At 35.6% G+C, this 72,089-nt stretch overlaps 1 long non-coding RNA gene across 1 annotated transcript; it reads left to right on the top strand.

Moving 5' to 3' along the window:
- Window positions 1-16,111: 16,111 nt before the first annotated feature.
- Window positions 16,112-57,657, top strand: LOC144301617 (uncharacterized). The gene is made up of 4 exons (XR_013368375.1): window positions 16,112-16,201; window positions 25,462-25,549; window positions 29,310-29,410; window positions 56,889-57,657. It is a non-coding gene; the product is annotated as an uncharacterized LOC144301617 (long non-coding RNA).
- The last annotated feature ends 14,432 nt before the right edge of the window (window positions 57,658-72,089 follow it).

Genomic DNA, 72,089 nt, shown 5'->3' with positions numbered 1-72,089 from the left:
TGCTTTTGTTATTTCCCCAGATCTGCCCACATTAAAGAATAGAAGCTTCACGAAAGAATGAACATTACTGTTTTCATTTATGTACCATCAGTTCTGATACAATGCTTGGCAGATAGTAGATACTCAACAAATATTTTAGAATGAGATGGCTTTTTCTGTGGATCTGTTATTAAATATATACTTGCAATACATTCCTTGCCAACCCCTCAGTGGTAATTACACTTTTAATTACAGCTTCCTTGACTAGAATCCTGAAATCATTTCCAACTCTTGCAAAAATTTGTCCTTAAGAAGGAAGGTCCTGATGAACTTTAAACCATGCTGAAGTAATGATCTGAATAGACTGACAAGCTAGAACCACAGTGCCTCTTCTGACGTGTCTTTGTCATCTGCTGATTGGAAGCTGGAGTATCACTACTTGATGAATAAATGAAAGAAATCCAGTATGTGTCATCCACAAACAATTTGAAACATGGTTTTCCATGTCTTTAAACTTTCTATGGGTTTTAATATTTTCTTGCCTTTTTTTTTTTTTTTTTTTGGCCATCAAAGATAAAGAAAATATCTTAAAACTATTGTAAAATAAAGGCATTTCCTTAGGGAAGAAAAGAAAATTAAAACTGACATCAGGTTTCATAAAAGTAATGATAGAAACGTTGGACTAAATATTCATAATGCTAGAAAAAATAGATCTCACCTATTTCTTACTAAACTATCATTTTTGGATTAAGTATGAAAGAAAGCCATTTTCAGATAAACAAAGAAAAAATGTCGCTGAGAAACTTAGTGAAAGAACTAATAAGGAATGTGTTTCAGAATGAGGGAGTAAAATACATGAAGCAAAAGAATAGGTTAACAATTGCATAGTTCTAAGCAATCATGCCCTGCTTTTTATTTATAAATGTGTCAATTTAGTTTAGATATTATGTTTATCTATTAATGTATTGTCATTTACTTCTCCTATATCTGCCACTATATGGAGTGTGATGAACCTCTCTTGAATTGTCCAGTTGTCTGAAGAACTTTCTGATCATTATAGCCACAGACTTTTTGCTCATTGGAGAGCCAGCAAGGAGAGTGAGAAGGGCAGCTAGAGATGTAAAAGAATAACTTGGATTGAATAGTGCTACTAAAGCTCAAAAAGAAGCAGCTTTCAAGAAAAAGACAACACCAACAGTATGAATGAGAAGACAAGCAAGATGAGGATAGAAGTACATGTAGTAGTTTTAGCAGCATGGCCTCTGTTGGGGACCTTGACAGGAAAAGATTCAGTGGAACAGAAGGAAGGATAGAATAGGTGGGAGAGTGGGTGGGGGAGTCAAACATAGTGGCTTAAATATATGCATTTTGCTTTGTTTCTTTTGCATACCTTATTAAAATGAGAGTAGAGGCAATTTTTAAAGACCACGCCTACTGGAACAAAGTGGATGAAACAGTAGTCAACACATTTTTGAAGACAGATGTTGGCTGAATGAATGGTGAGCCTGGACATGGCAGAATGGGAGAAATGAAAACCTCAGTTTCTTTAGAGAAGGTGATAAAAAGAGCCATGAGTATTCAACAGAAATAACTGGCAAAACCCAGAAATTGGATCCATAATGGACTCCAAAAAGACAAGATGAAAGGGAGGACAGAATAAAGGTGAATCTGTTAAAAATCAGAATTTGACTGGAAGAAAATAACTGGAATTAACATACCTGACAAAGGACTTGTATCCAGAATATATATAAAGAAAAGACAAAATGATAAGCAAAAAAGCCCACAATAAAACCATTAGCAAAGACTTGAACAAGCACTTTACAAAAGATAAGATATAAATGGCCAATAAGAATAATAAAAGGGGGGGATCCCTGGGTAGCTCAGCGGTTTAGCACCTGCCTTTGGCCTGGGGCGGGATCCTGGAGTCCTTGGATTGAGTCCTGCGTTGGGCTCCCGGCATGGAGCCTGCTTCTCCCTCTGCCTGTGTATCTGCCTCTCTCTCTCTCTGTGTGTCTAACACGAATGAATTAAAAAAGTTTTTTTTTTTAAGAATAATAAAAATGTATTCAATATCATTTTGCATCAAGGAAATACAAATTAAAACCACAATGAAATACCTCAACATAGCCATCGGAATATGTAAAACTAAAGGAGTGACGATACCAAATGTCAGTGAGGAAACTGAAGGCAACCAGAACACTCATACATTGCTGGTAGGAGTATAACTAACAATCTGTATCGTTATGAATTTACTTGTCTAGATGTTTCATATAAATGGAATTATCTAATATATTACTTTTTATATCTGGCTTCTTTCACTTCCCAGAATGTCTTAAAAATTCATCCAAGAAGTTCTTAATTTTAATAAAGTCTAACTTATCAACCTTTAAAAGAACCAGAATATGAGGCAGCTAGGTTCCAATACCTCTTTCTCCAAAACGTGACCCATTCTTAAGAGTCTTTAGATTTAGTTCTAAATGATTTCAAATACCTGAACAAGGCTTCATTAGATCAGAGTCTAGGAGTGAGAAGTGTTGGCTGGTCCAGTATTATTTTGCTTCAGTCAAGGTCCCAAAATGCTAAATCACAGCAACCGTAACAAATCCTTTTTCCATATATGTTCCAGTAACCTAGGGTCTGGGGAGTGTGTGTGTGTGTGTATCTTTCTAGGTAAAAATAACTATGTTTTTGAAATTATCTTATGATTATTAGTAGTTTAGGTACCTCAAGGGCTAATGGAATCATATAGTAAAGTGGAAAAAATGCATAGTGCTTTAGATTCAAGCAGATCTGGGATCAAATCCTGTGGTCCTACATCTCCTTTAGACTGACTGTCTTCATCTAGATAGGGAAGTCAGGAACATCCAACACACAGAGATATTTGAGGATGTGATGCTGTGCCATATCAAAAGTATCTGCCATAAATTAGACTTTAAATGAATATTAACTCCCTATTCCTTTGACCTTACTGAGGCATCTAACTAAAGCCAAGAAGTGAATCCACAGGAGAATTATACCAAGTGGCATTTGATGAATTAAAAATGAAAATGTGGTTAAAAATAATTAAAGGGTACAAACTTCTAGTTATAAATAAGTCTTGGGGACGTAACACACAGCATTGTGACTATAGTTAACAATACCACATTGCATATTGGAAAGTTGCTGAGAGGACATCTAAAAAGTTTTCATCACCATGGAAAAACTCGTAACTGTGTGTTGATGGGTATTAACTAAACTTATTATAGTAATTTCACAACATATACATATATCAAATCATTACGCTATACACCTAAAACTAATACAATGTTACAAGTAAATTAAAAATAAAATGAATATTTGGAACAATTATAATTTCAACTCTCAAATTTTGATATAAGTAACCAACTGATTTCCCTTTTTATAAAATAAACACTGTAATTATAAATGAAAACAATGCTTTTATGTTTCCTTAGCTTTTTATTTATGGATGTGCTAAACTGTGCGAATAGTAGGATGAATATATCCAGTTTACATATACAGAACTTAAACACTATAAAGCAAATTTTGAAACCCTTGGAAAGTAAAACCAGGATAAAACATTACAGCAATCTTTAAATGGTTTCCAAAAGAAATTCCACACAATTCTTGTTTATTCTCTGCTATCATTTTTTTTTTCAAGAAAATAAAATCTCTTTGGAGATGTTAAGGTCTGTCATCAACTGCTGTAAGAACACTGTACTAAATATTTATATTACCAGGGATACTTTTTAAAAAGCAAACCATAAATTTTTTGTTCATTTTTTTTTCCACCAGAAAGGATACACTTACTTTTCTCAGTACATATAATGAAATAGGTAATAGTGGATATAGTCTGACACCAGTATTAGTGGGAAATGGATATTGCATCTGGCTCATGGCATGACTCCAGTCCAGGGTGATAGTGTTTGCACACCCTATGAATTATTTTTCTCTACAACCAAATGTGTGTTTTAATTCTGAATATAGACCTTAGGCAATTATTAATCTTCAGTGGCAGAAAAACCCAAGCTCAATCTTTTTATGTTACCTCATTATTCCTGTTCATAAATGAAAATTTAATTTCTGTTACAGTGCTTAGTGCAGTCAACTGTTATATTATTAATTATAGAACTGCTGCTAATGCCTAGGGATGATATTTTAATAAGGTTTAATCTCTTTTCCATATTCTAGTGTCTTTCATAATTATGTCTCCATTTTTCTCCTTGCTTGTATTTTATTTGCAAACAAACTCTGCAGTGCAAACTATAATTCTGACCTGGCTGGTGTTCTTGACTCAGCCATATCACTCATAATCCAGACTCTGTGAATTTGTTCAGAAAAATAGGGGCTAGGGAAGAAAGGCAACTTTATTTCCAATGCTAACTGCAATGTTGAACCGCATCTCAGTCTGGTTTTAAGATTGAGTCTCTTCACAATTGCTCGGGGAGATTTTATGTATTCGGCGATCATTCTTGAAAGTTCTTCGACTGGAAATTGTTTTGTGTATCACAAGAAGCATATATATTTTTTTGTTTTTAGTTATGCCTTAAGGCAGTAGGGTATTCTCTAGAAAGGAGGTAAAAAGCAGGTGATCATGTATGCAACTGCACAGAGAAGGTGAAAATTGAACTATTTTATCCTATACATTTGACAGTTTGTTTCTGTCCAAGGGAGGTGACAATTAACATTCCGCAGCTGTGTTATTTTCCTTGATTAGGCATAGACACTGAGATCTAAGCTGTTTTGTTAGTATTATTTCCTCTTTATTATCAAGAATGCATAGTATTTATTTCCCTTATGCTACCTCCATGGTGATCTCTCCAGTTTTCTCTCTTTAGTTCTTAGAAAATTTTAAATTCACTTTGGTGTGATGTATTTGTGTAATTGCTGTATTTACCTGATCAACTCCTGGGAGAGAAACTTAATGGTATTCTTAGTGCCCACGTGTTGCAGGATCAGCCCTACGAGGACGCTTTTATTTGTCTTATGGTACATGACACTGATGAGAACTCACAATGGGAAGGAGGAGTCTCATCTATAGGTCAGTTTCAGGAGAAAGATGAAAGCGAAAGTAGAGATCCAGTCTACTTGCCTACAAATATTTACTGAGTATTCCATGTGTTTTGGTTACTGATCAGGTACAAGGTGCATGGTTAAATGGTTTTAGAAAAGCAAAAAAGAAAGAAAGAAAGAACTCTCTCAATCATTTTTTTTTTTTTTTTTTGCAGTGAATTAAGTATGTTGAGAGAAGAATGGGATGGGATGTCCAGACCTATGAGGGACTATTGTAGTCTAGAGGGGTAAAGGAGATTATGTAAGAAAGGGTGAGATTAAAAATTAAGAGACATAGGGATGAAAATTTGGGGATCACCAAAATTGAAAGATTAGAGAAAGAGAATGAAAACTATTAAGAGCATTAGGAGGTATACAGGAGAATGTGGAATTAAAGAACCCTAGGCAAAGAAAGTTACAGAAGGGGGTACTGATCAAAAGCACAACCTGTAGGAGAGAAGGCAAGTTCTATAAGGAAGTATTTCCTACGGATTGACAACTGCCAGAGCAGAGTTAGCCAACTTTTTTTTCTGCAAGGTACCTATTGGTAAATATTTTAGGCTTTGAAGATCATAGGGTCTCTGCTGTAACAGCTCAACTCCATCATCAGGGGATGAGCAGTCATAAAGAATACATAGATCAATGAGGGTGGTTTCATGCTCCAGCAAAACTTTTCATGCAATAAGTGGCTCAAATTTAGGCCACGGGCCAGAGTTGCCGGCTACATGGAAAAATTGAGGCAAGAAAACTTAAGTTAGTTGTTTGAGACTAGAGAGCCAATAAGTGACAGAGATAAAGTCGCCCAAACTTTAAGGTTTATGCTCTTTTTATTGTATCATATTGTCTCTAAAGTCCTAATGCTACAAAATTCAAATTTATGACTTTTGCCAGACTGATTTAGGCTTGATCCTCTTATTGAGTATGTAGCCCACATGCATTCAATCGTCTCCTTGTCAGGATCATTTGCTTTTATGCAATGTCTTGCTTACATTCATCTCATTACTAGCCTTGTTATGTACAGCAGCAATCTTGTATGTTGTTCATTCTCTAAAATATTGTCCCTCAAAAGTGCCCTGACACTTGCCAGTCTTTAGGCATTCAGAGATTCATTAGGAAACTCTTTTTAAAATGCAGACACTTTGGGGGTACCTGGGTAGTTCAGTGGTTGAATTTCTGCCTTTGGCTCAGGTTGTGATCCCTGGAGTCCTGGGATCGAGTCCTGCATCGGGCTCCAAACAGGGAGCCTGCCTCTCCCTCTGTTTGTCTCTCCCTTTCTCTCTCTGCTTCTCTCATGAATAAATAAAATCTTAATAAAATAAAATAAAATAAAATAAAATAAAATAAAATGCAGACACTTTTGCAAGGCAAAATACATTGGTATTGACAACTAAATTTAATTTGTTATATCAGATATTATCTATCTATCTATCTATCTATCTATCTATCTATCTATCATCTATCTATCATCTATCTATCATCATCTACCTACCTATCATCTATCTATCTAGTTTTCATTGAGATATAATTGACGTATAACAGTTTAATGTGTAAATATAATGATTTAGTATATGCATATATTTTGAGATGATCACATATTTTTGAAGCACTACTGGGCATATTGGGGATAAATGGTCTGAAAGAAATAGAAAAATCAAGGGAAGAGGGAATGGAAAAAATTGTTTTCACTTTACTACATAGTTGCTGAAATCATTATAAATTAAAAAATAAATATCTCAGCACCATTCAATATATGTGCTAACATGTACTTCTTTTCCTATAGTTCTTTATTTTATTTTATTTTTAAAGATTTTATTTATTTATTCATGAGAAACACACAGAGAGAAGCAGAGACATAGGCAGAGGGAGAAGCAGGCTCCGTCTGGGGAGCCTGATTCAGGACCCGATCTCAGGACTCCTGGATCAGGACCTGAGCCAAAGGCAGATGCCATCCTCTGAGCCAAACCTCTGCCCTCCTGTAGTCTTTTAAATTATGTTAGTATATACTACCAATAAAAATAGCCAGAGATGTTCTAAAGATTGACTTATTCTCAGATATTAAAGATTTTGGAAGACACAGTTTGTGAAAAGTAAGCTGAATAATGAGTTTCATATGAGTTTTTGATATAAATTTTATACCCATCTCTATTTCAATGTTAAGATTTAGTCCAATCATAATAGTTAAAATCATATTTTTAGTAGGTAATAAAGGTGGCCAGTCTCATAAAAAAGACTGTCACTATTTTCACATAAATCCTAGAAGAGGAAAAGAAGGTACATGATAAGTATATTTATGCTTGTACATATGTGCAAATAGGAGAATTAATGAATGACTAAGTGAATGACCTCTTTAATCATAATCTTCAGAAGGTCTCAAGGTGCAGTCTTATTATTCTATGAAAATCTCACCCAGAGACAATAATTGTATTTCCTACGTGGGGAAAGTAATAGATAAAACTGCTGGTTAGGGTGACTCTTTGGTAATGCTGATGGAACATTAAGGATCAGCGGGGACCCTCAGGCGGGTTCCACCTCATAGCATCTTCTGGATTGAAAGCAGCAGGGGAATCCTATTCCACATCATTTCCCAAATCATTTCTCTTCTTGAGAAGAATGACTAACAACTGTGAAGGAAAATTGAAGTCATAGTAGACTTTTGAAAGGGGGAAGAGATTATGACATGAAAGCCTGTGGAAATAAATGGATTGAAATAATTTTAAAATAATGAAAATATCTTGTAAAATTTGTTAAACATCTGTGTGCTGTTTAGATTGAGTCTTTTCAATTACTTAGAATTCTAGGCTCAATATTTTGGGATCAATATTTGAGGCTTTAAGAATGATATATTTTGTGTCATTTCTAGTAACAAAGCATTGTCATAGCTGTAGGAAAAAAATAAAGAGAATTTCTTGCTGGATTTTAAAAATTATGTTTGGTGAGTTATCACTTATGTTAAGTATTAAAGAAAATATTCTGATTTCTTGAAGGTTCAGACACATCTGAGAGTTTTCTTGAAGGTTCAGACACATCAACTCTGTGTAGTTGTCATCGAAGCTAGGAGCTATTATTTGTGTATTTCCTTTGAATGTACATAATTTGCTGATGGGCTCCTTCTTCGCCTTCTTTTATCCTCTGCTTCCATGAGAACAGAGATGAAAAATTGAATTGGCTTAAGGCATTAACAAAATCTTAACTGCTGGAAGCCAAATAGATGAGAAAGAGTTTGCTGGGTAAGCAAACCTGTACTATGTTGTTCAGGACAAACTTCTGCACCATAAGCCTTTGTTGAACTTGCATTTTTTTTTTTTGTAATTATAGAAAATGAACAAAATCCACAGAAAAAGGAGAAATCACATTTTTCACAATTTAATTAAACTCACTGATGATCCTACGATGTTATTTCAATGTTCTGACCTAAAATAATACATTATTATGGAAAACAAAATCTTGAAAGTGGAAGAAACAATATGATGCCCTTTACCTCCAGTGAGTACCTGGAATGATGACACAAGCAGCTCAATCTTTCTTTAAAATGGTAATTTTTTTCAAGTATCAAAAGTTACTGACAGATTATCAATCTTTTCTGGTTGTCTTAATGCAGGTGTTTAACCAGATTAGATCAATCCTTCCCAAATTGATTAGTAAGTAATTAATAAATGCAAAGTGCTTAGAACAGAGCCTGGCATAGTAAGCATTGAATGTATAGTAGGCATTCAATAAATGTAAGCAGTCAATATATTATCATTATTATTATTTTTGAATCAAGGTATAATTGACACAGCATTATATTAGGTTCAAGTGCATAAAATAATGATTTGATATTTATGTACACGGCAAAATGATCATCACTAAGTCTAGTAGTTAGCATCTATCATCATGGAAATTAAAAAAAATTTTTTCTTGTGATGAGGACTTTTCAGATTTACTGTCTTGGTGACTTTCAAATATGAACTATGATATTGACTATAGTCACCATGCTATACATTACATACCATGATTATTTTATCCTTGAAAGTTTGTACCTCCTAACCCTTTCACCCATTTCTGCTACCCTCGACCCCCCTGCATTCTGGCAACCACCATTCTCTTCTCTATATCTATGACTTTTGTTTTGTTCATTTGTTTTTTAGATTCCACAAATGAGTGACATCATATGGTATTTGTCTTTCTCTGACTGACTTATTTTATTTAGCATAATATCCTAATGGGCCATCCATGTTGTTACAAATGGCAGTACTTTATTCTTTTTAATGGCTGAAGAGTATTCTAGTGTGTGTGATTATATGTGTGTGTGTGTGATTATATATGTGTGATTATATATATATGTGATTATATATATCTCACATGTTTTTCCTTTCGTCCATTGATAGACACTTGGATTGTTTCCACGTCTTGGGTATTTTAAATAATGCTTCAATGAACATAAAAGTGTATATATCTTTTTGAATTAGTATTTTCATTTTCTTCAGATAAATACCAAGAAGCAGAGTTCTTAAATCAAATAGTAGTCTATTTTTAATTCTTTGAGTAACCTTTGTGCTGTTTTCCATAGTGGCTGTACCAGTTTATATTTCCCCAACAGGTGGTTCCCATTCTTCACAGCCTTGCCAATGCTTGTTACTTCTTGTTCATTTGATAAGAGACATTTTAACAAATGTGAGGTAATATCTCATGGTTTGATTTGCGTTTCCCTGATGGTTAGTGATGTTGACATCTTTTCATGTGCCTGTTGGCCATTTATATGTTTTTATGGGAAAAGGGTCTGTTCAGATCTTGTGACCATTTTTAAATTGGATTGTTTGGCTTTCTTTCCTATTGAGTTGTAGGAGTTCTTTATATATTTTGGATATTAACTCCTTATGAAATAAATGATTTGCCAACCTTTTCCTCACTTTCTGCAGATTGTCTTTTTGCTTTGTTGATGGTTTCCTTTACTGTGGAGAAGCTTTTTTATTTGATATAGTCCCACTTGTATATTTTTGCTTTTGTTTCCTTTGTTTTTGGAGTCATAGTGAAAAAACCATTGCCAAGACCAATGTCAAGGAGTTTACCATCTATGTTTTCTTCTAAGAGTTTTATGGTTTGAGGACTTATATTTAAGTTTCTAATCCTTTTTGACTTAATTTTTGTGTATGGTACAAGATAGTAGTCTAGTTTCATTTCGTTGCATATGGCTGTCTAGTTTTCCCAAGACCATTTATTTATTTATTTTATTTATTTTTTTTTTTCCAAGACCATTTATTAAAGGAGATGTCCTTTCTCCTTATGCATTCTTGTCTGCTATGTCATACATTACTTAATCATATATATGTGGATTTATTTCTGGACTCTGTATTCTGTTCTATTGGTCACATATCCATTTTTATGCCAATACCATACTATTTTGATGACTATAAATTTGTAATATAGTTTGAAATCAGGAAGCATGATGCCGTCAGCCTTGTTGTTCTTTCTCATAATTGCTTTGGTTATTTGGAGTATTTTGTGGTACAATACAAATTTATGATTTGTTCCATTTCTATGAAAAATAACATTGGGATTTTGATAGGGATTACACTGAATCTGTGGATTGCTTTGGGTAGTATGAATATTTTAGCAATATTCTTCCAATCTATAAGCATGTAATATCTCTTTGTTTATTCGTATCTTCTTTAATTTCTTTCATCACTGCCTTATAGTTTTCAGTGTATAGATCTTTCATTTTCTTGATTAAATTTATTCCTAGGTTTTTGGCTTTTTAAAATTTTTGATGCAACAGTAAATGGGATTGTTTTCTTCATTTCTCTCCTGATAAGTTTATGGTTAGTGTGTAGAAATGCAACAGATTTTGTATTTTGATTTTGTACCTTGAAACTTTAACAAATTCATTTGTTAGTTCTAACAGTTGTTTGGTAGAGTTTTTAGAGTTTTCTATATAAAATATCATATCATCCACAAATCGTGACAGTTTTACTTCTTCCTTTTCAATTTAGATTTCTTTTATTTCTTTTTCTTACCTAATTGCTTTGTCTAGACTTCCAATATTATGTTGAATAAAAATGGCTACAGTGGATATTCTTGTCTAGTTTCTGATCTTAGAAGAAAAGCTTTCAGGTTTTACTGTTCAGTATTATATTAGTTGTGGGCTTGTCATATATGTCCCTTATTATTTTGAGGTATACCCTCTACACCTAGTCATAAATTGATATTGAATGTGGCCATATGGCTTTTTCTGTATCTATTGAGATGATCACATGATTTTATCTTTCACTTTGTTAAAATGGTGTATCATGTTGATTGATTTGCAAAATCTGAATCATCCTTGAATCTCTGAAATTAATCCCACTTGATCATTGTATATAATCCTTTTATCATATTTGAATTTGATTTGCTAATATTTTGTTGAGGATTTTTGCATCTATGTTTATTAGGAAGCATTAGCCTATATTTTACTTTTCTTTTTATGTGTGTGTGTGTATATCCTTGTACAGGTGAAGCTCTCTTGTCCTGGGCTTTTGTTTGTTAGGTCTTTGATTACTGATTTCATATCCTTACTAGTAATCAGTCTATTCAGATTTATTTGAAGATTTATATTCCTATTTCTTCTGACTAGTGTATCCTTTCTGAGAGGTACTCATGGGAGCTGTGGTGAAGCCAAGGGAGAGCACAAATCTGGCTTCCTCCAGCCTAAATTCCATGAGAGCAGCTCTGCAGCTTCTAGATGTGTGGCAAACCTAAAATCTGCCTCTTAGGCCAAAACTCCAGGATTAGTAAGTAGGCGTTTTTCATCAAAAGACTGCTGATGTGTTTTAGTCTACTGTCCGTGCAGTGCTCTGGGGTTACTTGGCTGCAAGAACTGTCTTTTAATTGTTACAGTGCTATGGGACACAGGAAGATAAGCCCCCGGCCACCAAAGCCTGGTGATTGAAGAAACATCCCTCTGTGGACCACATATGCCTGCTGTCTTTCACAAGGCCATGGGAAATTCATTATTACTAATGGATAACCTCTCAATTGAGTTTTTGCATATAAAGTCTGAGTATCCAAGGACTGAATAAACCACGTGTAGTCTGTTTCACCATGCTTCATTCACAAATGTAACCAAGTCTCCTTGCACAAGTAATTTTCATAAAAATTAAAATATAGTACCACTGTGCTTTTACTAGAAAAAGGTTAATAGCAACTGATAGAAAATGTGGGAAAATGACATGTGAGAAAAGATATTTCAAAAGCTCTTTGTAAGTTAATTAGAAACTTAAAGATGCTGTCAAATGTACTTTGCATGATTTAAGATGAAACCTTTAAAAAGAGGGATAATATCTGATAAATTATCCTATCAACTGCTGTACATAATCCTGTTATTTCAGGCAAGATAATTGCATGGTAAACAGCATTAGCTATTCATTAGCTGTAGCTGTTCCAGCTGATTCTTTCTTAGCTGGGCAGATTTAATTTAGTGACAAGAAAAATACTGCATATCAACTGTCAAATGAACTAAACACATATAAAAGTAAGTAAGAAATAATTTACATACATATGAAGACTATGTTTAAAGAATAAAATTTCTCACAGTCTTCATATATGACATTACAACATTGTTACAACATTGGTTGTAACTATCTGTAAGTAATAATATGAGCAACCAATAGAATATTTTGGTGTTATTAATGTATATGAATATGTTCAATGTTACAAAGAATTACTAGCAAAGTAATTTTGTAGTGTGATATTTGTTCAACATAGTCAAAATATTTTTCTGTCTGCTTGAAACCAAACTTTCTTGATCATTCCTGCCTTAGATATATTGTTTATAGGAAAAAATGTGATTAAGTTTATCATGGACATGCAATCTTTGTCATTTACTCTCTTAACAGGGATGTAGATTTACGTGGTATTTTCACAAAATGTTTTTGAGCCAGAACATAAATTCTTATCAGAAATAATAAATATTTTTCTTCCCCTGAAATCTTTAGTCAGGGCACTTTTAGTAACCTGGTTAATTATTTGTCATTATTTTAGACTTTGGAATCTTACTTTTAGAATACATTTTAGTCAGATAGTTATTTCTATAAATTGCCCTTTCAAATTAAATGTTTTGCTGCTAATTATGAACAATATTAAATACTACAGTTCATTTATTTTGGAAAAATTCCTAAAAGAGGGACAATTTTAGTTTTTGCACTTTAATTCTTACATCTTTTCAGAGCATATATTGTTGAAATGTTTTCTTAAAAAAATGATATTACAAAACATGGACAGCCCATTAGAAAATCCTGGCCATTTCAACATTACCTTAGGGAAAGTTCCTTAAGTAAATCCATGGGTAGATAGAGTAGAAAAAAGTTACATTAACTTGGAGTAGATTAAGTCAGGATATGCAATAATTGTTATAGTTCAGTACTAGTAATATACTTATACAGGAAATAGGCTTAAATTCTCTGTTTTCTTCTAAAGGAACAGTGGATATAATTTAAAAAAAAGTTTTGATTTATTTATTATATAATCTTAACACCCAGCTATTAAAAAATCGTTAATGTTTGTGAGTTTTCTATTTTTAATCAGTCTTTTTCTAAGATAGACATTCATCTATTGTATCCATTTATCCGTATCTATGTATCTATCTATGTATCTATCAATCATCATTTATGTCTATCCTCTAAACCTCAATTGAACAAGTAACAACCAGAGTTATAAATCTGGCCTTCACAGTGAATTTTAGGCTGCATAATTGCATTTGGAAGACTACATGTAAGCATGATGCAGACATGGTTCTTGCATAGATAATAGTTGAACAAAATAGCCTCTAAGACCTTTTCATAGGGCTAAGATTCTATGCACTAACAATTAGAGTGGAACTACAATAAACTTTCCTAGGATGAAGAAAAATGAATATGTAAATAAACTTTAGGTTAAATGTATCCTGGATAGTATTGACTTATACTTTTTGTATTGCCCCTTTGATCATGTTCAGCTTGAAAGTCAGAGAAGTCATCTCCCATTCTCCTACCCAATGTCATAAACTCAGGCTATACCACCATGATTCATTAAGCACCTGCCTTCAGCTCAGGTCATGATCCCAGGGTCCTGGAATTGAGAGCCCCATGTTAGGCTCCTTGCTAAGCCGAGTCTGCTTCTCCCTTTTTCTTTCTCTCTGCTTCTCCCCCGGTTTGTGCTTGTGTTTCCTCTCTCTCAAATAAATAAAATCTTAAAAACATTAAGATAATATTAAGGAAAGCAGAGAAAGGGAAATTTCTTATGAGCCCTGAAAATGTAAATGGAGATAATTTACATCTAAATTGTATATATGTATTCAAAATGATGCTTAAAAGTTTAAATACATTCATCTATTTAGTCAATTTTTTTAAAAAAAATATTTATTTATTCATGAGAGACACAGAGAGAAAGAGAGGCAGAGACACAGGCAGAGGGAGAAGCAGGCTCCATGCAGGGAGCCCGATGCGGGACTCGATCCTAGGTCTCCAGGATCATATGCTAAACCTCTGAGCCACCCGTGCTGTCCTATTTAGTCAATTTTCTTTAAGTATAATCTATGTCAAGCCTTGGGGTATATGCTGTCTATAAAATATTGATAAAACTCAGTCCTTACACTTAAATAATATGCACATAAATTGATTTTGCTATATGCTCAACTGGTCTTTTGAATGCCATTCCATTCCTTTGCTTATAGAGCTAAGACCATTCAAAGCAGCTAATAAATAAACATTAATTTGACTGAACTCTATTCATATAATTATCCTATAGATTAATTTTTCTTTAAAGGTTTTGCCTACTTCTGTGTAACTGTTATTGGTAATTTTAATTTTGACATAATTGTTTATGCTTATAACAACAAAATAAATACAGAAAAAGGAGAAAACAAAATAAAAGTTGAGAGCCTTATAATAAATGAACTTAGATGAACTGAGTTATTTGCATGAAAGGTGTTTTATATCTATAATATCATAAAACACACACACACACACACACACACACTGGGTTTTGTTTACAGTTACTGTCCCAGGGCTCCTAAAGTCCTCAGAATTTCTTAAGTGATGAATAGTCATTTGTTATTTGAAAGAAGCCCTCGGAATATTACACAGCCAACAGAAAGAATGAATACTGACCATATATTAGGATGGAACTGGAGGGTATTATGCTAAGTGAAATAAGTCAATTGGAGAAAGACAATTATCATATGGTTTCACTTCTATGTGGAATATAAGAGATAGTGAAAGGGACCATAAGGGAAGCAGGGGAAACTGAGTGGAGAAAAATTAGAGAGGAAGACAAATCATGAGGAACTCCTAACTCTGGGAAACAAAGGGTTGCAGAAGGGGAGGAGAGTAGGGGAATGGGATAACTGGGTGACAGGCACTAAGGAGGGCACATGATATGATGAGCACTGGGTGTTATATGTTGGCAAATTGAATTTAAATAAAAATATTTATATATAAATATAAATATAAAGGAGCTCTTTCAATCATGCCTGAATTTATGCTAATAGAGACTTAGTGGGTGAGGGAAGGGTAAAGGTGCAAGCCCTAGAAAGCTTTAGGATGGGGACTGATCACCACAAAGATCAAACATGTTGTTAGTTGGAACTTTCAGTCTGTGGCCTCCACAGAGAATAGAGGGGCTATAGATTGAATGCAGTCCCCAGTAGCTAATCATTTAACCAATCATGCTTCTGTAATGAAACCTTCATAAAAACCCCTAAATGAGATTGGCAGAACCTATGGGTTGTTGAACACATGAGAGAGTTGGGAATGCACTGCACCCAGAAACAGCATGTGTATCCTTTAAAATAAACCAACGATATTAAGTACTTTCCTGAGTTCTGAGAGTCATTTCAGTGAATTGTTAAACCCGAGGAGGTGTCATGGAACTCCTGAATTTGTCATTAGCCAGGCAAAAATGAGGTTTATGTAGGTGAGATGGGAGGAAGGGTAGGCTCAGGAGACAAGCTGACCAAAGTAAAGACATTTTGGTTTTAGGCTGATCTTTCACCCAAAAGTCAGCAGACCATAAAAAGAATCACAAGATCTGATTCATGGAAAACAAGACCCTATACCCTCTGGCAGTAAAAGCCACAAAGCCTGAACATTCTTTAAAATTGCTCCCTGTAGGTAATTCCACAACCCTAAGACAATGGAAAAAGCTAACAGCTTAATGTAAATAATAAACGCAGAGTTAAAAGGTAAGTCCCTCCTTATATAGTTGGCTAATTTTTAAAATGTATAAGATACTTTGTTAGAGGCAAAGGGGAGGTCCTCTTCCCCATCTGGGAGGAGAGAACGCTACTTTGTGAAATATCTCCCTTCTTTACTTCTATACTTAATAAATCTCTGTCCCCTTCTCTAGATGGCTTGCTCTTGAATTCTTTTCTCACCCAAAGCCCAAAACCTTCTCCGAGAGGGCCTGAGGTCCTCCCTTTCACGGCCTTGGCCCCTTGGGCATCATAGACACTCTATTTATATTTGGCATCTGAAGTGGGATCATGCTTGTGAGACTAAGACATGAACCTCTAGGGTTTGATGCTAACTTCAGGAGTTAGTGTCAGAATTGAATCGAACTGTTGGGTACCCAGTTGGTGTTGGAGAACTGGAGAATCGGTGTAGGACACTAATTTGGAAAAAGAACCTCTCATATTCCTAAGAAATAAAAGAGTATAAAATAATTTGCCTGATCATTTTATTTTCTTGAGAAAAGCAATTTTAAGTGATTTTAATTAAGTCCTTTTGCATCAAATGTGCCAAAAAGTGAAACAATAGAGCTAATTTGTAATTTTAACCAGCATTTAACTAAGCCCCTACTAAATGCTAAGAATATCATAAAGCCCTAAAAAAATAAAAGAATATGAAAAATCCTTAACATTTAGAATTTGAAGTATAGTGTGTGAGGTGAACATCTAAACAGATACTGACAGTGTAACAAAATAATTGCAAAGATAGAGGTAAGCATGAGGTTATAAGGAGCCTGGGGAAAACTCTGGAGTCCTAGGGGCAGAGGAAAGTTATGAGATGGTAAAGTGGGGAGGTAAGTGAGACAGGAGGCTATTGGAAGGGAGCACTGAGAGGACATGACCACTGTTGACCCATAAGCTGGACCTGTGCGTCTGAGGCCTTTCAACCCCGCCTCTGTTCTTGGAGTATTTGTCCACTTACTAGCAGCCATTTTATGGACATGGCCTTGAGAGTAAGGTGTTGAGACCATCTATACTGAATATATGACTAGTTTCAATTTAACTTAAAATTCTGGCAGGCAGGTGTGGGGATTTACTTATCCTGCAGCCACTCATGACAAGCCTTATGTGTAAGTCCCCTTGCTTATTACACCTACTGTCTACCTGTCGTGTCTACTGTCATGTCTACTGTGACACGACCTGCCTCTTTCTTCCATCTCTCTTTGCTCTCTTGTATGATGATCAATTTCAGATTTCATCCACAAAATTCCAAAGTTTATGAACCAACAATTGGCAAGCCAACCGGGAGACTAAAGAAATGAGTCTTAGGAAGTGAGACATCTGTGGGGGAAATTCTGAGTTGACTTCAACCTCTTTGTGGGAAGGGCTGGCTTGAGGACCATTATGTGAGTATTAGGGATGCCTTCACGATTCAGACTGGCATAATGCATGTGTTTGAAGCACTTCACACTTCACATATGGCAAAGAAGGCATATGAAAGGCAGATGCTGTGGTCTGGACTCTGCTGTGGTCAGTTGGTTGGCCACTGATGCTCAGCTAGAAGCCAAAGATGGGGTTAGAAAATTGGAAGAGCTGAGATTAGAGAAAGCCATGCGATTGTCCTCTACTCTGCCAGCTTTGGGGCTGGCAAATAAAGGGTGACAGTAAGATAATGGGATAGAGACCTGAACGTGCAGTTTGATAAAGCTAGAGGGAATGAGTTGCCATGGATTAAGATCTGGGTGCTTATGACGAAGCCTGATTGAATTGGTAAGGGTGGAAACCCTGAAGATGTGAGGAAAGCGAGAGGAGGATGCTGTGGTGATTGACAATGAAATAGATTAAGTACCACATGCCATCTGACCTCAAATATAAAGGAAGATTTAAATATCAATTACCCTAGATGACTGACAAGAGAGAAATATGCTTTGAAACTCCTAGGAGAAATCTTTTCTGCCCCTTGAAGATGTAAATCCTGTCATTCTTTTACTTGTGACCAGTTTCCTCAACACCATTTACTGAAGAGACTGTTTTTGCTATTAAATGGCTCCCTTCTTAAATATTAGTTGATTGTATGCATAGGTTTATTTCTGGGCTTTCTGTTCTGTTCTACCAATCTTTGTGTTTGTCTTTATGCCAATACTGTCTTGTTTTAATTATTTTAGCTTTGTTAAATAGTTTGAAACAGGGAACATGATGCCTTCAGCTTTGCTCTCCTTTCACTATGCAAGGTCTTTTGAGGTTCCACATGAATTTTAGGATTATTTTTCTCCATTTCTGTGAAAAATGCTTAGAGGGATTTTTAGAATCTGCCAAATTCAAAGAAGATTCCTAGTCAAATTTGATGGTAATGGTGCTAAAATTATACATACAATTTTGGTAGAATTAGAATCTGAGAAATATTCCATGTACTTATTCAGTAAAATTGCCATTTAATTAAGTCTTCTTTCAGAAGTCTTTCAGACTTTATAGTTTTCTTCTTTCACAACTTTTCAAAGTAAGTATCTGGCCTTTTCAATCTTTGTTTGCATTATTTGTTCATTTTCTATTTCAAAGAAAGAGAAGAAACATATACAACTGTACATATATGCTCATGTATATGTGAATATATGTATGTATATCTATATATGTCTAAATACAGACTAGATTTTACTCTAATTACTGTTTTTTTAAGATTTTATTTATTTATTCATGAAAGACACACAGAGAGGGAGGGACATAGGCAGAGGAAAAGCAGGCTCCCTTTGGGGACCCTGGGATCCTTTCCCAGGACCCCAGGATCATGACCTGAACCAAAGACAGATGCTTAACCACTGACCCACCCAGATCTCCCACTCTAATTACTGTTTAATTACATGTATTTGCCACTTTTAGTTAGGTCATGATATTTATCTTATTGCCTCTAGTATATTTACCATCTACTATAGTAAGTGACATAGTCTCCTACATGAAATATTTATTTTATGTAACAGATAAAGGAGGAATGGAAAGCAGGAAGGCAGGGAGGCAGGGAGTAAGGAACGAAAGAAGGATTCATTAATTTGGAAAGGACTGGTGTTTCATAGTTTAACCCAAGAACATGATTTTTATGTCTGTCTGTTTTGGTTTCATTTTTTTGTTTTTGTTTTTGTTTTTGTTTTGTTTTTTTACACATACTATTACAAAGTTTTATAATTTTCTTCATACATACCTAACACTTCGATTATTGCTGGGTAAAACCTTCCTAGTTTATTATGTTGTTTAGGTGATTTTCGTGACTTTTAGACACAAAATCAAAACACTATATAATATTATTTTTTGTTTTTTTCCAACTGACTTTGTCATTTTCTTTTCATATTGTTTGCAGAAATTCTAGAATAAGGGTAAAAAAAAGAAATTAAATATCAGAGCCTGAAAAAAATTATAATGGTGAAATTTGGAAAAACAAAAGGCAAAATATTTAAAAATAAATTACAGTTGTTTCTGCATTCAGAAGTGGCTGAAAGATCACAATCATTTGATGTGGGAAAGCACTTCCATGGACCCTTTCATTTTGTGGTGGTAAAATGTTTGGGCCATGTTCAAAGAAAATAGGATGGTCAAGGCAATGGGATGGTAAATTACTGTGCATAATACTTTTAAAGGGGTCGTTCTTGGATGGAGATTGCTTCATGTGAAGAAATGTTTAGTGTCCCATCGCTACTGAGAGGGCAGGAGTTAGAGGAGCCTCTGGACCTTGAGAAGACGAGAGATTGGAAAAGAGGTGACTTGTGTAATGCATGACAGGAAGTGGGTGTCTGAAGGAGGAGAGCCGAGTACAGAACTCTCTGTGAGAACTATGGCTGGGTATTCAGTGGTATATTTTTGCTATCATTGGATTTTTGCTTTCTATGTTATTATTTTTTAGGCTTTTTTAATTAATTCTATTAGTCCTCCTTTGCCAAATGAATGAGACATTGGGGAAAAGAAACCAGTAAGAAAAACAGAAATAAATCCTGTTTATTCTACTAGAAAGTATAGTTTATTAACCTTGACCATTTTCCTACAGTTTTTGTATAAATAAAAAGTGAGTATCATGTTAATGAAACAGTGAAAATTATAACATATAATTTATTTTTTTCTTTTTTCCTTTCTTTTCTTTAAAGATTTTATTTATTTATTCATGACAGATACAGAGAGAGAGAGAGAGAGCAAGGCAGAGACACAGGCAGAGGGAGAAGCAGGCTCCATGTAGGCAGCCAGAGGTGGGACTCGATCTCTGGTCCTCAGAATCACACCCTGGGCTGAAGGCGGCGGCAGACCACTGAGCCACTGGGGCTGCCCCTTTTTTCTTTTCTGAGCCAATATTTTATGAAACAGTAGCCTATAATGTTGACTTGAGAAGAATGTGCTTTGGTATATTTGGATAATAATATTTGTTAAATTCTGTCCCGACCTAAATAACATGTGGTTTCATTATTTTTCTCACTCATTTATAATCTATAAGATTTGAACAAGAATACCATTTAAAAATACTTCTGTAAAAGTAAGAAACACTTTAACTCTTGACCAGTTCAAATTTCCTACTAGCGGGGTGCCTGGGTGGCTCAGTGGTTGAGCATCTGCCTTTGTCTCAGGTCATGATCCTGGGGTCCTGGGATCAAGTCCCACATCGGGTTCCCTGGAGGGAGCCTGCTTCTCCCCCTGCTTATGTCTCTGCCTCTCTGTTTCTGTGTCTCTCATGAATAAATAAATCTTAAAAAAACAAAACAAAACAAAACAAAACACTAAATGTCCGACTAGAGCTGTGATTTGTATTGCAATAATCCCAGTAATCAGCCACATAGGATGTTAGCTTGGACCAAGATGGGACTTTAGTGAAATGGAAATAAGTGAGAGTATTGGACAGAATTTAAGAGGTAAAATCTGAAGAATATGGATGTGCATGTTAGTGGATAAATCCCGTTACTGGCTTTAATATCTAAATAGATGGTGTTGCCCATTCTTGGGGCTGGAAATAAGGGATGAGTACTGAATTCCTCTAGAGGCTGTAACCTCTTTAAATTTTCTGAAGCATGATATTAAAAAAGCTAAGTTCTATCAATATTCCGAATTTTAAAAAGTAATATATTATTATTAACTTATGTAATTTTAAGTATAGTGTATATCTAAGTGAACTTTGTTGACAAGAGTAAGATGTGTAGCTGTTTAGATGTTGGCTTTGTGTGTGTATATGTGATCATCTGTATATATTAAAAAGGAGATAGAGTAAGATGACTTACCCTCCTAGAACTTTCTTACAAGACAAATGTTTAGTTTCATATTATGTTTTTCATCACTGGTATCCTAGATTTCTTGTGTCTGTGTAAGAGAGTCTGATGAGTTTACAAACTAGTATCTTGAGGGAAATAAAGCACTCTAGTAAAATAGAAAAAAAATTGTTTGTAGAACAGTAATGGCCTGAATAGTTTGGAAAACATACAATATTGTTGGAATCATGCATTCAGAAAACTGATACAGAAGACCCCCTGCTGTCCTTCTGCACATTGGATCTAATTTAAATTCATAATGCCACCTGCTACCATTGCTTTTTTCTATGAATTGTAATGGCTAGATAGGGCATTTAGTAGAGCTTGATAAACTCTAGGGAAAAGAAGAGAGGTGTATTGTTATTTTTTTTGTTTTGTTTTTGGAAAAGATCTTTTAAAGTTCTACAGCAATACAATCTGACAAATGGCATTTGTATACACATATATTTACATGTATATAAATTAAATATACATATTTACAAGAAAACCCAATAAATCAAAAAAAATTAATTTTTTTAAAAGATTTTTTAGAGAGAGAGAGAGAGAAAGAGAGAGAAGCAGGCTCCATGCAGGGAGCCGGACGTGGAACTCAATCCCGGGTCTCCAGAATCACACCCCGGGCTGCAGGCGGCGCTAAACCGCTGCACTACCAGGGCTGCCCTAAATCAAATTTTATGATGAGGGAATATACATTGTAATTTGCCCTTATGACTCCTTATATTAAGCATGGAGAAGGACACCTGGATGGCTCAGTAGGCTAAGGGGCTACCTTTGGCTTAGGTCCTCTTTCCAGGATCCTGGGATTGAGCCCTTCCCTAGGGCACCCCTACTCAGCAGAGAATCTGCTTTTCCCTCTGCCCCTCCCCTCACTCAGGCTTTCTCTTGGTCTCTCTCAAATAAATAAATAAAATCTTAAAAAAAAAAAGAGTGGAGAGGGGCAAGAAATTAATTTATAAAATGTTGAAGATTTTTACAATGCTATTGTAGAACTGTTGCTTCTAAAATCAAATGACAAAATGTATGCACATTACAATTAAATTAGAGCAATTAGAATTAGGAAAATTGGATTCTCATATTTTGGTTTTGTTTTAGTATGAAACATAGTGTTATAACTATAAAGGAATTCCAAGTAAACAGTTCTGATTAAACATATTCCTTTAGCTGATTAGTGTATACAAAATGGTGCCTTATGATTTTGTTGTCGGTCAGTAATGATATCAAATATTTTTCCACGTTTTTAAGTGTAGAATGTAATCAGATGACAACTCTTTATTTTATTTATTAGTTTTTAAAGATTATTTATTTATTTATTTATTTATTTATTTATTTATTTATGAGAGACACAAAGAGAGAAGGAGAGATACAGGCAGAGGGAGAAGCAGGCTCCATAGGAGGAGCCAGATGTGGGACTGATCCTGGAACTCCAGGATCACACCCTGAGCCAAAGGCAGGCGCTCAACTGCTGAGCCACCCAGGTGTCCCAGATGACAACTCTCTAATTACCTTAGGACTTGACCACTCCATCCATCTAATACTTGCTGTAGCTTCTACACTAATATAGTTGCTTCTGTGCTAATGCTTGTTAACTTGGCGTTTTCCAGATATGTTGACAGGAGGAAATTAAAAATAAATTTTCTAAAGGTTAGTTAATTACAGATAATAAATTTTGTTATGCAAATGTGGAAATGATTTAATTTTCTAAAATCGTGTTGAGCCAGCAAATTAAAGCTTGCCTCTTATTTGCAATGTTAAATTGCCAATCAGACTGCAGGTTACTCAATTATAAGAAATTGTAAGGTTCTAAATAGTTTTGATCTTTTCCCTTGGAAGGAATCTAAGGAGCCAATTTTGGTCCTTTGAGGCATGTGTTAGAACTTTGACTCAATGATACAATATGTTTATACCTAAAATTAATCCCCCAGTGCTAAGCCAGATCTTAGAAGTAGATAGAGCATACCAGAAAAAAATATGTTTTTTGTTTGTTTGTTTTTACTGAATCATTCAGCCCACAACATTTTTTTTTTTATTTCAAAAACATGGTTCTTGGGATGCCTGGGTGGTTCAATGGTTAAGTGTCTGCCTTCAGCTCAGGGCGTGATCCCGTGGTGCCAGGCTGGAGCCCCAACATCGGGCTCCCTGCTTGGAGCCTGCTTCTCCCTCTGCCTATGTCTCTGCCTCTCTCACTCTGTGTGTGTCTCATGAATAAACAAATAAAATATATATATTTTTAAAGACATGGTTCAGTGTAATTAGTTTTATTTTGCCTTGACAGTATAGAAGACAATATTATGCATGTGCTAGGATCATGTATTAAAACATCATTTCTGTTTCTCCTTCCAACTAGAACGATGTCAAGTTTACAATTTTTCTTCCATGGCTTCTTTCTCTCTTCATTTCCCCCACCAATTCTAAAGGGTAATAGAAGTGACTTACTATAAAACACAGTAGGTAACATAAAGAAATTTAGCCTAAAATTTCTCATAGAAAGAAAGGGAATGATAAATATATATTAAAAAACTGGCATTACATAATTATCATGATTTGGTATTAATTAAATTTAAATATTTCTGGAAGATAAACATTTACACATATACGTGCACACCAGAACATATAGGAACTTGAAGAATTCTCACTGTTCATGGCTTTCTTTCAATTCTTTCAATAAATCATGCTGCCCTTGACATAGAACCCGACACCCCCACTACAATAATAGTCTTTGCCTATACTTCAATACACTACTTCCCTATACCTTATGACACCCATTCCAGCCTGAAGCCTGAGCTCAACTTAATTATCAGTCATGTTTCTTGTTATATATGTTTTTAGCATTTTTTGCAGTTTGTAAAAAATACGCTTATTTTATATGTTTGTTACCCCACTGGGTTATAGGCTTCATGAAGATAAAGACTTTCTGTTTTTTAGTTTACTCTTCATTACACATAATAAATGCTCAAGTAATATTCATTTAAGGAGTAAAAATATAAATATTTATATAAGTAAATATATTTAATAAGTTGACATATAAATATATCCTTATAAAACATATCACAAATGTCCTTATAGTTGCAGATTGGATAAAATAGTAAAGTTATTTGTAACAGCTGATTTGGAGAGATATCAGTTTTCCTTTCCTATGTTTCATATGCACTATGATAGAAGCTAAAAGCACACTAAAATCGAAATAATAATGAACGAAGGATTTGTTTCATGTCCTTGTGTGGCTTCCAAAGACAATGAAGTCAAAGTATGTGACCTTTCAGTGATCATACTGGACAGACAGAACTTAGATTGCAGAAAGCAATGGGTGATTACTTCACCAAATGTATTGAACACCAAAGATGCAAAACACTCCACTAGGTACTGTGGGGATAGATTTATTTGCTCATTTGCAAAGAAACATTGAGATAATGTTACAAATAATTTTGCATATACTCACTTAGGTATTAATTCTGTGTAACTCAAATACTCATAATGTTAGACATATTCAGCACACTGATGGGATTTCTGAGTGGGGAATTGTTTATGGGAAAGGTCACCTGAAAATAACTCCACACATAGTGTGGGTGAAATAGCAACCACTATTCTTCAGGTATTAATATTAACTTGACCAATTAATTTAAATGTCTTTGATGATAATTTTGTAAGGACACAAACTGAGTTTCCTGTAGGCCACTGAGCTCATCTTACTTAAGCACTTGGCAACAAATTATAAAAAAAGACTTTTCTATCTTTTGACTTGGCTCTATTTCTCTAACTCAAAGGCATCCCATAATATTATCACTTAAATCTCTCTTTCCATATTGTTATTAATGTTCCATTAGTTCTTATGAGCAGAGCTGAGACCATTCCCTGAATTTGAGGAAGGAAGATGGTTGGGACTATTCTTCTGTTGATTGGGAGGAAAAGCTCTTTTAAAAAAACATTGGCATTTGACTTCCCTTTCTATATGTCTCAAGATTTCTTTCTTCCTTCATTTTGCTCATCTTCTTTCCTTCCTTTCTGTTGTAGTTACCTCACAGATGCAGATGCAAGATGGATCTTTCACCTAAAATCAGGTTCCAAAGTCAAGACTGATGACATCACACACACCAAGAAGGTGTGAATGACTTTTTTATTCTCATAGTGAAGTTTTGTGTTGGAGAGCAAGATGGGCTTCCAAGCTGGTCAAACAAAACAACAAAACAAAACAAAACAAAACAAAACAAAACAAAACAAAAAACACAGTTTGAGGGAGTCAAGAAAGAATACTGACTTTGGATTTTAACAGGGATGAGGGTTCCCAGCACAGAGGCTTGCACAGTTTGAATCTCCTGATGGCACTAGGGAGGAAGTACCCAGGCTTTCTTCTCATATACTCATACGTAAGCATAAGAGAAAGAGCAGTCAAACACCCCAAAATGGAGTCAGACTCTTTTTTCCTTCCTTCCTTCCTTCCTTCCTTCCTTCCTTCCTTCCTTCCTTCCTTCCTTCCTTCCTCCCCTCCCTCTCGTCCTCCCTCTCGTCCTTCCTCTCTTCCTTCCTTTCTTTTTTACTTTTCTCCGTGTACATGCACTCTTTCTTCTGACTCTCTTCTTTTTTTTTCTTTTTTTGTTCTCATTTCAATATAATCGTTATGTATCTCTTAAGAAACTCTGTGAATTGGCAGAGAAAATACAGCCTTTTTTAAATATACCTTAAGCAAAACATTTCATCCAGGGGAGCAACTCTTATATGTCATGACTTTATGTTTCCCAGAAACTGGACTTAGTAGGGTTTTTTTTCACTTCTCAGCATTCTCAGTAGTGTTTCAAAGGATGTGTCACATGTAGAAAGAAACAACTAGAGTTGATTCATTGACTTAAGCATATTGCTCTGTCATCTGTCTCTGAACTATTGAGACCTGCAACATATAATACTAAATAAAATAATAAGTTGAAAATTTTATGATGAACTAAAATCAAAAACTTTTTTCACAATATGTTGGGCTTCACCATATTCTAAAGCTGATGCCTGTGTTAAGCAAAAAATCATACAATAATCTAATTATCAAAATTCAAGTGGTTATATAACCTGCTCTCAAAAATACTACAGTTTCTCCTTCAGATATTAGGATTTTTCTTAGGGCTTAAAATCTGAGTGCTATTTCTTTATCCCATAATTTTAATCATGAATTTGTAGATAAAATAGAGAATTATAATGTAACTACATTCTTAACAATAGCAAGCTTTATTTTACATATTCATGAAATTCAGTTTTGTCACCATAAGGCAGAATTTAATATTTAATAAAGCGAATAACTGAGTAATGAGTCTACAATCTCAAGTTTATGACTGATTCTTCACAAAGTCAGTCATTTAGTTGTAAAGACGAAAGACGAAAAGGCATTGCCGTGTTCCTATTTGCACCTGTTTCTAAGTGGAGATGACTTGATGTGATTCTCTGTCACAGAGCAGCTATTAGCTGCTTCTGATTTTTCTCTTTCATGGATCCCTTTCTACATGGTGTTTATTTTCAGAAAAATCTCTCACTCTTTTCATCCTTTTGGACAACCTTTATATTTTTTCCAGCATATTTAAATGATGTCTTTTTACAATTTTACACGTACTTTCTCTTGCTATATCAATCACTAACCTATGCATAATTTGATATATTTCTTCTAGTACTGCTATTACTTTCCCAGTATATTTAGCTGCTCCAAAAGATGCCTCTTAAGAACTGCTGCTATTTGTATTAAAGTGAACTCTCAGTTATTTGTGGAATAGAGAGGTAAGTTAGGAGAGTTAGGAGATGATTAAAGTCTGTTTATTGAACCACAGGGACTATATTTGGTACCTTTAAATGTTATCTTATTACTCCTTAAATAACAATCATGATATTATTTCTATAACTGCTAAATCTATTCCTCAAGAAGGATGTTACTTTTTTAAAAATTACATAACTAATGAGTGAAAGAGTAGGGAATTTTATTTTATGTTTATTTAAATTCAAATTAGTTAACATAGTGCATTGTATGTTAGAGTTTATGTATAGAGTTTAGTGAATCATCAGTTGCATACAACACAAAGTTCTCATTATATCAAGTGTCCACCTTGATGCCCTTCACTCTGTTACACCCTGCCCTCAGCTCCTCCCAGCAACCTTTAGTTTGTTCTCTATAGTTAGGAGTTTCTTAATTCTGTTATGATTTGCCTCTCTCTCTGTTTTTATCTGATTTTCCTTTTGCTTTCCTTATGTTCATCTGTCTTGTTTCTTAAATTCCACATATGAGTGAAATCATGTGGTATTTGTCTTTCTCTGACTGACTTATTTTACTTAGAATAATACCCTCTAGTTCCATTGATGTCATTGCAAATGGCAAGATTTCATTCTTTTTGATGGCTATACACACCGCCTCTTCCTTATCCAATCATCCATTGATGGACATTTGGGCTCTTTCCATGTTTTGGTAATTGTGGACATTACTGCTATAAACATTGGGGTACATGTTCCCCTTTGAATCACTCTTTTTTATTCTTTGGGTGAATACCTAGTAGTGCAGTTGCTGGGTCATAGAGTAGTTCTTGGTTTTAACTTTTTGAGGAACCTCCACACTACTTTTCAGAGTGGCTGCACCAGTTTGCATTCCCACGGACAGTGTAAAATGGTCCCCTTTCTCTGCATCCTCACCAATATCTGCTATTTCTTGAGTTGTTAAGTTTAACTATTCTGACAGGTGTCAGGTGATATCTCATAGTAGTTGTGATTTGTATTTCCCTTATGATGAATGATGTTGAGAATTTTTTTTAAAGACTTGATTTATTTATGAGAGAGAGAGAGAGAGAGAGAGAGAGAGATAGAAGGAGAAGTAGGCTTCATGCAGGGAGCCTGACATGGGACTCCATCCTGTGTCTCCAGGATCATACCCTGGGCTGAAGGCAGCGCTAAATCACTGAGCCACCAGGGCTGCCCTGTTGAGCATTTTTTTTATGTGTCTGTTAGCTATTTGTATGTCTTCTTTGGAGAAATGTCTATTCATGTTTTCTGCCCATTTCTTGACTGGATTTTTTCTTTTTTTGAAGGCTGAGTTTGTAAAGTTTATAAGTTCTTTATAGATTTTGGATACTAGCCCCTTATCTGATATGTCTTTTGTGAATATCTTCTATTCTTTTTTTTTTAAGATTTTATTTATTTATTCATAGAGATGCAGGGAGAGAGAGAGAGAGAGAGAGAGGCAGAGACACAAGCAGGCTCCATGCAGAGAGCCTGACGTGGGACTCCATCCAGGGTTCTCCAGATCACGCCCTGGGCTGCAGGCGGCGCTAAACCGCTGCGCCACCAGGGCTGCCCAATATCTTCTATTCTATAGGTTGTCTTTTAGTTTGTTGATTCTTTCCTTTGCTGTGCAAAAACTTTTTATCCTAATGAAGTCAGGATAACAATATTATTAAAAATTATCTTTTATCACACATCTAGAACTATTTTAAATACATATGATCATACATATATAATTTATATATACATTTATATATAAATTATACATATATAAAATGCTAAAATACCCTGTTTATCCCAAGAGAGATTATTTTACAGTTCAATGATTTTTATGGAATTTATTTTTAAAATAGTTCTAGATGTATGAGAAAACAAGATAGTAATATACAGTTTCCAAATCACATCCAGTTTCCTCTATTATTAGCAGCTTATGTTAGTGTGATATATTAGTTATGCTTAATGAATCATTATTCATTTTTATCTAACATTATTCATTTTATCCAATATTCTTTTTATTGTTCCATAATATATCCTAGGATACTACATTACATTTAGTCATTAGGACTCCTAAGACTCCTCTTGAGTGTGACAGGTTCTCAGATTTTCCTTGTTTTTGATTACCCTAGTGGCTTTGAGGAGCACTGGTCAAGTATTTTGTAAATTGGAATTTGTCTGGCATTGTTTTCCATGGATAACTGGACTTATGAATTTTGGGGAGAAAGACTAGGTAAGATGCTATTTCTATTACCTCATATCAAGGGTTCATACTGTCATCATGATTTATTACTGTTGATATGAACCTTGATCACCCAGTGAAGTAGAGTTTGTCAGATTGCTTTAGTATTGAGTTATTCCCACATCCCCTTTCTATACATTACTCTTTGAAAGGAGTATACATACATGGTTGTATGTATGTATCCATACATAGTTCACACTTAAAGAGTGGGGGATTATGATTCCTCCCCTGAGGGTGGGATATCTCCAGTCATAGGTAGATGGAATAACCATGTTAATTTCAGACAAAGCAGACTCTAGAACAAGAAAATGCTAATGAATAAATAAAGGAATTACATAATGATAAAGTACATTTTTATGAAGAGACATGGCAATTATTAGTGTTTATACATTTTACAAGAGATCATCAAAATACATAAGGTAAAAGACAATAGAACTGTAAGGAGAAATAGGCAAACATACTACCATAGTTGAAAATATCAGCAGTCCTTTTTCAATAATTAATAAATCAATCAGGAATAAAATTAGCAAGGACATACAGTTTTGTTTTTTGTTTTTGTTTTTTAATAGGAACATATAATATGACTTTAATTGGCATTTATAGAGTATTCCATCCAACAATAGCAGCACACACATTTCTAAGGCTCACATGGAATATCTACTAAAATAAGTTCTGGGCATTGAACAGACCATAACAAGTTTTAAAAAATGGAAATCATACAAAATATGTTCTCTGGTAAAGATAAAATTAAACTAGAAGTCAATGACAGAAAGATAACTGGAATATGCTAAAATATTTGGAGATTAAAAAACTTATCTACTTAAATAATACATGGGTCAAAGAAGTCTCAAGAAAAATTAAAAATAGTTTGAACTAAACTAAAATGAATATATAATTTATCAAATGTGTGAGATGTGTTAAAAGCTCTATTTAAGGGAAATCTTTTAGCATTCAGTGCATATATTAGAAAAGATGAAGTATGTAAAATCAATAATCTTACCTTTTGTCTTAACAAGCAAGACAAAGAGGAATGAGTTAAAAATAAAGCAAGCAGAAGAAAATGAAAAATAAAATTTAGAGCAAAATTAAGTGATACTAAAAATAGGAATAAAATAGAGAAAATAAATATATCCAAAGTCTCTCAGTGTTTTTTCTTATAAAATGCATTTTTCCCTCCACAAAAAGTTCTCTTACCCTTAAAATAATGTGGGTAGTATGGCACAGATGTGTGCCTCAAATTACATGTTAACTAAAGTGCTTGAACCCAAAGATTCAGATACAACTTGGCTATATTTATTGGTGCAAAACTTGTTATTCACCTTTATTCAGCGTCATCACAGAAGGAGAATATCTTTCCCTATAACTCTCCATTTCAGGAATTCAAAGAATCGCATAAGTATACAATGTTAAGGAGCTGGTGATTTTCAACTTTAAGGTTTCAAGCTTAAAGCTTGTGTGAATCATCCATAGATACTGTAAAAGTTATGATTCATTAGGTCTTTGGTAGACCATGAGATTCTTACTCATACTGGTGCCAATGTTAATCCTTTGAGGAGGAGGGATGTAGTCAGTAATTCTCATCTAACACCAGAGGAAATAAAGTTTCAGAGAGCGAGTTGCAACTTATCCTAAATAATGTCTTTCAGAATTGACTATTCGAATATATAAAAGTCTAAAGCAATTAATTTACACACAACTTTGATTTCATTTCTCAAAGTTACTGTGGTAGAAGGAACCCTCTTGACTAGATCATTTATTATATTTACTTTCTATGTTTGTTTGTAATATACTCAAATTTGATTTACATAATGTTTGCTTTTTTTTTAATTTTTATTTATTTATGATAGTCACAGAGAGAGAGAGAGAGAGAGAGAGAGAGAGAGAGAGGCAGAGACATGGACAGAGGGAGAAGCAGGCTCCATGCACCGGGAGCCCGATGTGGGATTCGATCCCGGGTCTCCAGGATCATGCCCTAGGCCAAAGGCAGGCGCTAAACCGCTGTGCCACCCAGGGATCCCCCTAATGTTTGCTTTTTAATTTGATATAAAATGTTTGTATTCCACAAAGATTCAGTTAAAATCTAAAATATATAATGAGAAAATTTCCAAGATGTCTGAAAACTTGTAGCATAAAGAAGTCATTATATATAATTCTAATCCTCCAGAATACTTGGAATTAGCTGAATGCTGCCTTCCATATTGGCCAATCTTACCTATAAAAGAGGAGGATTATAGAAGGGAAGTATATGTTGGGCCTGAAATATTCAGAGTGTCCATTGTAAATATAGCAGGTAAGGTTGCAGCTCTTCTGGATAAAGAAAATTAATGATACATTCTTCTGAGAACATTGTGTAAAAAATTACGTAAATATTTAAGAGGAAACAAAGCTGGAGGAATCCTGAAGTTATCTGAATAACAACACATTTTTCATACCCTACAGAGCAGATAGAAAAGAGTAATCTACTTGCTTTCAATCTATCATAATATTTTTTCAACACTTTCATAAAGGTGAAAACATTAGATTACATTCTGTTTTTTTTTTTATTTGACATATGAGCTAATATAAGTATAGTAAAGAACCAAATAAACCTGTGTTTCTGGTTTATTGCTCATAAAGTTCACATCAAATAGTCATCAATAACTAATGGGCAGGTATAGATGTTCTTTGTTTACTAAACCTTTTCAGGGGTAATAGTGGCTTTATTTCTAAAGTTATTGCTTCCACTTTTTATACCCTTTAAGGATTTTATGTTCCTGGATATTGGCAATTAAATCTAATAGTGGCTTTCTGGGTGTTGCTTCAAAAAACAAAAACTCTCATTTACCTGGGCTCAAAATTATTTCTAGTCCTTAGCTACTCTCTCAGTAGTTGAAAAGATTAAAAAAAATGCTGTGCTATGGCTGACATGTATTTGAGTAGGGAATATTTATACAGTAGTGACTCAAAGAATATATGGTAATAATGGAATTGATTTAGACACCTATTCTAAAACTTCTAATTCCGATGTTTTCAGTAGCTTTACTTCAGTAGTCAAGAAGTCTTTTGATTGCTCTGGAATTTTTGATCTCTCAGAGTTTATTGCGGACAGGTCTCCATGAACAGATATAGGAAGTGTGGATGTGTATGATATATTTGAATATATATTTATACAAATATTCATACATGATGAATGAACTTTATACCAGTATTACATTTCTGATTCTGGATAACTAATATTCTCAATAACTCGTTCCTGGTTATGTCCATGAGCTATTGCTTACTTAAACGCCATGTGTCAGAATTCTAGGATCCCATACTTATCTATTTTATATTTTCCTCAATTAATTATAAGTTTGTGAGAATTAAATTCTATTTAATGCTTATATGACACCAATTTCCACATGCTGCTTGAACTGCCTTACAGATTTATACTCCTTCATTGTCCACTTCAAATCCATGAGTAGATCCTACTGCTGTTCCACTTTGACAGATGAGGGAATGTCCACACAGCAGGGTTAGTATCTTGCTCAGGAAAGGACTGACATTGAGTTTCATACAATTTTCCTCTCATCACATAAAATAATAGGTGTAGGATTCATTTTTTCATATTCAACACCAAGAACTTTATCACAAATACTACTTGTCCTCTGTATTAGCTCTCATCTTCTGTCCTTTCTTCCTTTTCACCCTGAACATGTTTATTTTACTTAACACAGGTAAAGAGAATAGAAAGAAAAATCTTTAGTAGCACAGTTAAATATGCAGTTGAATTATATAGCTTTGGTTTTAAAATTAGCAACAGTGAAATCACAAGTTTTATTTTATATTCTCCATGGACTACAAAAAGGACTTTTTAAAAAACTGTGTTTGTGGCTCTCTTTCAGCCTTTTTTGGCTCACTTTTAGTAAATCAAATTTTGCAGTTAAACTTTTAAGAATCAACCAAATACTTCTTGAGTGGTTGAAAAATTCTCACTATGTTGTTAAATGTTTTGTCATGCCTCTGACAGCATAAATATTATAGATGTAAAAATAGCCTAATTTTTTTTCATATTAAAATAAAAACTAAAATGAGGGTTTGAAAAAACTACAGTTATAGTAAACATCCAAGTATGACTTTTGGTTACTCTTGTATTATGAAATAAAGAAATTGAACACCCCATCAATTACACCTGTCTACCTATTACTATAATTCATATTTATCAGGTAAAATACACACTGGAGTAAAATGACAATTTAATAGTTGCATAATGGCAGTCAGCTACGGTAAACAAAATGAAATGCCTTTTACAAGGCTGCAGGGTCTTTTCAAACAAATAGATCTGTTAAGCTAATAAAATGTTGGAACAATAAAATTATCTACTTAACAGAGCTTTGGTGTGTTTTGCTAAATTGCCCAGACACATTTAAAATCACTGGGCTTGGAGTTTTCTAAGAGTTAATGATTTGAATTATCATGTGGGTTATTTAAATGTTTTTCTTCCTTAGTACAAGCTCTCTAGTGTAAATCTTTGTGTGGATGGTTTATGCTTTGAAGCCAGAAACTGTTTCTTTTTGACTCTCAAAATCGCAATCAAAAAATGAAAACTTTATGACTTGTATTCTTCCAAAGGGTCACAAATTCATAGATAAACTGACCAGGTTAAATGTTTGGATAAAGAATTCTTGATTAAACAGAGAGATTTGGGTCAAAAATGGAAGAGAAAATGATTTTCAGTACTTATGCTTTTATTTTTAAAAGCTCTGTGCCTTTTACTTTGAATGACAGTCTAAACCTGAGACCTCAACTCTTGTTTGAGTGGAATGGAAGCTGCAACTCTTAACCAACTCAGATTATCCAAAGGGAAATTAATGAATAATGAACTCACAGGCTCTGAATTTGTTACAAGTTTTACCATGGAAGAAAGAGAAGGGATGCTGAGTTTTGGGATGAAAACTAGTGGACAGTAGAAATTTTTATAAAAAATAGTAGACCCTTGAGCTCTTCTCCAACCCAGAAGCCAGACAACTAACTCTCCCTTTCTTTCCTCACTCTAGCCCTTCCCCAGTCTCTGACCATAATTGTATCTTCTAAGGAAATAAACCATTCAGGACAACAGCTCAGGAACACCAGTTGTCATGGAAATCAACAATAAGTTAGATGGTTGACAATAAGTGAATTCAATGAAAGTCTGCTTACAGAATGGTAGAAACTTCAGTCCCTCTTTCCACCTGATATTAGAACTCATACAGACAGATATGATTTCTTTTACTCAGTATGTTATTCTCCACAAAAAGTGGTTGTAGAGAAAATGTGTGAGATCCTACTTGCCATAAGATTACCTTTCAATAAAGCCTACTAGTTGATAATTAGTCTGGCATGCTAAGTTCTTCCCATGCCATACCTCTTCTGCATTCATAGTTAGAAAGCTATCAGAGATCCTTTGGGATGAGCAAATATGACCCACTTGTCTTCATTAACTCTGTTCCAGATTTTTTTCTCCCCATCTTTTACAACAGTTACAAATACTTTTAATTTCTTGTATTATAACCACTGAAAGATGTCAGCTGGTTTCTACTTACCTAATTGATTTTGTACCTAAATAAGCAGTACAAAATTTGTATTTGAATTAAGGAAATCAAAATGAGAAGAAACAGTTAATAAGGTAAATCTTGGAAAATGGGTGAGAGAGTAAGATTTTTTAATATCCATATTTATTAATATTATTCTAAATGCCCACAAAAAATTTTAAGGCAGCGAATATTATTTACGCATGGCAAAGCATGTGGTTTCCCAGTGCCTTAATTTCTCAATGCTGTAGTAAAACAATGAAATTCAGATGTTATCCTATGTATACTGGTTTCTATAATATGTGAGGAACCCAGAAAAAAAGAAACTGGGTGCTTTGCTCCTTTGGAAGGATGATTTTGCTCTAACCCTTCAGTAAGTATAAATTTCTCCAGGAGGAAGATAAGATCACTGCCTTTAGCTTTATAACATCTTTGTACTATATCTTTATGGTCCTAGTTTACAAATCCCCAACCTTCCAGATAAATTTCTACGGAATTCTCTTACAATCTAAATCAGTCATAAATTATGCTTTTAAATTTTGTCATATTGTAAATTTCTATAAGATTTACCCAGAAAGCTTTAACTATGCAGAAATATAAAAAACATTTTCTTTACAATCCCACAGAGTATTGTGTTCTCAAAAAATTATGGATTATATGGATATTTAAATTTGTGCATATGTTATTATAATTAGAGTGTGTATTATTAGTTACTACTTTTTTAAAACAATAAATGATCTTAGACCTGGATAAGACTTTGTTGTTGGTGAAGTAGTTACAACCATAAGCAAAATTAGAATTTCAAACAGATCATTACCTGATTTTTAAATAATATTTGCATAAATAAATGAGAGGTCTTTAGGAGTCACATATTTTGTTGAAGGACCCATATGCCCCTTTGTGAGATACACTGTCACAACACCAAAAGACTTTGGCCTATGAAGCCTATATCCAAACATTAGTCTTCAAGAGACTATATGTTGTAAAATTTGCTTTTCATTTTTAGAAAGAAATATTTTTATTAAGTGCACTAGTAATATTCCACCCTTGCACTCCACCCCTCCCCACCCTCTCACCTCAGGGCCACAGTTTTAACACAGTTTTTTTAAACTTAAGCTGATAGATTCTGCTTCAATTTTTAGGAAATTAAAAACAAACCAGAAAACCTCAACAAATTAAAACTGAAGCATCAGCAGTACCAAATAGGAGACAGGTCTTAGAAATTGTGAGGTTATTTGCATTCAGTTTATGTTGTAATTCCCAGGAACACATTTGATTTTTTTTTTTTTGCACTCTTCAATGGTAGTATATTTTATTCCTGCTGACAGCAAGAATAACTGCTTTGAACATAACAAAAGCAATTGTGTGAGAAGTTCAACATGACTTTATTGTCCTATCACTATAGTCTCTGCATTTCTTTTTGCATATTTAAATGTGAAAAAGCAGATACATCCCTGGTACTTAAAAAATGAGATTTTGGTCAGGGCAGCATGACATATTCAGTCAGAACATGCACCTTCTTTATTTCCTATTTTTCTCAACTTGAAATATTTTGGGAGAGTATTTTATAGCCACTTGATAATTTGTTATCTTTGTAGAACGATCTGGAGTAGCAATAATTATGTTAAAAAAAAAACACAAATGACCAGCTTTTTCTGGTAATACAGATAAAATCAGACCCTGTGTTGTTTTTAACATTTGCTTCCCGGCTTTCCTCACAGCTCTGCTACTCACCGCTTACTCGCAGCTTCACAAAATTTCAATTCCCAAAATGAAACCTAATTAAGAGAAACTTACCTGAAGACCATCTCTAAAATTCAATAGTGGGTCAATCACCTCAAATGCCTATGTGATTTTGTGGAGTTCCTACTGAGGTGATCTCCATTCTCCAGAGTCTCCTGGACAGCTCCTGCACTTAAGACTCACTTCAAGCACTCCCTCTAAGAGCCATCCCTCCATCCACACTCAGACTGGTTGCCTGTCATCGCCTTCACTCTGTCTATCCCTCTTACAGTTTGATTGCATCACATTAGAGAAGCTTACATATCTGAAAAGTAGATGATTGGAGTGTTTGGATGCAAGGAGTGAGATATCTTTCTTCATATCTCCCTTCAGCTACAAAGGTACAAGTGCATGCAAGGACTTCAAGGATGTTTGCAAAATGGCTGAATGAGTAATTGATAGCATTCCTTGCAGATTCAGTAAGTGAAGGTAGAGATCAAGTAGCCTCGAGTATCATCCGGACCTTGGGAAGTCCTAGCCAGTAGACTCATGTTGCAGCATCATAACACAACAGTGAGGTCTGGCTGAAGCCATTAGAGGCCACCTCACTTCGTTGATTATACTTTAGGGCTCTTTTGGTTGAGTAATATTTTCTAGATATATTCCCACAAACTGAATTTTAACACCCAGAATATTTTATTTCTTTGTTTTTGCTTTATTATAGGGATCAATATAACAGATGCAATGTTGCTGAAAGCAAGATTTAAAGAAATAGATAAAATAAGAAAAAAAGTTTTTAAAATTTCCTGGATCAAAAAAAAAAAAATCAAGGAAGGTAGCTTCTTCTCTTTGATAATCCAAGCTCCCTATTTTTAAGAGCTGCAATATTTCTTCTTCTTCCTTTTCTCCTACTTGTTCTTCTCCTTGTTCTTCTCCTTTTCTTCTTCTTCTTCTTCTTCTTCTTCTTCTTCTTCTTCTTCTTCTTTCTTTCTTCTTTCTTCTTTCTTCTTTTTTTGCATTGTCCCTTATTTAGTGTGTAACTAGATCCCATGGATTAGCTAATATTTTGGTAAAACTAAAAATCTACTATTACTGAATTTTATTATCTCACTTATTGATTAAACCAGCCTTTTATCTTTATGAATCTTTTATCTTTATTAAGATTACCAAAATAATGAAGGGCTCATCTCAAATGATTTCTGTTGTAATAATGAAAGAAAATAATTTGGCTTGATAATAAGCATCAGCTATTAGTTAACTAAACTTACCCAGGTAGCTTTATATATTGACTCTTAAGTAAATAAAATGAGCAAAAATCATTTCACATCATTTCAATTTCATCATTTAAAATATTCCCTCTAATCTTTAAATTTTTGACATACTTCTGAATTATTTTAGAAAAATTCTTATTCTTGAAAAATAAAAGTTTATTTTTTTAAAAAAGATTTTTTAATTAACTAATTAATTTATGAGAGAGAGAGCAGGGGGAGAAGCAGAGGGAGGAGCAGAGAGACAAGCAGACTCCTTACTGAGCTTGGAGCCCATAAGGGGCTCGATCCCATGGTCCCCAAGATTATGATTTGAGTTGAAATCAAGAGTCAAATACCTAACCAACTAAGCCATCCAGATGCCCACAAAAGTTAAAAATTTCCAATCATTGTCATTTCTATGCATTTTCAATTTTCACCTTTAGTTATTTCTTACGTTAGATATTTATAGCTTAGATTCATAACTTTTTTCTTCTGACAACTCCTGTCTCATGTCATAAATTCCAAACAGTAGAATTATTAAGATATCTTGGATCCTTATAATTAAGGTCTTAAACTACTTTTGGATTTTCTGAGAAAACCACCAAAAGGGATGCCTGGGTGGCTCAGTGGTTGAGTATCTGCCTTAGGCTCAGGGCGTGATCCCACCAGATTGAGTCCAGTCTTGGGCTCCCCATAGAGAGCCTGCTTTTCCCTATGCCTATGTCTCTGTCTCTATCTTTCACTCTCATGAATAAATAATTAAAATCTTAAAAACAAAAAGCTACCAAGAAATACGAAACTTTAACCCTTTACCTTTTAAAACAATGCATAATGTAAATTAGTAGATTTGCTTGACATTCTCCATATTTTGGTTTAAAGAATTTAGGATTAAAAAAAAATCTTAACAGGGGCATCTGGGTGGCTCAGTTAAACGACTGCCTTTGGCTTAGGTCATGATCCCAGGGTCCTGTGACTGAGCCCTACCTTAGCCTTCCTGCTCAGCAGGGAGTCTGCTTCTCTCTCTGCCTCACTCCCACCACCCCCCATCACCACTACCCACCCTGTTCATTCTTCCTCTCTCTTTCTCTGTCTCTCTGTCTGAAATAAATAAAATCTTTAAAAATAAACAAATTTCAAAGGAAGTTTACGTTTTCTAGATTAATTTTGTATAAGTAAAATGTGTTAATATAAATACATTTCAGTGATTGAACTTTTTTTTAAAGATTTTATTTATTCATGAGAGACACAGAGAGAGAGGCAGAGACATAGAGAGAAACAGGCTCCCCTCTGGGAGCTCAATGGAGGACTCAAACCCAGAACCCTGGGATCATGACCTGAGCCAAAGGCAGATGTGCTACTACTGAGCCACCCAGGCATCTGTGATTGCACATTTTTAAAGCTAAAAATATACTAAAATTTAAACACACATATTGGTACAATAGTTGTCTATGTTTTCCCCATAGGTTTCAATGATTTTTTAAATGATTGTATTTATTTATTTGAGAGAAAGAGTGTACAAACTGTGGGGAGAGGCAGTAGGAGAGGGAGAAGCAGACTTCTTGCTGAGAAGTGAGCCTAATGCAGGGGCTCGATTCAGGGGCTGGACTCCAGAACCCTGAGATCATGAACTGAGCCACAGGCAGATAGGCACTTAACCAACTGAGCCACCCAAGTCTCCCTAGGTTTCAATGATCTTATTAACCAGAAATACTCATACTATATTTTAGAGTATAAAGGCTCTGAGGAGTTTTTTCAATGCTCCTACTATTTGTAACATATTCTTACTTGCAAGGTAACTATTGAGTATATTTTCATGGATTGATTTTATGTTATGTCTTAAAATAAGATCCTATTCTCCCCCGTTCTCATAATGTTTGTTAACATACTATATTGAACAAGGCTCTTCAATATTATCTTCACAGTAGGTATACACTTGCTGTTATCTTAAAACAATATTCTGAGGAGTGCCTGGCTGGCTCAGTCTGTAGAGTACACAATTCTTGATCTTGAGGTTGTGAGTTTGAGCCCCATGTTGGGTCTAGAATTAACTTAAAAAATATTAGAACAATATTCTGCAGAAACTTTAAATGCATAGTCAAGAGTGGCTGTTGTCAATGTCCTAGGTGCCTGCAACACCGTGCAGACAAGTTTTTTTTTTTTTTTTTTAAGATTTTATTTATTTATGAGAGAGCGAGAGAGAGTCAGAGACAGAGGCAGAGGGAGAAGCAGGCTCCCTGCTAGGAGCCCGATGAGGGACTCCATTCAGGACCTGAGCCAAAGGGAGACAGATGCTCAACCGCTGAGCCATCCAGGCATCCTTATGCCGACAAATTGTGAAGGTGTGATAGAGACTGAGTCAAACCCTTAAAGCTTCTTTGAGCACCTTCAAATGAATTTTAAACAATTGCTCCAGCAATTGGGGTTATTAATATGTTTTGTTTATTACATATTTATAGTCAAGATGGATAAAAGGCTCAGCTGTTACAGGGATAAGAAAAAAAAGTTGTTTCACTTTTTAAAAAATTTGTTTGACTTTTAATTTCCTCTCTTAAGGCATCTCAGTGCTCTTTTTCTGAGGATAGATAGCAGCATTCACTGCACCAAAACTGTTAAGGAGTTTTGTAAGTCATTACATTAATTCCAATGTCCATGTCACTGTCAATCTTCAGATGCGTTAGAAAGGACAAATGGAATTTTTAAACTTGAACCAGCTTTCAGAAACTTTGAACTCTTTGAATATCATTCCCAATCCCAGAGGCTGCCTTAATAAAGACTAATATAGTAAAATATTTTAAAGGCCTCCTGTGATCATATTACTAAAAGATAGCAGAAACTTTTTCTGTGAATATCCTCTGAAATAATTTCTTCACAATTTACAGTCTGGAAAAGACATTCAAGGATGTCTGCCCCTGAGCCTTGAGTGGCTGTTAGGGTGTTGATCCTTGGATTCACATCCCTCAATTGAATAAACATCAGTCATCTTCAAATTATAGGAACTGTATCAGTAAGAGAACTCAAACTGAGGATTTGGGGAGAAGCTTCCAGAAGTATCTGACTGCAGAAAAGAGACAGCTTCTACATGATACTATCTAATCACGTAGCTCACTCACAGCTTGAAGTAGACCCCTACTGCCCAAGTTCTGTAGAACAAGATAAACAGAGCTATGGATTGCTATGCCTTAATCTTTGTGCTTTTGTGTCCCTTTATTTCTTAGATATCTTCCTTCCATTTCCTTGTTTAACATTTGTGATTTTTTTACAGACACATAATACCTTTTGATAGTGATAGTCTCTATTCCTTTTTTTGCAGATAAAATATTTTTGAATTATCATTAACATAAAATATTATATTAGTTTTGAGTTTACAACACATTGATTCAATATTTTTATATATTACATGATCATCTCAATGATGTAGTTACCATTTGTCATTATACAAAATTATTCAAATATTATCAACTATATTCCCTATGTTGTACCTTACATTCCAATGACTTATTTATTTATTTATTTTTTAAAGATTTTATTTATTTATTCATGAAGGACACACAGAAGGAGGCAGAGACAGGAAGAGGGAGAAGCAGGCTCCCTGTGAGGAACCCAATGAGGGACTCAATCCCAGGACCCCGGGATCACCACCTAAGTCAAAGGCAGACCACTGAGCCACTCAGGTGCCCCTTATTTATTTATTAGAAGTTTGTACCTCTTGATCCCCTCACCTATTTCACCTGTCCTCCTACCCCTTTCCCCTCTACCAACCACCAGTTTGTTTTCTGTTCCTAAGAGTTTGTTTCTGGTTCGTTTCTTTCTTTGTTTTTTAAATTCTATGTATAACTGAGATCATGTCACTTGTCTTTCTCTAACTTATTTCACTTAATGCTTCCTAAGTCCTTCCATGTTGCTGCAAATGACAAAACTTTTTCTTTTTTATGCTTGTTTAATATTCGTGACTTCTTTATAGAGACATGATACTTCTTGACAATGATAAGGTCCCTATTCTTAATATTGCCTTTTCCAACCCCTATCGCTCCTTAATATAAATATTAATACCTGGGCAGTATTTGATCATACTTTGGCTAAAATGTGTCATGAACAGACTATTGGGTTTGTGTTCTTTCATTTTGGTGCTTGTTTTTCTTATGTACCAGTTTCTTGTAACAAATCTGCAAGTTTCCTAAGTGACTTTTTCAGATGGCAAACATAAGAGGCCAGAGATCCAGAAATCATGACATATGTAGGGTGGGAGTTTTGTTTCTGCACTGAAACAATCCATGTGGACAGTTCCTATTTGCTAGATTTTTTTTAACCAAACTTTTGCAAATTAGAGTTTGGTAAAGAATTAAGGAATTAATGGTGTATATTCCAAAACTGTCTTGTTTTTATAAAGCTTACAAAAAAATGATGCCCCATTTATGCTCAATCTCAAACTCTTTTACTTTAGATCTCTGTGGTGATATTGTTACCAAGAGATTTATCTCCTGGATCTTTCTTGATGAGTGATGCCTAAACTTTATAGAGCTATTCAACATTCCCAAGTTACATTTTTGGCTGAAAATGGATCAGGACATAATAGGAAGTCTTACTATATTTTTTTGATATTTGACTACTAACATCTTTTAAGTCTCCAGGCTTCTTCTTGCTCTTCTGCTCCACTCTTGGGCAAACTGATAAGAAAATCTGGGTGCTCACTCCTTTGGTGCTAGAGGGAGACCCAGACCATGTAAGTTCCTGCCCCTGTTCAAGAAATTCACTTTAACTGCATTTTTATTTTCATGTCTTTTGGCACTTTATTTTCTTATTTAAAAAAAAGACCTTTATTTTACTGTATTAAGAAACTTAACATAAGCTCTACCTTCTTACTACAATCTTTTAAGTATATAATGCATTATTGTTGACTATAGGTACAAAATTGTATGGCAGATCTTTAGAGCTTATTCATCTTATATAACTGGAGCTTTATGCTCATTGATTAGGAAACTCCCCAGGTTTCCCTTCCTCAGCCCCCTGGCAACTACTACTTCACTCTTTGACTCTATGATATTGACTATTTTAAATATCCATATGTATGGAATCATGCAGTATTTGTCTTTCTGTGACTGGCTTATTTCACTTAGCATAAAGTCCTTCAGGTTTATCCACGTTGCTGCATATTGCAGAATTTCTTTTTTTAAGTTCGTATAGTATTCCTTTATTGGTATATACCGCCTTTCCCTTATCCACTCATCTGTTGATAGACACTTGGCGTTTCCACATCTTGGCTATTGTAAATAGTGCTGCAATTGACATGGGAATGTTAATATCTCTCTGAGATCTGATTTCAATTCTTTTGGATATCTGTCAAGAATGGGATTGCTGGGTCATATGACAGGTCTATTTTTCTATTTTTGAGGAACCTCCATACGGGTTTCATTTTGTATTCCTACCACACTGTGGAAGGATTGAAATCTCCCCACATCCTTATCAACACTTGGTATCTTTGTTTGTTTACAGTTTTTGATAATAATCATCCTGACAGGTGTCCTACGATATCTCACAGTGATTTTAATTTGCATTTCCCTGATGACTAGTGATATTGAACATCTTTTCATATACCTGTTGACCATTGGTATGTCTTCTTTGAAGAAATGTCTATTCAAGTCAGCCCTACTTTACAACCACAGTAAAAGATCTGAACCAATCTTCTTTCCTTACTCTTTTAAGCCATTTGGGACTTGCTTAAGAGGTTTACTCTGCTTTCCCTGAGACTTCAAGTCATAAACCTTTCTAATCATCTGGGTATATGTGTTGTGTCACCAGTTTCAATACCCAAATCAAATTTGGGGTGGAATCGATTGTATACTTACAGAATGACCACTAAAATGGTGGTGCCTGGGTGGCTCAGACAGTTAAGTGTCTTTGTCAGTTAAGTGTCTGCCTTTGGCTCAGGTCATGATCTGTCAGGGTCCTGGGATCGAGCTCTGCATTGGGCTACCTGCTCATTGGGGAGTCTGCTTCTCCTTTTCTCTCTGCACTCCCCCCCCCCCGCCCCTGCTTGTGCTCTTTCTCTCTCTCTCTCAAATATATATATATATATATATATATATATATATATATATATACTCTAGCTTCACCTGGAAAATGACCCAGTACCAAGACAACCTCTGTCAACAAAACCTAGCTATTTGCCCAGGAAATTCTTAGGGAGATAAGACTGCAAACTAGTGAAAAAATTGTTTACTTCAGGAAATCTGCATACCAACTTACCCAAGTTGGCTTGTCTGGGCAAATAGATATCTAATCATGGCAACCAACTGCTCACTTGGACAAACAGTTTGCATGTCAGGACAGTGGCTCACCAAGATTGGTTTCCAGACTTTGGCTTTGCTGTGTCCACTAATCTTAAGCTATTATGTCATGAACTCTGACATGAACTCTCAATCATTTCTCTTGTCTTCTAAGTCCTACATTATGCCCCTGGAGTCCAGGAAGTTAAAACTATGAATATCCTTTCCTTTTCTCACTCTTTAATACTATTAAGAGTTTATAAAGGTGATGTTTTCCATGTCTAAATGTTTTTAATAAAATAAACTGAGCTTTGACTGATCAATAGTCCTTTTTTCTTTGAGGGTATGTGATCTTTGTGGTAAGTCTCGAATTAACATATATTACACATTCCTTAAACTCTTAATTTTTTTTTCTAATTGCTCTTTACTTGTCTTAACTAATTTATAAGTCACTGTTGATTATTCAAATTGCAGCCATGCTCAATATTGACCCCAATATTTCAAGGATAGTTTTTCTGTTCTGATTTATTTTTACTCTCAGTTCAGTTTCATAATCAGGCTAAATTTCACATATATACAGGAATATGAACTCCTTGAGATAAAGAGACTGTGTGTCTGCTATCTGTGACAGTGTTTTACACAGTAAGTACCCCCATGAAATGTATATGATGTTAATCATTGAATATGATGTGAATCTCATTGAATATGCTATTGACAAAATTCTTGACTTTATCCTTCAACATGTACTGCTTCATATCTTGTGTTAGTTGTATTTATGTCATTAATTCTTTAAACCAGAGGGCAGAACCAATTTGTGTAAATTAGGTATAGTGCCCAGAACCAAATCTAATATTCCAAGTAGGGCACAACAAAGAGCTTTCATTCTCATGTTGCAGATACTCTATTTTTACTATAAAACCCAAAAGATTGCATTGGTATTTGATAGGAATATTGTATTTCCTATCAGGTATAGAATTAACTAAATTCTTAATGTCTGTTTTTTTCATCATCCATAGTACAAAGTTATATCTTGTAGTATTTCTACTCCTATTGTTGTTTTCTGGACCAGGATCTAATTATTTTATTTAATTATTAAACTACTCCAGTCTCTCAAATTCTTGTCAAATCTTGATTCTGTTTAATGCTATATTAATCATTCTCCTTGGTTTTCACAGATTTAGTATTATATTCTCTAAATCTTGATTATTGATGGACTTTAGAACTAAACGGGCCTAAGGAGAGAATTTGTGCCATGGAGCAGAAGACCTACAATCATACTAGCAACATTTGGTCACATGTGTTTATATTGGATACATGAGAGAAAACTGGGTAATTTGGAAAGTTCTGTCCGATGCTTTCCCATTCTTGGATCTGAGTCTACAGATAATCAATATCTTTGAAATGAAACACTAAAACCTCTGGTTTGCGGGTAATTCTACGACCTCATTCACTGATAGAATATTGATTCATTCTTCAAGTCTCATTTTAGACACTGTTTCTGGGAATCTTTCTGATTACATCTTCCAAGAATGCTTAGATGTTCCTATAGGACACTTTACTACACTATGACAGAAGTTTTATACCTTTTTAGAATTGTTTGTGCAAATGTTTATATTTCACACTAGAGTGTGAAGGTTATGGGGGGAATTATATTTGTTTATTAATTGTATCTGAAGCTTCTAGATTTGAGGCTGATATATGTTCAATAAATATAAAATATCATCTCAAACACACTCATTATTTTCTAATGAATGAGGAAACATTAACTTCTTCATTTTCTATGACTTTCCTTAAGAGCCTTAACTTCACTGAATATCAGACAAATCTTAGCTTGAACTGAAAAAAAAAAAAAGCCATTTTCCCCCCACTATGTTTTCCAAGTTCAATTTGGTCTCAGGACTGGTATTAAAGTATTTTATGGGGAAGGTCAGTTTTTCTAAGTCCTTTCCCCTTTTCCCCCACTCTCTACCCTCTGTTCTTTCCTTCCAAACTGATAAAAAGTTATATGAAGGAGAGTGCTGAGTCACATATGTAATGAACAAATGCATTCTTCTAAGCCATGAAGTCTTTTAGATCCTATTTGCTTAATGGAGTGGATGGTTTCTCTATAATAAAGGATTTGGTTGGCCTTTGTCCTCACTTCTTGGAAGTAGCTTTTAAATCTTTGGAAATTCTCTAAGTACTTATGGTTACTTATAGAGGAGCCTGGTGACTTATGCTAATGAGTTGACTCATGGTAGGACTCCAGATAGTGCTATTGAGAGAAGATTCTGGATAGTGGCTGACCTGACCAGAAAGACCAACAGTATGGTTAGGGAATTCCAGCTTTGTATCAGCTCGACTTCTGGGGAGGGGAGGATGGGGTTGGAGATTGAATTTACTCTTATAGTCAATGAGTCAATTAATCATGCCTACATAATGAAACCCCAATAAAAACTCTGGAGACCTAGACTCAGGAAAGCATCCCTGGATGGCAATATGCTGTGTGAATTGTTACACACTGATGTGTGGAGAGGGCGACATATCTTGATTCTATAAGGAGAAGGCACTGGAAGCTTTGCGTTTGTAATCCTCTGAGACTCTAATCTATGTCTTTTCTTTGGTTGGCTTTGATTTGAGTTTCCTCTGCTGCAATAAAACTGCACTAACTGTAGTGCCTTCCTGAGTTCTGTGAGTCAATTGTAGGAATTCTCAAACCTGCGGAGGGAGTAATAATCCTCAAATTTGTAGCCAGTTTGTCAGAAGTAAGGGTGGCCCTGGAAACTCTCAGGCTTATGGTTGGTGTCTGAATTAAGAGTAGTCTTGTGGAGGGTTGCACCCTTAGCCTTTGTAGAATGCCTATGGTCCTTATCCAGATGATTCAGTTAATCTGCGTCCCCTGAAAACCACAGGGACCTGGGTACACTGCTTGAGGTTTATATGTCCATCTGCCAGAGCTTCTGGAATGCCACTTCTCTCTATATTATTGAAAGTGGCTGCATGTACTAGAAGCTAGTACTACCTAGGAAATTTCTAGAATGGATTTTGTAATAAGCCACCTAGACTCTCTTTCAGGGCTAAAAGACTAAGTTCCTGCGATGCCTGGGTGGCTCAGCAGTTGGACATCTGCCTTCAGCCCAGGGCATGATTTGGAGTCCCGGGATTGAGTCCCACATCAGGCTCCCTGCATGGAGCCTGCTTTTCCCTCTGCCTGTGTCTCTCCCCTCCCCCCTCTATGTTTCTCGTGAATAATAAAAATCATAAAAAAAAAAAGACCAAGTCCCTCAGATTCTCATAATGTTGCTACCTAACAATTCTTAGGTGACAGTCCTTTCTGGAAAGTGCCCCATGCTGGAATCAACTGGTTTGGCAAAGGTCATACTGCTTTCCTAGAGATAAGCTGCATGTAACGATGATAGCTGCAAGAACAGAAAGCCTACACTTTACCACAACACATACAATGCTGAAGAGCCATATTAGCTCCAGAGTTCCTTGTAGATTACTTAGGGCTTTGTTTAGATGACATCACAGTCATCCTTTCCTTCTGGCCAATTGTGCTTCATTGCATTTCTTTTTGAGGTTGTCATGTGCTCTATAATAAAGTTCTTGCATGTTAATCTTCTTAGATTCGGTTTCCCAGACCCCAACCTGCAATCATTATTGCCAAGACTGTTCAGAGAAATAAGAGAATTCAGGAGCTTAATCCTTTGCTAGCTCACATCTAGGTCCTGTCACTAGTATTATATTAGCACAGATGACTCTGGCAGAAGGGAGCCATATTGTTTTTAAAACTTTCTCTCACAGTGAATTGGTGGTGGAGGGTTGGGAGTGGTGGTGGGATCAGTGGAAAGGAATCAGTGGAAAGCTAGGGTAATGTATCACAATAGTCTTGTGATTAAACAATCTTTTTTTCTCAGATTCCCCCATCCCATCTGTTCATATGCAGGTAGCCCACTCCTGGGGCAGCTAAGTGGCTCAGTCAGTTGAGCATCCAACTCTTGATTCTGGCTCACGTCATGTTCCGGAGGTTGTGAGATCAAGCCTCACTTTGACCTCTGCACTCAGTGGGGAGTCTGCTTGGGATTCTCTCTCTCCCTCTGCCCCCCCCCCACTCTCTCTCTCCTCTAAATAAATAAATAAATAAATAAATAAATAAATAAATAAATAGTTTTTATTTATTTATTTTTTATTTTTTTTAATTTTTATTTATTTATGATAGTCACAGAGAGAGAGAGAGAGGCAGAGACACAAACGGGCTCCATGCAGGGAGCCCGATGTGGGATTCGATCCCGGGTCTCCAGGATCGCGCCCTGGGCCAAAGGCAGGCGCCAAAGCGCTGCGCCACCCAGGGATCCCAATAAATAGTTTTTAAAAAAGAATTAGCCTACTCCTCCCTATTAAAGGCTTGCATACTCCTTTCTCAGTAGAATATCTCTGCTGTAGGAACATGTGTATCTCATCCTCCAGATCTACCCTCATCTCCTTTCCTGGTTACTAGGCTGTTAAGATCTCAACAACAGAAATCTCAATATCATTTGGCTATAGGAAAAGAACTGCAGGAAATAGTTTCCCTTTTCCAGGGGAGAGAAGTAAAACATACCTTTCGAATAAGGTTATGAGCACAAATGGAAGTGCATGGCACAAAAATATCATACATAAAACTTATTTTTACATGAATGAATGTAAAATACCAATCACCTTGTATTGACATTTCTATTGGAGGAGTTATTCCATTACTATTATTCTTCAGAGGACTGTCTCTTCCACTACTGGGGGAATTCCGGAGAATAGTGAGTATGGTAGATACATCTTTGAAAGTAGAGTAGAATGTAGAGTAACTAGCACAGCATCTGCTTTTGAGAAGAAACTTGAAACTTACATGGTTTTTTGTAATTCTAAGACCATTTGGACTGAGGAAACATTGATTCATCTTTTAGGTATTCTCCTAAACTCACTTTTCCATAATATGCTTTATATTTTTTGAATTAATGAGTGAATAGGTGAATAAAGACTTTTTTTTTAAATTCAGTTGAGTTGATGGAAACCCTCTTTCTTCAATGATATCTGGCCAGTTAAATGGCTTTGATAGACCAGACATGTGGATATGTTTGGGTTTGAGTTGGCATAAATGACATTTTCTTTCCTATACATCAGTCAGGTAATGTTATGGGGGAGCAAATTCTTCTTATTTGTCCACCAAAAAATACATGAACTTTGAGAAAATGGGTAATCCTAATCAATTCCATTTTGTTTACACCTAGCCATAGTGATAGAATGTTGTCAAATGCAGCTCTAGAAATCAGGGTCTTTACCTCCTACAAACACATGTGCTCAAACTGCCAATTTGAGGCTTAAGGTAAGCTCCCAAAAGATAGCTGGTTGCATTCCTTTATGTAAGTTGAAGCCAACTAACTTAAAGCCATTTAAAAACATTTCACTGGCATCTAAAGTCAGGAAATGCAGCAATGAGACCATGTTCCTATTGCCTAGAATAGTGGTGAAGCTTCATAATACTCAGCTCCAAATGACAGATGCAAAAATTCTTGGAAATTGTACTAAAAGGGAATTAATAAACTGGCTACGTCATGAAGAGAACACCAAGTACCATAGTGGGACATTCATGAAAAATATGGATTCAGCTGGTGCTGTTTAGAGATCAGAAAAATGTATTTTTGTGTTAAATCCAATTTGTGATGTTCCAATGAGAACATGTGGCATCCAGTAATCCACTATCAAAGCTGATCTGCCCACTCTCAAAATGACCATGCAACAAAAAGAGGGATTAGAGTCTCCAATTTATTTCATTCTCCCCAGTGTTATATTTGGAGGATTAAGGATGACATGCTGATACATGGAAACCACCAGTTTAGGCCAAGTAATTCTGAAGAGAGAGAAATGACAGATTCATCCAACTGTGCACCTGGACACTGGGAAAATACTGATGAAACTTTGCTTCGAGTTTAGAAATGTTCATTCTGATAGATTTTCTGTGCATTTGAATCATGCAGGCAGGAGGAGAGCTATGTTATGTCAATAATAAAAGGAATATTTAGAATGTCAAATGGGCATTTCCATAAGTACAATTCCTACTTGAGAATGAAATTAAAATAATTAGAAACATACATTACAGTGTTGTTTATCAGAAAGTGTCTACAAATTTTCTTGCAAAAGAGATAACGCTTTAAAATGTACTAAAATGTATTAGTACTGATAATACTTCTGGCAGAGACACATTTACCGCAGTGGGTGTGTCAACACAAAGGGTAATCCAAACCTAGCTTCACAATTGAAAACAGTGAGCAGTGCCCAACCTCTTATGTCTTCAGACCCTAGCAAAATGTCTGGAAAATATAAGTATTTGCTTCATAAATGTTTGTTGCATTGAATTACCTATGTGAGGAAGGTCAAGCTGATTACAGATTGCAATTTGCCCCAGAGAGAAACAAAACAAAACAAAACAAAACAAAACAAAACAAAACAGAACATTAAAGTGTGGAAGACATTGTAATATTTTTGACAATGCTTGAAGACACTAATCTATTTATTAATTGTATTTAGAAATAATAATAATAAATAAAGATAATAAATGTATTTACTTAGAAATAAGACTGAATGTATTTACTCTTATTTAAATAATACTTTGTAAAATGAATATTCTTAAACCAAACGGCTACTCTTTTGCATAATGATGGGGTAAGTGATTAGAAATAGACTCCTTTGATGTGTTCTCAATTCCATATTGATAGATCTCCTGAATAAGCCATTATGATATAACTTAAGAATTCAATTTAATGTTATATTATCTGTTAAATTGATACATTGACTGGATGATTTAATGCCAGGAGAAAAATGATCTCCTTTGATGAATAGGTATATTGTTTTTTTTTAAATCAGATAATGACAGATAATCTATCATATTCTCATTTTTAACTTGCCAGGATGCCCAGAACTAAATTTATTTATTTATTTATTTATTTTATTTTATTTATTTTATTTTATTTTATTTATTTTATTTATTTTATTTATTTATGATAGGCACACAGTGAGAGAGAGAGAGAGGCAGAGACATAAGCAGAGGGAGAAGCAGGCTCCATGCACCGGGAGCCCGATGTGGGATTCGATCCCGGGTCTCCAGGATCGCGCCCTGGGCCAAAGGCAGGCGCTAAACCGCTGCGCCACCCAGGGATCCCCCCCCAGAACTAAATTTAATGCTTAACTAATATAACTACTTAAACATAGGTTGATATTTTTTGACTCATTTTTATTTTCTCTTTATATTCTAATATTAGTAAAACCAAGTAAACACATATATATATATGTGTGTGTGTATATATATATATGTTTATATATATGCTCCCTGAAAAAAATCTGTTGATTAAGACAAACAAGACCTGAGGGCACTCTGGGGTGCCTGGGTGGCTCAGTAGGTTAAGCATCTGACTTTGGACCGGTCATGATCCCAGGATTCTGAGATGGAGCCCCTGCTCAGTGGGGAGCCTGCTTCTCCCTCTGCCTCTCTCCCTGCTTGTGCAGTTTCTCTTTCTGTGTCAAATAAAATCTTTTAAAAAAGACCTGAATGCACTCAAACTGAATGATATAGAAGGAATGACCTTAAAACCAGATAGCACACTCTTCTGGTCATTACAAAACATCACTTTTTTTTAAAAGATTTTATTTATTTTTTCATGAGAGACACAGAGAGAGAGAGGCAGGTAGACACAGAGGCAGAGGGGGAAGCAGGCTCCATGCAAGGAGCCCGATGTGGGATTTGATCACAGGACCAGGGGATCACGCCCTGGGTGGAAGGCAGATGCTTAACCACTAAGCCACCCAGGCATCCCAAAACATCACATTTTCAATATTTTTTAATGTCGCCAGAATACTGGTTTCTCTTTACCTTCAGTTCCAAAAGGGAAGACTAAATAAACATGTGTTTTTTTTAAAGAAGAATTTATCTTATTCTTGTAAGAATAATTAATATTAGCTTGCCCTTCACATTTATAAATGTGAAGGGAAAAAAGAAGGCTTAAATACCATCTGGATTTATATATTTATATATTTTATATTTTTCCTTTAATTCTTTTCTATGTAATATGTAAATACTCAAATTTATTTATATGAATTCATTTTATAGCATATACAGTAAATATTATGGTAATTATAGCATATAATATATAGTATATATAAATTTACCAAATTTATGCAAATATACATTTATATGGTATAAAAATAGGGAAAATATTGCCTATTACTTTGTTTTTAAAAAATCAACAAAAATTTGTTAGTCTAAGAAAACTGTGATAATATTTTCTCAGATATCTAAAATTGAAACTTTCCTTTTTTTTAAAAAAAAGACTTTATTTATTCATGAGAGACACAAAAAGAGAGAGAGGCAGAGACACAGGTAGAGGGAGAAGCAGGCTCCATGCAGTCCCATGTGGGACTCAATCCAGGCATTCCAGCCCTGAGCCAAAGGCTGGCCACTCAGGTGTCCCAAATTGAAAATTTACTGAGTGGCATTTGCAGAATTCTTTTTCAACAGTAAAATCTCAAACTACACAAAGATAATAAGTGTCTTCTTTAAATAGGAAATTAGAGTAAACCATTATTACTGTTATGTTGAAAGTACTAAAAAAAAGTTGACTATAGTCTAAAATTAAGCTTTTATAACATAATGCATTTTATTTACTTTTAACAGAAAGTATTCTAGATAAATTTGTGTTATTTGCTTCTTTGGATAAGATAATATGCTATGGAGTCTTGTGCTAACCAGTTTATAAAAGCAGTTATTTTGGCATGTTATGTGAAAGGTTAAAACTGAGGTCTACAATATACATAAAGAGACTGAAGAGGTAAAGAATATTGAGTGACATTTTTGCTGAGTGGCAGTTGAATTTTGTGCTACTCTGTCACCATCAGGAATTGTGGGAAATCCAAACCCCTAAGAGTATTTTATCGAGATCTTAGGACAATATATGGAACAATAAAACATAGCCTTGAAGCTTTTAGATTTGAAACAGGTGTCATTTTACAAGGGGTTGCTATGTTCAGATGCTGGGTTTCACCTCACTGGAAATCAAATAATGCCTCCAGCACCAGCTGTCTATGGCCATTCAGAGAAAAAATAATAGCACACATGTTTTATATCACACCAGTGCTATGGATTCTACTACTTAGTAAAGATAGTTTTATTCTGATTCCATTTGTAAAATATTTTAAAGGTAGAACTACTTTTTAAAATCATAAAATACCCGTACCTTTTCTTTTTTTTTTTTTAAATTTTTATTTATTTATGATAGTCACACACAGAGAGAGAGAGAGAGAGAGAGAGAGAGAGGCAGAGACATAGGCAGAGGGAGAAGCAGGCTCCATGCACCAGGAGCCTGATGTGGGATTCGATCCCAGGTCTCCAGGATCACGCCCTGGGCCAAAGGCAGGCGCTAAACCGCTGCACCACCCAGGGATCCCAATACCCATACCTTTTCTTATCACTTTAATTCATTCCTGAGGACTCTACACCTAAGTGAAAAAAATTAAGTAAAAAAGATTTTTAGCTTTAATTTTAAACAAATACATACTGGGCGTCTGGGTGGCTCAGTGGTTGAGCATTTCCTTTGGCTCAGGTCATGATTCCGAGGTCCTGGGATTGGTCCCACAACAGGTTCCCTGCAGGAAGCCTGCTTCTCCCCCTCTGCCTGTGTCTCTGCCTCTCTCTTTGTGTTTCTCATGAAGAAATAAAATCTTAAAAAAGATACATACCATCCTAACTCAAAATTCCCAAACAATTTTCAGACAGAAACGAATGTCAAGTGAATACTGAAAATAAGTTTATATAAGTTATAAATTGAAATTAAATACAATTTTTCCATAAATGAAATGTGGTAGAGTTTAATGTATGCTTTCTTTCCTTTTTCTTCTTTTCATATCATGTTCTTTGAAAATTTTTCAATCTTTTAGGAGCTAAAATACATTTAAAATAGATTTTTACCATAGGATAATACTTCTAGGGAAAAATAAAGGCTAAATCTGAAGGCCTGGAAAATCATGGAAAAACCAAATGCACACAACTGACCAAAGTCATAGCATATGGTATCCCATCATCTCTCCCATTTCATATAAGTACACAAAACAAAAAGAGTTTTGGACTCCTCCATATAAGTTGTACAATTTAAATTTGTTTCATAAAACATTTGTCAAAGAAAATCTTTGTGTTAAGTAAACTGGTATGTGTGCTTTTTCCTAAAATCATAATGTCAAAATATTGCTTGTATATAGTATTTTTTGGTAAGGTTTCAAATGAAATTTATTAAACAAATAAGAAGACAACATAAAAAAAATGCTAAAGTTTTTCAGAAGCTGATGTGGCTAAAAATGTGGCTATTGCAGACTCACCTCATGTAACAACTATTCTGTCATAAATATTAAGTAATACTCTTAATTCATACAACTTCTGAATTTTTGATAGCTCTTAATTTTAGAATTGATATCCAATTAAATTGGTACTTTACATTCATTTGTTTATATTAATTTCATCCAAAATTAGTTTTTCAAGATCCTCTTGATGTTTGGGATGGCTTTAGAGGCCTTAGAATACTCTATTTCAGAGGCCTTAGAATCTCTATTTCCCCTAAATGGTGTATTTTGTGTTAAAATACAAGATACATAAAATTTAGTAGTCAAGACTTAAATTAAAGCTTTAACATCCTTTACAGGCTCCTTTTTTAAAATGGAAAATATTAAACTACTAAAGATAATGGAATCATGGTGGAAAGGATCTTGGGTTACTCTAGCCTTTATTCCCCACATCCCCAGTAGTTTATATTCACTCATGAAATGGTAATTTCTGTTATTTAACTTGGCATGGACAAAATTCAAGCTGGCATTGCTTATGCTGCTCTACACGATTTTTACTTGACTTTCATCAGCTGCCCACACCAGGAAGACTGAAGGGGAAAGAATTTTCTCTCCTTTGTTATCTTTATTGTCTCCCTATTCCTTTAATCGGTCATAAATGGGGAAAAATGAGAGGGTTATACTGATACTCCTTTTGTTTTCTTCTGTTTGGGCCTAAGTTAACCCAATGGCAGGAATATGATAGAGTAATCGTTTGAAGCTTGAACTTATAAAGACAAATTTTCAGAATCTGGGCTTAAGTGTCTGCTGTGGGAAGGCAGGCGACAAGAGGACACAATGGGTGGGCAAGAAAGGACTATGGTAGGTCCATGATCATTGCTTCTTACAATGGAAAAGGGTTATGTTAGCTGTCTTAGCCTGTCTTGGACACATACCATCGTCTCTGGATGATCAAAAGGGCTAAGGAATAAAATTTCCTTAGGGATTGTTCTCAAGCCAACCTATGCCTATATTCAGAAAATCTGTTTCTGGCTAACACCATGAATTAGTTTACTAGGGCTGCTGTTTTAGTCCACTAGGGTTGCCATAACAAAATACTTCAGACTGGGTGGCTTAAACAACAGAAATGTATTATTTTTAATAATTCTGGAGGCTAAAAATCCGAGATCAAGGTGTCAACAGGTTCATTTCTCCTGAGGTTTCTCTCCTTGGCTTGCAGATGGCCACCTTCTGGTTAATATCCTCACATGGCCTTGGCTCTGTGTGTATGCATCACTGCTGTCTTTTTCTCTTCTTATAAGGACACTGATCATTGGAGTAAGGACCACCAAACAAACTAATTTTAACTTAATTACCTCTTTAAAGATTCTTAAAAAAAAGATTTTATTTACTTATTTATTCATGAGAGACATAGAGAGAGAGAGGCAGAGTCATAGGCAGAGGGAGAAGCAGGCTCCCTGCAGGGAGCCCAATGCGAGACTCCATCCCAGGATCCGGGATCATGCCCTGGGCTGAAGGCAGATGATCAACAGCTGAGCCACTCAGGTGACCCTGTTTAAAGGCTCTGTCTCCAAATAAAGTCTGAATTGACTTTATATCAAAATATGAATTTTGGAAAGATACAATTCAGTCCATAACAACTATCATTTTATATTATATTAAATTATATTATATTATATTATATTATATTATATTATATTATATGTTATATTTATTATATGTCTTTAGGTAAAGATAGTCCCACAACCATAATATGAGGGACACCTGGGTGACTCAGCAGTTGAGCATCTACCTTTATCAGGGCATGATCCTGGAGTCCCAGGATTGGGTCCCACACCGGGCTCCCTGCATGGGGACTGCTTCTCCTTCTGCCTATGTCTCTGCCTCTCTCTCTATGTCTCTCATGAATAAATAAGTACAATCTTCGAAAAAATTTTAAATTTTAAAAATTTAAAAAAAATTAAAAAACCCATAATATGATATCCTTCCCATGACATGAAAAATTAATTCAAATTAGGCTAGTTAAATGAGGAGTATCAAGCTCCAAAGTTGTTATGCTTGTAACATCATTAAAACTTTTTTTTGTGTGTGGATACCAAGTCAAATGGTACTGAATTAACTGGATATTCATATGGAACAAATAAACCTCACTTTCAACCCCTAGCCCATTTTATAAGCAATATTTATTTCATACTGGATCATGGATCTAAGTATATGTTAGAGCCATAAAATTTATGAAAGAAAATATAGGGGACTATATGTGACCATAGGGACAGACAAATGTTTTATGAATATGGTATAAAAAGAAACTATGCATAATGGAAAAAAAAATAATTTCCTCTCCTGAAAAAATATCATTTATTTTGTTTTTTAGGGAATGAATCAATGGCTTACAAGTTTGTCCACTGGGGAAATACATCTGATTTTTGGATACACACATGGAAGCACATATATATATTTGAATACACTCATATCACCACAAATTAATAATCAGTAATTGGTAACTATAAATCCAGTCTAAGTCTGAAAGCAAACCAAATGCCTGTCAGCATGAGACCAGATAAACACACTGTGGTAAAACCTCATGATGTAGTACTATTCAGAAATCAGGAGAAACCACTACTGAAACATGTGACAACATGGATGGGTCTCTCAAACACTAAAAGAAGCACAAGGAAACTCTGTAGCAAAAGAAATGTGTTGTGCCTTGTCAAATGTATTGAGCTGAATATGTAGAATCTATGCATTTTGTTGGATAAAAATTTAAAAAAATAAAACACACACAAAAAACTTTTTGGTAATAGTAAAAAGGCTGAACATCTATTTGATGATTATTGGATATCGTTGCATTAAAATTTCTGGAAGGACAGGAATAGGTCTCAACTAAATTACCTATTATAAGCAATAATTAATAACTAGGTGCTTAATGGAGGAGTTATACTGGAAAGGCATTGGGGAATAGGAAGATTCTGAGAAGGTACTTTTATTTTTTTCTGATAGAAAGTCAGCACTTGAAAAAATATGCAATACATACACAGTGTGTGCAGATATTCTCGGAAATGTCTTAGAAGGAATCTAAACACATTTTATTATGATTTTGTTAAAGTTTCAATCTGGGAAGTAGGTACACTTTTTATTCCCATGCTATGGGTTAGCCAATAAAAAATATAACATCAATCCCTGTCATCTGTAAAAATCTCTGATGAGTTGTGAACTTCATGCAATTTATACTTTAATCACTGTTCTTGGTAGTGAAGTGACTGACGGTATTAGAGTCCCCTTGACACAAGTAGAGGTTATAAAAGAAGGAACTGAAATATAAGCTCTATTTGGACCCAATTCTTTTCCTTCTGGGAAGCATATTCTTGATGAAAAAGGGATACGGCCTATTCCACAGGCCCTGTAATACTCAGAGAAGTTTCCTAGGAAAATGTTTTAGTTCCATGATTAAAGATTTGAGCATAATATCAGGGAGAAAAAATTTTATATCGATATATATATATATCGAATTATATCCTGTGGTCCATTCTTCAGACAGAATGATGGGTATATTCAATCAGGTATTCAAACCAGTGCAAGTGTTGTGTTTATATTTCTACTTCATATGGGCTCATTTACAATTGAGTAACTCTAAGCTGCCACTGAGAAACTTAGATTAGGATAAATTACAGGATGAAGAAATTATTTATCAAGCCATAGAATGGACTATTTGATAACCTTTACATATCATGTTAATTTGTGGAAATCTAAATAATCTGGAGAAATATGTGATAAAATAAACAATAGGAAAAATTGTAAAACCCTACACCAAAATTAGCAACAGAAACAGCAAAAATGACAGGTAACATCTATGTAGTGCTAATCCAGTGGCAGGTATAGTTCTAAATAATTTTACATATACTTCAACTCATTGAATACAACATTATGAATAAGTACTAACATTTTCCTTATTTTCTTTGTAGGGTATTTGAGGCCTAAGGTGATCAATTCACCTGCCTAACGCACAGATAACAAAGCCAAATCTAGAACTCAAAACCAAGTTGTCAGGTATCATTCTGCCCCCCATATTGTATGATTTTATACACGCACACATACACACAGACAGCTACAACAATCAATTGGTAAAAGAAAAAGGTGACAGCCACATGCAAGTGGAAACAAGTTTCTTTCCACCCAAAAGTCATTCATGGATTTGACTATGTATAATAAATAACATCCATCATCTCTGGATATCTTTTCTCTTCTTATCTATGGTGCTTACAATACTACCTACTTCCATGTCCTTACAACCAGAGCTAGAATCATTCTCCATGCAGAAAATTCCACTGTCATATTGTGCCATAACCATATGAATGAATAAAATAATTGATGAAATTTTAGATCTTAAATCATGAAATGATTTTCAGCGATTTTTTTCTGACTTCTTTAGAATTAGGATAAAGTTATATTTCTTTGTGTAGCCACAATTATCGAAATGCCTCCTAACTGGAAACTTACTTAGTCTCTTTTAACTCCTACTCTGCTAGGTAATTCATGAACCAGGTATGTGCAAACAATTTCCAGGTGACTTTTCCAGTGGGCTCCATCTTGGGTTTCTCCAAGTGGAGGCACTAATGGGAGATCATAAGGCATAAGCAGCAGAGACCCAAAATTTTTCATCTCTGGTTGTGTCTTTCTCTGTTTGTGGACAGTATCTCTTGCATATCTCTTCCAATCTCAATCTCCGAGACAGCAGTTCCACTCTATCCCTAGTCTCTAGTGCCTGTAACACTATTTCTTCCTCATTTTCCCATAGCTCTAGGGATGATAGTCGTCCTGTCAGTCCTCCAGTTTTGTAACACCCCTAGTACCAACAATCCTTTTTTTTTTTTATCTTATTATTTTTTTTTATTCATGAGAGAGAGAGAGAGAGAGAGAGAGAGAGAGAAGCAGGCTCCCTGCAAGGAGCCCAATGTGGAGTCAATCCCGGGTCTCCAGGATCACGCCCTGAGCTGAAGGCAGGCGCTAAACTGCTGAGCCACCCAGGTGTCCCGTATTACCAACATCCTATGTTAAGCCCATTTTTTGGGGAAATATCTAGCTTGGTTTCTCTATTTTTTTTTTTATTTTTATTTTTTTTTTTTTTTGGTTTCTCTATTTTTTAACTGGACCTTGAGCAGGACCCTCTTACACACTCATGCAACAAATTCTTACCAATAAGAGTGGATTCTAGAGAGAGAAGAAAGAGAAGTAAAGACAATATTTTATTATATAATATTCTATTCTACTACTGTAGTATAAAAGATTATTTATAAAATATCTAACACTTATTAATTATGTGCCAATCAGGTGATTTACTTATTTAATTGTCACAGAATTCTTAGAGGTGGATGCTATAATTGTGCACAGTTTTCAGATGATGAAACTGAGGCAGAGATTTTGAAAAACTATTCTTAGCTAATAGAATTGTTATGGGGGCAGAGGAGAGAAGTTTAACCATAAAGGGGGAGAGATACTTGAGGAAGCCTTGTTGAAAAAAATGATAATAGAATTAATATTGATAATAAAAATGAATATTGAAGCATGGTATTCCGATAGCATTAATCTGGCAGAATGGGAAGAGTTGATGGCATATGAAACATGAAGATTGCTTGTAAGATTAATTCAGTAGCAGATAAGGGCTTCCATTCAATGAATATGGAGAAGGTTTTTCCTTAGAAAGGAAAGTAAGCTTTAGACAAAGTATACAATAAAGACAGAAATACCTTGATAGGATGGAGGCAAGAACATATGGATATTAATTTTTGATTGTCTCTGTTTTCTAAGTAAATAAGAAGCAAGGCCAATAGCTGATCATGAGCACAGCAAAAGAACATTGGGATGACTAAAAAGAAAAGGGACGTATGATTTGGCCACTTAAAACTGAATGAACTAGGGGCACTTGGGTGACTCACACAACTAAGCCTCTGCCTTCAGCTCAGGTCATGACCCCAGGGTTCTGGGATCCAGCCCTGTGTTGGGCTCCCTGCTCAGTGGGGAGTCTGCTTCTCCTTCTCCCTCTGTCCCTCCCCCTGCTTGCATGCGTGCACGCTGTCTCTTGTCAAATAAATAAATATATATATTTTTAAAAATAAAAAAATAAACCAGTGAATTAACAAAGGGAATATATGCTTATATAGTACTAAGAGCTACATTGAAGATATTGGTCATGAATTTAAAGTGAGATGAATCAACATGATTGTATTAGTCAGTGCTTTCTGGAGAAACAGAACGAGTAATATATATAAAAACATATCTATTTCTATATTTTGGATATCTATCTATCTATTAAAAAAGAGTTGTATTATAAGGGATTGGCTCATGTGATTATGGAGGCTGAGAATTTTCGAGATCTGCAGTTGGCAAGCTGAAGATCCAGGAGAGCCAATGGTGTAAGTTCCAGTCTGGATCTGAAGGCCTCCAAACCAGAAGAGCTGATGATCTAAGTTTCAGTCCAAGTCTGTGTTTGAAAGCAAGCTGAAAGCTTGGAAGATAGTCAGAGACAGAGGGCGAGAAGGAGAGGGCATTTTTCTCTCCCTCAGCATATTTGTTCTATTCAGGCTTTCAATGGATTGAATGTGGTCCACCCACACAAGGGAGGGCACTATGCTTTACTCAGCTTATCCACTTAAATATTAATCTCATCCAGACATATCCCTCACAGACACACTCAGAAAAACCTTTAACCAAATATCTGGGCACCCCCCAGTCTAGTCAAGTTAACACATAAAATTAACCAATACAATGGTTGTATGATTTTTTCCAGCCATATACAGCTATAAGATGCAGCTGTGGAAGGGGCAGAAAACGTGCCTTATTCTGAGCTGAGGTTTTACCGGGTGATTAAGACAGAGACAGGAGAGAGAGTCCAAGGAAGTAGAGAAAAAAATGCACGTGTGTATAAAAATAAACCATGCCACCCAGCTTGTATAATAAAAAGATGTTTCTGGGCAGTGAGAAAGTACAGGACTCATCAGATGGTAGAACTGGTGGGATATGAGACCAAAAAAAATGAGCTAAAAAGAGAGGAACCAGTCGTCCGAGATTGGGACACTTGAAATTCAAGTCAGGAAAGGAGTGCAGCAGTGGGGTTTTGTTTTGTTTTGTTTTGTTTTGTTTTGTTTTGTTTTTAAGATCTAATTTATTTATTCATGAGAGCAATGTGGAGAAATTTCCAATTATACAATTATTTTACACACACATGGTCATTGTCCCTGCTTTATCTCTGAATATGCACAATGGTATAGAGAGCAGTATCCTCACAAAAGCCATAATTTCTGGATATGGATTTAAATTGCCTTTCATTCATGCTCTCGACTTGCCACTGTCTGGAGTTCCCCAGACTAAGAGAACTTCAACAATGTTAGTTACTTCCCTTGGGGGTTCCCACCATCTCTTCCAATTTCTTAGAAGAACAGCTATATTGTGGGCAGTTAACATGATTAACATGATTAAAAATTTCTTTTAAAAAAAAGATTATATTTATTTATTCATTCATGAGAGACACACAGAAAGAGGCAGAGATGTAGGCAGAGGGAGAAGCAGGCTCCGTGCAGGGAGCCCGATGTGGGACTCGATCGTGGGTCTCAAGGATCACTCCCTGGGCTGAAGGGAGGATCTCAACTGCTGAGCTACCCAGGCATCCCATTAGTAGTGGGTTTGATAAGACAAACCGAGGAGCATGCAAGAAGAGTGACTGAGGAAAAAAGGGTGATGACCCAGATCTCTGCCTTAGTTGTAAAGCAGGGCATAAAGTGGGTTGGGCACATATCAACTATTTTATAAATCAGAATGTGGTCAGTGCCATAAGACATGTATGAACAAAGAACAAGTTGAGATCATCTGGAAAAGAAAAAATATTACTCTTGGCTGGTTAATCAAAAAAGAGGCGGGATTTCAGTTCCATTCTCTAGAATGGGTAATATTTGTAGACATTGGAGTGGAGGGGGAAGGGCATTCTAATGGAGATGATGCCACAAGTATTAGCATTTGTGAGCTGACATTGGAGTGCTTTAATGCCAGAGGAAGGAGTTTGGCTTGATCTGATAGACACAGAAGATTACTAGAGGTTTTGAGCAGAAACATCTTATTATCTATTATATAAAAAGAAAGAAGAACCCCAGGGGTGGGAAAGATGAATTGGATGAGGAATGTTGGTGAAAGATTAGTTATCCTATTAATGTAATTGTAACCCAGATAAATATAATAATGTAACCAGGACATAGGGGTAAAAGGCACCAGCTTGGGGATCTCAATAAACTGGGGTTGGCCACTCACTGCTGACAAAATCCAAAGGCAGAGAGGCTAGTGGTGGTAAAACAAGGAAGGGATTTATTTCAACGAGGTCAACACTGGGAAAATACCGACTAATATTTCAAAGACTGTCTCCAAAGAGGGTTTTTGTTTTTATTCTATTTTATTTTATTTTATTTTATTTTATTTTATTTTATTTTATTTTATTATTTATTTTATTATTTTTTAAAGATTTTATTTATGTATTCATGACGGACACACTGAGAGAGGCAGAGACAGAGGGAGAGGGAAAGGCAGACTCCGTGCAGGGAGCCTATTGCAGGACTTGATCCTAAGACGCTGGGATCACAGCCTAAGCTGAAGGCAGATGCTCAACCACTGAGCCACCCAGGTGCCCCTACTACTAGGTTTATATAAAGAAAATGTGGGATAAAAGTTGGTGGGTACGTGCAAGTGGAAATAAAGGTCAGATTGATCATTATTTTGGGATCAGTGACTCAGGTTCTAACTGACTCAGGGCAGTCCTTATTGCTTGCTGGAGTAATTTTGGTTCCCATCATGGGATGCTTTGCCCACTGAGTCTTTTGCCTAAATTAAGAGATAAACTGGAAAGAAGAACTTAATGAGTTAGAAAGTCATACTGAGGTCAAAATGGAGGTAGTCCTCTTTCAAGAAACTCCTCTATCAAATCATGTAAGAGGAAAGTATATAGGTTATTAATTGTCATAAATGGTCATAAAACCTCAATAGTACAGAAATTAAGTATTTTGTATGCTAGTTAACTACTCAGGTTGCTCTTGAAGAAGAGCAGAATTTGTCATTCCAGAATATGCCTTTGGCATAAGGTTTATTTTAGGTTGATTATTTTTAAGAGACAACAGAGCAGAAGAAGTTCTGAAAACCAAGTAGAAGTTACCCTTTTGTAAGAAACATTTACATTTATAACAGAAATGTCAGTTCATAAGGATGTCTTCCTTGCTGTCAGAGGACATGGAGAGGATGACAAATTCTCTAGAAATTCTTACCAATAGAGGAGGCAGAGACTTAAATCTGCAAAGCAGTGATATCTTTGTTTTCTGTTTTACCTGAAAACCTCCCATAACTGGCTCCCCACCTTCTGACTATCTTCTTTTGTCTTTAGTTGGAGATTGCATTTAGGGTGACCCCTTGAGCCATGTAGTGGATTTACTCAGTTTTTCTGGGTATTACCTGTAGAGGCCACTTTTAGGCAACCAACCTGAATGATGGAAATCTGAGTAAGGTAGAAGGGCCCACAACGACCCTTTGGCCCCTGCTGAATACAAACAGGCCCATTAGGTGACCTACCTCAAAATATCCATAAACTGTAGCTGACCAATGAGTTATACTCAGACACAGGTACCAACAAAGGAAAGTTCCGTATATTCTCATACCTCCTCACCTTTCCTTTAACTACAGCCCCTCACCACTGCCTCCTGGTAGACAGTCTCTCCTTTGGTGTCCTGCCCACTGCTCCTTTGTGCTGTCTTCAATAGACTTCTATCTCCTTTGTTTCACCTTGGGTGAATTCTTTCACCACCTGTGCTATCAGCCTCCACCCAATCGGATCGCCCCATATTTGGTGACCACCCTCCACATCCCCTATGGATACATGTTATCATACTATATGTTATTGAACTTTTGTTTTTTGTTTTTTGTTGCCTGTTAATTTGCCTTTAGTTTTAGGGGGGAATCTCAGCCAAGAACTTAGAAGAGTAGAGGGAAAATTATTTTCTTCCCCTATATTCTTCAGCTTTCTTGATTTTGGCTGGAATCACGTACTTCTCATGACCATTTGACTGATACTGAGCCGGGATGGCCTTTGCGGAAATGACTAGGGCATCTTGACTGAGCTCCTTAAATCTCTCATTCTCTAGCAAGCTAGCCTTGGCATTTCTCATGCTAATGGCAGGGGGACAAGAGCAAAATAGAAAGACCAAGGACTTTTTACAAGTTTCTATTTGAATCATACCTACTAACTTCTTACTGGATGATGCAAGTGCCATGGCCAAGCTCAGAGTCAGACAGTGTTGTTGAAAACTGACCTTCAGGGATCCCTGGGTGGCGCAGCGGTTTGGCGCCTGCCTTTGGCCCAGGGTGCGATCCTGGAGACCCGGAATCGAATCCCACATCGGGCTCCCGGTGCATGGAGCCTGCTTCTCCCTCTGCCTGTGTCTCTGCCTCTCTCTCTCTCTCTGTGACTATCATAAATAAATAAAAACTAAAAAAAAAAAAATTTTAAAAAAACTGATCTCCATGCTTTGGAGCCAGAATATATCTCAAAGACAGAGTTTGGGATAAAGAAGAACGATAGCTTTATTGCTTTGCCAGGCAACGGAGACTGCAGCAGTCTCTGGCTTTCAAAAACTGCACACCCCTGGAGAAAGGGTTGGGGTTTTTTACGGGGAAATACAGGATCTAGTCAGTTTTGAAGGAGTTATGTAAATACTGCCAGCTTCCTTCATTGTATCTTGTGGTCTACCAGGTTCCTGAAGTGAAGGGCTAACAAGGGAGTAGGGGAGGTTTGCAAAAGAGGGGAAAAAAGTTACTTTAAAATCGAGCCTTCGCTGAAGCATTAGTGTGGCCATTTTGATTTTTGTTCAACTTTATGGTTTTAAGCAGTTTCAATAGCGCACCTCAAAACCATAAGTAACAAACATGATATAGAGAAGGGCAAAGGATTTATTTAGTCCATTTCTGCAATATATTTATCACAAAATGGAAAGAAAGAGACATTTGAATAATACTTTGTATGTGTGTAATAAATGTTTTTATTTTTTTATAAATTTATTTTTTTATTTGTGTTCAGTTTGCCAACATATAGAATAACACCCAGTGCTCATCCGTTCAGTGCCCACCTCAGTGCCCGTCACCCAGTCACCCCCACCCCCCCGCCCACCTCCCCTTCCACCACCCCTACTTTGTTTCCCAGAGTTAGGAGTCTTTCATGTTCTGTCTCCCTTTCTGGTAAATGTTCTTTTCAGTTTAGAAAACAGAGATGAAAAAGTTCATTTTGTTATAAAAGAGGATTTGGCTCCTCCATTTTGACTTCAAGACCATGAGGGCAAAGCATCCCTCGATGGGAACCAAAACTACACCCTTAAGCAATATGGACTGCACTGAGCCAGAAAGGTCCCATCCCTGATTGACTCCAAGACAGAGACAGATTTCACCTGGCTTGCCCATCTGCACTGGCCACCTGCACATACCCCCCCACCTTTGCCTCATGCTTTCCTTATGTAAACCTGGTAGTATTTTCAGCACTTGGGAGACAGTCTTTGAGACCTTAGTCCACTGTCTTCTCAGTGCTGGCATCACTGAAATAAATTCCTTTCTCATTTCACCATCATTTGTTTCTCTACCTTTGGATTTTGCCAGCGGTAGGTGGTTGAACCCGGTGAATGGTTCAACCAGCTACAACTTTATACTTCAAGTAAATAAAAAAACACACAAACAAACAAATTATATTCCAGAATATTTACTAATCGCCTCTAGAAAAAGATCAGTGACAGGACATTGAGATTCTGATGCAAACTGCAGCTATGTTTCCAAGTGCTATGTAAATATTAAAATCTCTGTAACACGTTTTCTGTGACTAATTGCCTATTGATGGTATCCGAGGACTTTCCACACTCATTTTTCATAATTTGTATCATGAATTTTAAGACTGTACAATTTAATTTTGAAGAGACCAAACTGGGTAAAATGAAAATAAGATTGAAATATGTTTTATTATCTTGAGATTAAAGGTGACAACAAAAGGAACTAACAAATCAACAATTGCTCTCTTGAAATAAATTCATAAAAGTGCATGAATTATCAATTTCAACTCTGCAGATTTAAATAAAGATAAAACATCTCTAAGAATAAAGTGCTCCTTTTGTACAAATAGGTAGAACAAAAATTCATTTTGTATTTTTCCAAATTCAAGTGAATACACTTATCAATGTAACTGGCATTGCTTACTGTATCCCACGGTTTTTTAATTGCTATTCAATTTTCTCCTAAACACGTAGCTAACTACTTACACATTATGCATATACATATCTATGTATATAACACACATATATACACACAGACATATATACTTTGTTTAAGACCTCTTGCATAATAGGTTACCAATTGTTAGATGAGTCAATGGATGATTCAATGGCCATTATTATTAGCAGATTATATATTTAAAACACTGAACAGGGCAGCCCGGGTGGCTCAATGGTTTAGTGCCACCTTCAGCCCAGGGAGTGATCCTGGAGACCCGGGATCAAGTCCCATGTCCGGCTCCCTGCATGGAGCCTGCTTCTCCCTCTGCCTGTATCTGTGCCTCTCTCCAGCACGCTCTGTGTCTCTCGTGAATAAATAAATAAAATCTTAAAAAACAAACAAACAAACATTGAGCAACATTCTTATATAATAAGATATTCATCTAATTTATTGTGGAGCAAGGTAGCACCTATGATGATTAGTTTTAGGGATGTTGAAGTAAATTTATTTTTCCAAATACTTCTTTAGAAATTCTTAAAATTCTTTACTTAGTTGGGAAGGAAGAGGTTTTGCAAAATTTTTGTTTCAGACACAAATGATTTTAGCAGAGGCTACAATCGATGCTACATGTTATTTGCAGATGAGGTTATTTGTTGACTTCATTTGAAAGTGGCTAAAAATGGAACATGAAGGCAGAAACTCTTCTGAAATAGGTTTTAAGGATGGAGAAATCAGAAGATCCGTCAAACTGAGGTGAGGGATTGGCAAAGAGAAATGTTGCCATTGCAGTTTGGTCAGAGCTGGTTCCATGACACAAGTCCCTGAACTAAAACACCTCATGGCAGACACATAGACATCAATGAATTTTGAAAAGTTGAGGCAAGTCTGCTAAAAAAATAACCTGATCAATATTTCCTAGGTAGTTGAATTTAATAACCACCATTGGAGGTGATTGTCAATGTGACATATTACTCTAGAAGAGTGGTTTTAGAAAAATTGCATTAGAAAGCCAAGATCCTCTGGATACCTGGGTGGCTCAGTGGTTGAACATCTGCCTTCGGCCCAGGGCATGATCCTGGAGTCCTGGGATCAAGTCCCACATCGGGGTCCTTGAATGGCGCCTGCTTCTCCTGCCTGTGTCTCTGTCTCTCTCTTTCTGTGTTTCTCATGAATAAATAAATAAAATCTTTAAAAAAAAGAAAGCAAAAGACCCTGTGTTTGAGATCTAGCTGTGGTGTCTATACTTGTGGGATAATGGAGAAGCAGGCATGAAGTTAGGACAGGCTACAAAGGGGAACCTAAGTAATAATAGAAAGAAATGAAGATATGTCTGCAAAAGAGCCAAAGTGAAATTCTGAAAGTAGGGGGATGATTCTGGTATTTCTCCTTCATCCTGCACCATGTTGGAGGTGAATTTGCTAGTGAGTTACCAGGGGCTGCACATGGTTTCAGGGAACAGGAGTACCCAAGACTAGTGAAAGGAAACAAGGAATTAAAACCCACTGAAGTGCTCAGTCAAATCAGTGTTGCCTTCCCTTGTTCCCTTGACCTCCTGTGCACACAATTTTAAGATAATCTCTGCTTAGAAGAATTGGTATTAATAAAGTTTAGAGAATTATATGTCTTAATTTCTGTAAAGATACTTGTTTATAAATGCTTAAATTCTAGTCTTTCCTGAAAAAGAAAACCTCCCATTCTTTTTTACCTAATGTATGTAATAAATCACTAACATGTTTTTCGAAGGAAGCTAAATGTCAGGACAAAGGGATAGGAGAGGGGGAGATGTTAGAGTAGGCAGTTAGATTTTAATAAGATGCTGGAGACCAGCAAAGAGGAAGTGGTAGCTAGCTCTATGGCAAAGCCAGAGGTCTTCGCTGACAGCAATCCAAAAATAAAGCCACAAGAAGCCAGACAAGGCCCAAGACAAAGACTGGAAATCCTGACCACGTAAGGGAAAAAAGATATGAAATCCTATTCTCCAAACATCCTCCCCCCAGGTAATAAATATTGCATATCCTAGTTTAACAACTGTCAATAAAAGATTGAAACTCAGACCCAGTGAATGTGCAGCTTTCTCTTGACCTTGCCCATGTTCTCATCTGGAGAGTGTACTCTCACTTCATTTATTATTTTTTTAAAGATTTATTTATTTACTTTAGGGAGAGACAGCATTAGCGGGAGGGTAGAGGGAGAAGGAGAGTCTCAAGCAGACCCTGAGGCTCAGTGTGGGACTTGAGCCCATGATTCTCAAGATTCTGAGATCAAGACCTGAAACAAAACCAAGAGTTGGATGCTCACCTGACTACCCCACCCAGGTGTGTAAGAGTGCACTCTTGCTTTAATAAACACTTTTACTTGTACTCCTCAACTGTTGTTTCTGGTCTGTCTGAATTCTTTCTTAAGATGAGACCAAGAGCCTCCCACAGCATTTTGGGGGATAGGCTGGGTGGGGACCTCAGGGCCCCGGGGTCTCCCCAGTCCACCCAGCAGCAGAGAGTTGCTGAAAGAAAATTTTATCACCAAGGAGGGAGGCTAAGGGATTGAGTCATTATTTTAGGGACTCAAATTATGGCTTTATTGCTACCCAAGCAGGTGACCGGGAAAATTTACTTGGCTATAGCTATATCCACAATGTCTTGGAAAAATATACTTTGGATATTCTAATGATCCTCTGTTGTAAGCAATTTCAAACCGAGGTTGTAGAGAATGAGTAAAGAGAATATAATATGTTGATTCATGTGGAAAGTGAGAATCTTGCCAAATTCCACTCTTAAATCTTTAACAACAAGGTTCATGGTGTCTGGAAAAATAGTCATCTTGTTAACTCAATGCCAACCTTAGGCCTTTTTTGCTTTCTCAGCTTCCAGGAGAGAATAGTATTGACACACTTGGCTTTTTGGTCTTCTCGGTGCTCAGATGAATGCTGTGCATTGCAGACCTAGCAATTTCATGTTGCGCTCTTGCAATTCCTTTGAAGTTAGCATCTGCTGGAAATAACACAAAGCTCCTTTCCTGAAGTATCGCGCTATTTCTCTCCCTGACTCCACCTGACTATAAGGAAGCCTGTCCGTGCTCACAGAGATTAGCTCATACTTCCTCCTTAGCGTTGACTTCTTAGTTCTGCCATGGTTTATAGTCCACAATAAATATATTAAGCCCTACAGCATCAAGGAAAAAATGCTCTCTGCAGTCAACCAAACCCATGTCTACGGATTATAAGTGAAAGTACAATTCTTTGTCTTCCATTGGGCAGGGTCAAGCATATATGTATTTCTGAATGAGTGAAAAACCACAGGTATAAAGTTAAAAGAAGTAGTTTTGCTTCTTACGCATAGCATTTTTTCACCTACAATTATTTTAGGGTATGCATTTTTGAAATGAAGAATGGCAAAACAAATCTTGGCTTTTGCAAACAACAAACAACAAAAGCCAGTCTTTTGCATTCAACACAATACGCAAAAGCTTTCATTTTTGATCTCTCTGTTACCTTTGGCCTCAGGCACACCAGCACCATTGATGCTGCTGTGTTTGCTATTTTGTCCAGGTTAAGCTTTATGCAGTGCCTGTGGACAAGAGTGAACAATACAATGAAGGCTGATAAACACATTTAGAGTATTGAATAGAGCTGGCCAAGATCTCTATCTTTATAGTGAATATGAATTTCCAGTCAAAAAAAAAAAAAAAAACTTTGTAGCAATAATTTAATTTTTTAAGTCCTTAAAAAAATGTGGATTCAAATTCAGACAACCACCAGAAACATTTTAGGGCATTTCTCATGAATGGATAAGGTATGGAAATAGCAGTTAAAAAAAAAAAAAAAAGCTAAACGGAGAAGTTCAAAACCATATGTTTAAGTACATGCTAACAAAGATTGCATAGTCAGACATCTATGACAGGAATGTCCCTGTATGGGATACTTTACTGAATTTGTCCCTTCAAATAGATCCACTTTATATGCCTTTATAAATTAGTAAAATGGTTTTAATGGGAGACATTTTTACCTTGATCTCTCCTATTCTGCAGGTCTGACTTTCTGAACAAAAGCTTTATCGGCCAATTCTCTCCAGACTATGTTTTTAGGACGCTTGTCTAAGTAAGTCAACTTGAAAGGGAGAAAGGGTCTACCCCTGGAGCAGATTTGAATTCCAGAGTAGTAAAGGTAACGCCTCTCTCCCTGGAGAGGACGTCCTGTGGGTTCGCCAGCAGTACCTGATCAGGGCTCCCTGATGTCAGGGCCTTTCTCTTGTAGTTCATGCCAGTGTTTGCCCTGGTGATGATGCCTCAAACTCACCACGTCGCTCTGTGGGAAGGGCAGCTCAGAGAACAACGGTGGGATGTTACTCTGGTCTGTGCTAAGGCTGTGTGTCACAAACGGTTTCCTTGCTCTGTCCCAGAAAACTCATGCCTTTCTGCCAGTACCTACGAAACTATGAAGAGCTAACTTGTTAGCTTGCAAGTAAGGTAAAATCTGAGACATTGTTTCTGAGGTGACAAGTTTATTTGAACTTTAGGAAATACCTTAACAGTTTTCCTTTGCCATTGTTTTTAGAGAAACATTTATTCTCTTACATCAAGATACCTTATCTGATGGGACGCCTTGACTGGCTCAGTGGTTGAGAGTCTGCCTTTGGCTAAGGTCATGATCCTGGAGTCCTGGGATCAAGTCCCACATTGGGCTCCCTGCAAAGAGCCTGCTTCTCCCTCTGCCTGTGTCTCTGCTTCTCACTCTGTGTCTCTCATGAATAAATAAATAAAATCTTTTTAGAAAAAGATACCTTATCTGATTGAATGATTCATATATATTAATGTTAATATATATTCATGGTAGAAGTTCAGGGGCACTCTAAAAATACATATATATTTTAATATATAAAGTATATATATACATGCATATATTTGCTAGTAAGGATGTAAACACACACATTTATATGCAAAAATATAATTTTATAATGTGGGACCATAATGTATATAGTGTTACATTTTGCCCTCTAATTCTAGAATCCCATATGTGTCTTCTTCCTTAAAATTTTCCGTATGATTGCTGCCATTATTAGATTGTAAAAAATTCCACTTTGGTTTTAATATATTTTTCTTATTATCACCTTTGTCTCATCCTTTCTTCCAGTTCTCACAAATTACATTTTAAGTGAACACTGACAAGACACCGACTTACCCTGTGCAACCTACTAAAAACCTTATAGTATTATTATTGTGATAATCTCAAGAACTCTAAGAGAATATTTTTTAAGAGAATATTATTAGCCTACCTTTCTTTTCTATTTTTCTATCATATTCTGTGATATGA

Source organism: Canis aureus, chromosome 30, assembly GCF_053574225.1.
Source record: "Canis aureus isolate CA01 chromosome 30, VMU_Caureus_v.1.0, whole genome shotgun sequence".
Lineage (NCBI taxonomy): Eukaryota > Metazoa > Chordata > Mammalia > Carnivora > Canidae > Canis > Canis aureus.
Note: the sequence above shows the minus strand (reverse complement) of the source record. Positions and strands in the feature narration are given on the sequence as shown.